The 72,089-nt window shown below is 34.2% G+C and overlaps 3 protein-coding genes across 3 annotated transcripts; 1 reads left to right on the top strand and 2 right to left on the bottom strand.

The window, feature by feature from the left end:
- Positions 1 to 37,878: 37,878 nt before the first annotated feature.
- Positions 37,879 to 41,270, top strand: LOC139897014 (cyclin-SDS-like). Its single transcript, XM_071879653.1, has 7 exons — positions 37,879 to 38,928; positions 39,205 to 39,375; positions 39,684 to 39,850; positions 39,946 to 40,074; positions 40,208 to 40,388; positions 40,505 to 40,549; positions 40,899 to 41,270. Exons 1-7 carry the CDS (start codon positions 37,879 to 37,881, stop codon positions 40,926 to 40,928), a joined length of 1,773 nt encoding a protein of 590 aa, XP_071735754.1. The 3' UTR covers positions 40,929 to 41,270.
- A 6-nt stretch (positions 41,271 to 41,276) lies between these two features.
- LOC139897015 (binding partner of ACD11 1-like) lies at positions 41,277 to 43,763 on the bottom strand. Its single transcript, XM_071879654.1, has 6 exons — positions 43,686 to 43,763; positions 43,322 to 43,422; positions 43,144 to 43,254; positions 42,902 to 42,977; positions 42,697 to 42,780; positions 41,277 to 42,070 (listed from the first exon to the last, which is right to left on the bottom strand). The coding sequence occupies exons 1-6, from the start codon at positions 43,761 to 43,763 to the stop codon at positions 41,378 to 41,380; spliced, it is 1,143 nt and encodes a 380-aa protein (XP_071735755.1). The 3' UTR covers positions 41,277 to 41,377.
- A 1,560-nt stretch (positions 43,764 to 45,323) lies between these two features.
- Positions 45,324 to 48,642, bottom strand: LOC139900617 (receptor protein kinase TMK1-like). Its single transcript, XM_071883383.1, has 2 exons — positions 46,365 to 48,642; positions 45,324 to 45,829 (listed from the first exon to the last, which is right to left on the bottom strand). The coding sequence occupies exons 1-2, from the start codon at positions 48,640 to 48,642 to the stop codon at positions 45,324 to 45,326; spliced, it is 2,784 nt and encodes a 927-aa protein (XP_071739484.1).
- Between the last annotated feature and the right edge of the window lie 23,447 nt (positions 48,643 to 72,089).

Raw genomic sequence — 72,089 nt, 5'->3', positions numbered from 1 at the left:
GTTAGGTTAGTTAAGTATTTTTAAGTTTTTATAAGTTTCTTTTATTTTTCCGTCACCTTTTATTTTTCAACCATTTTTTCTTTTTCGACCTTTTTCGACGAACTCTTTTTCTTTCTTATTTCTCGCCATTCTAGTTTTTAGGACTTAGAATTTTTTCTACTTCTTATCTAAATTTCTTAAAATTACGAAAATTTATTTTAAGTGGTTAAATTAATAGACATCAAAATTTTCTGGTTCGTAGTAATAGTTGGATTTGTACGTGGACCGGGTTATTGGAGCCAAACAGTCCTCAATTATATTGAGACCAAACGAATCCTGCCCCTCTGCTGCATCTTTTGGCTATTCAAAACGTGGGCAAAATCAGAAAAGTCTATTGATTGGATAACTTATTATAATTTTTCTTTCTTTTTTAAAACTAATAGGATATTCAGTGAATGCACCGAGCAAGACGTTCATCACCTTTTGTACGTTCACCACCTGTAACTCGATCAAGACATCGTTTAACAAATATAACCGCCGTTGATTTTTCTTTAGAATCGTCATCCAGTCGACCAAGTACTTCAGTTCAAATTTCCGATAATCCATTTTTTGAACCCAACCTCACAATTGAGAATCCAGAGAATATTCAGGAACGGTTCATAGATCCTGAACCACTAAACTTTCCTCCGGAACCACCAATCATTCAAACAGAGATTGTTGAGGAACGAACTATTAAAACAGAATCATCTAGTGATACCAATTCAACAAATTCAATTATGGAGAATCTGGAACCTTTAAGTATGGAAGACCGAATGAGAGCTAAACGCACTGGCCAAGGACACGCAATTACTCATCCAGACATTAATGCGCCAGATTATGAAATCAAAGGACAAATTCTACACATGGTGACTAATCAATGCCAATTTAGTGGTGCGCCGAAGGAAGATCCAAATGAACATCTACGTACCTTTAATAGGATCTGCACACTATTTAAAATACGAGAAGTGGAGGATGAACAGATATATCTCATGTTATTTCCCTGGACTTTAAAGGGAGAAGCCAAAGATTGGTTGGAATCGTTACCTGAAGGGGCGATTGATACATGGGATGTTTTAATTGACAAATTTCTTAAACAATTCTTTCCTGCATCTAAAGCCGTAAGACTTCAAGCAGAAATTGTTACGTTCACACAGAAACCAAATGAAACTCTATATGAGGCATGGACAAGATATGGAAAGTTATTAAGAGGATGTCCGCAACATGGTTTAGACACCTGTCAAATAGTACAAATATTCTACCAAGGATGCGACATCACTACAAGGAAAGATATAGATATAGCAGCTGGTGGTTCTATTATGAAGAAAACCGAAACTGATGCTTACAAAATTATTGATAACACTGCTTCCCACTCACATGAGTGGCATCAAGAAAAAGATATCGTTAGATCATCTAAAGCAGCTAGAGCCGATTCTAGCCATGACTTAGATTCCATTTCGGCAAAGATAGATGCTTTCGAGAGACGAATGGAAAAGATGACTAAAGATATTCATGCTATACGAATTAGTTGTGAGCAGTGTGGAGGACCACATTTGACAAAAGAATGTCTCAGTATTGAATTAACAATGGAACAAAGAGAGAATATTTCATACATAAACCAAAGGCCTGGAAATAATTATCAGAATAATTATCAACCGCCAAGACCGATTTACAATCAAAACCAGAATTATAACCGAAATATTCCATACAACAACCAACAAGGTCCTAGCAATCAACAAGTATCCAATAATACTTACAATCAGCAAAGACCGAATTTTCAAAACAAACCACCACAACAAACCGATGATAAAAAACCAAATTTAGAAGATATGATGACGAAGCTAGTTGAAACTCAAACGCAGTTTTTCACATCTCAAAAACAAACTAATGAACAAAATGCTCAAGCATTTAGAAATCAACAAGCTTCTATTCAAAATCTGGAACAAGAAGTAAGTAACCTAGCAAGGTTAATAGGTGAAAGAAAACCGGGAAGTCTACCTAGTGATACAAATGCTAACCCCCGGAATGAAACAGCTAAAGCTATTACCACAAGAAGTGGTACAACACTTAAATCACCTGAAATACCTGTAACTTCTGATGAAACTATTCCTACTCCACAAGAACCACAACCTGATCAAGATAAGGAAAAAGAACCGGTAGTTGAAAAGGTTAATGAAAATAACACAGTTAAGGATAAACCTTATGTTAAACCATACCAACCACCACTTCCTTACCCGAGTAAAATGAAGAAGGAAAAACTTGAAGCCGAGCAATCCAAATTTTTGGATATGTTTAAACAGATAAATGTAAATCTTCCTTTCATTGATGTGATTTCAGGAATGCCAAGATATGCTAAATTCTTGAAAGATCTAATCACGAATAGAAAGAAAATGGAAGAACTCTCGGCTGTTACTATGAATGCTAATTGTTCAGCAGTGCTGTTGAATAAGATACCAGAAAAACTATCTGATCCAGGAAGTTTCACAATTCCATGTTTTCTGGGTAGTCTTAGTTCAATAGAAGCATTGGCAGACTTAGGTGCTAGTATAAATCTAATGCCGTATTCACTATACGCTAAACTAGACCTTGGAGAATTGAAACCAACCAGAATAAGCATACAACTAGCCGATAGATCAATAAAATATCCTAGAGGGATAATGGAGAACATGCTAGTTAAAGTTGGTACTTTAGTATTTCCAGTAGATTTTGTTGTTTTGGACATGGAAGAAGATTCTCAAGTTCCTCTCATATTAGGAAGACCATTCTTAAACACGGCTAAAGCAATGATAGACGTGTTCGGTAAGAAACTGACCCTAAGTATAGAGGATGAGAGTGTTACCTTTTCAGTTGATAGAGCAATGCAACAACCACAATCTGCAGATGATACATGTTATTATATTCAAACTATAGATGCACATGCATAATTATTAGAAGAATTTCCAGAATTACAAGGAACAGGAGAATGTTCTTTAGGAGAAGGTAATGAACCAATTGATGAAGCTGAAATATTAGCTACACTTATAGCTAATGGATATGAACCAACAACAGAAGAAATTCAAATGCTAAAAGAAGAAGACAGATATCAATATAAATCATCGATAGAAGAACCTCCGAAATTAGAGTTAAAGCCACTTCCAAACCATTTGGAATACGCTTATTTACATGGTGAATCTGAATTACCTGTAATAATATCGTCTTCTCTTACTGAAAATGAGAAATCACAAATCATTTCTGTGTTGAAAGCTCATAAACCAGCCATTGCATGGAAGATTCATGATATTAAAGGAATAAGTCCTTCGTATTGCACACATAAAATCCTTATGGAAGAAGGTCATAAAACGTATGTGCAACGCCAACGAAGACTAAATCCTAATATGCAAGATGTAGTTAAGAAAGAGATTATTAAACTGCTAGATGCAGGTTTAATTTATTCAATCTCTGATAGTCCATGGGTAAGCCCAGTTCAATGCGTACCTAAGAAGGGTGGCATGACTGTCATCACAAATGAGAAAAATGAGCTTATTCCTACTAGGACTGTAACAGGATGGCGTGTATGTATTGATTATAGAAAATTAAATGACGCCACCAGAAAAGATCACTTTCCCTTACCTTTCATAGATCAAATGTTGGAAAGATTAGCCGGAAATAGTTACTATTGTTTTCTAGATGGATTTTCCGGATATTTTCAAATTCCAATAGCACCCGAGGACCAAGAGAAAACCACATTCACGTGCCCTTATGGTACTTTTGCTTACAAACGCATGCCATTTGGACTTTGCAACGCCCCTGCAACCTTTCAAAGGTGCATGATGGCGATTTTTCATGACATGATAGAAGAATGCATGGAAGTATTCATGGATGACTTTTCGGTCTTCGGTGATACATTTAAATCATGTCTAGTTAATCTGGAACGAATGCTAATTAGATGCGAAAAATCAAATCTAGTACTTAATTGGGAGAAATGCCATTTCATGGTTAAAGAAGGCATCGTTCTTGGACATAAAATTTCAAAAGAAGGAATTGAAGTGGATAGAGCTAAAGTAGATGTAATTGTTAAACTTCCACATCCCACCAATGTTAGAGGAGTTAGGAGTTTTCTAGGGCATGCCGGTTTTTACCGACGTTTCATAAAAGATTTTTCTAAAATTGCCACTCCTATGAATAAACTCCTAGAAAAGGATGCGCCATTCATCTTTTCAGATGAATGTATCAAATCTTTTAATATTCTTAAAGAAAAACTCACTAATGCACCAATCATGATAACACCAAATTGGAATCTACCATTTGAACTAATGTGCGATGCAAGTGATTTTGCAATGGGAGCCGTTTTAGGACAAAGGATTGAAAAATGATTTCAACCTATATACTATGCTAGTAAGACGTTACAAGGAGCACAAACGAACTATACAACTACTGAAAAAGAACTCCTTGCTATTGTCTTTGCTTTTGACAAATTCCGAGCATATCTCGTTTTAGCAAAAACGGTGGTCTATACCGACCATTCTGCTCTTAGATACCTATTTTCAAAACAAGATGCTAAACCAAGATTAATCCGTTGGATCTTACTCTTACAAGAGTTTGATATTGAAATCCGAGATAAAAGAGGAGCAGAAAATCTCGCCGCTGATCATCTTTCTCGTCTTGAAAATCCCGAATTAGAAGTTCTGAATGAATCGGCCATACAAGACAACTTTCCTGATGAATATCTATTGAAGATAGATTATAAAGAAATCCCATGGTTTGCAGACTATGCAAACTACTTAGTTTGTGGATTCCTTGAAAAAGGATTATCGTACCAAAGACGAAAGAAATTCTTCAGTGACATAAAACACTATTTCTGGGAAGATCCACATTTGTTTAAAAGTTGTCCCGATGGAATAATACGCCGATGTGTATTTGGAGATGAAGCTAGTAAAATTTTAAACCATTGTCACACAGGACCAACAGGAGGGCATTATGGGCCTCAACTAACAGCAAGAAAAGTTTATGAAGCTGGATTCTATTGGCCTACAATTTACAAAGACGCACACCTTCTTTGCAAATCCTGTGATGCATGTCAAAGGACCGGAAAAATAAGTCAACGTGATGAAATGCCACAAAATGTCATCCAAGTATGTGAAGTATTTGACATTTGGGGTATTGACTTTATGGGTCCATTTCCAAAATCTCATAATAATCTATATATACTCGTAGCCATTGATTATGTATCTAAATGGGCGGAAGCACAAGCTCTCCCAACTAACGATGCACGAGTTGTAGTCAACTTTTTAAAACGTCTTTTTGCAAGGTTTGGAACACCGAAAGCTTTAATAAGTGATCGGGGTACTCATTTCTGTAATAATCAACTTGAGAAAGTTCTTAAAAGATATGGAGTAACTCATAAAATCTCCACCGCATATCATCCACAAACAAGTGGACAAGTTGAAAATACCAACCGAGCTTTAAAACGTATTCTAGAGAAAACCGTAGGATCAAATCCGAAGGAATGGTCCATTAAATTGGAGGATGCACTCTGGGCTTTTAGAACAGCCTACAAAACTCCAATTGGAACCACACCTTTTAGACTTGTTTATGGAAAAGCATGTCATCTTCCAGTAGAAATTGAACACAAAGCATTTTGGGCTTTGAAGACATGTAATCTTGATTTACATGAAGCCGGACGTCTACGATTAAGTCAACTAAACGAATTAGAAGAATTAAGACATGAAGCATACGAAAATTCGTTAATCTATAAAGAAAGAACGAAGAAATGGCATGATAAAAGAATCAGAAGTTCAAAAGAATTTAAAGAAGGAGACAGAGTTCTTCTTTTCAATTCACGATTCAAGCTATTTCCTGGAAAATTGAAATCAAGATGGTCTGGACCATTCATAGTCAAAAGAGTTTTCCCATACGGAACGATAGAATTGATAAATTCAAATGGGATTGAATTTAAAGTTAATGGTCACAGAGTTAAACATTACATACATGGTCCGATGGAAGTCGACAACGAAGTTAATCACAATTTCGACACCACAGCTAACTAAGTGTGGGGAGAATCAAGTCTTTAAAGGATAATATGTATTTCTGTTAGAGTTAGATTGTCTGTTTTCGTGTAGTTCTCGAAAATGGAACACGTATGGTCTTTCCCTAGCAGACCCTAAAGAACTAGTCTTCTCCCCCCATTCTGAATTTTTATTTTTTTATTTTTTAGGTTTTTACAAAATGAAGACTGCCTGTGAACTAAACCATGGTCTAATGCTACACGCTTTGATCACTAAAAGAAATAATGACATACTACCGAGCGAATTAGTATCAGTAATCAGAGAAAGAATGGACGGAGTTAGAAAAGGATCCAGATGCGAAGATAATAAGTTACAATTTGGTAAAGGAAAATCAAAATCCGCAGCAAAAAGAAGAGCACGACACCTAGAAAGATGTCACAAATGCGGAAAATGGTCACATGGAGGTAAATGTTCAAATAATCAAACCTATTCAAATACCGAATTTGTTACTTTATGCAGAGACGGACCGTTCATATGTTTAGAAGAAAAGACACTGAATGCTCGAGGTTACGCCTTTGGAGCCATGGAAAACCAATTAAACCGACTATCTTATGAATGGAATAGATCATATAACTAAGAAATCTATTTCACAGGTATGTCTGTACAGTTTTTATTTTTATTTTTATTTTTAACCTTTTGATAATAAACGCTAATTTGTTCGCTAAAAAGTATTAAATTGGTATTGAATAAAATTAGGTTTGGCGACCGAAATTATTGATATCATTCAAAAATTTATTACATCACTGCGAAATTTAACGTTTATTCTTAAGGTATAAATATCTTTAATCAATCAACCCAAAATATTTCAAAAATTCGTCATGAGTTAAATTAGGTCTTGGAACCGAAATTACTTTACCGAAAAGAGGGGCGCATATTTTTGATAATATTTGATTGATGAAAGTGGGATAAAAAGACAAAAAGATTTTTAATTTTATTTTTAACATGTTTTTAAAATTAATATTTAAATCTTAAATTAATATTGTAAAAACAATATATTTAAAATTGTAAATATTTGAAAAATTAATATAAGTTTGATATGAATTTATAAATTTTTAAATTAAGTTTGGTATGAATTTTTAATTTTTAAAATTTTAATTTTTAATTTTATGCATTTTAAATTTTGAGTTTGGTGTGAATTTTTAATATTAATTTTGAATTTTATATTTAAGTTGTGTGAATTTAAAAACAAAAATTTACTTTATCTCATTAAGTTAAAAATATGATTTTTAAAAATTCGTCGTAAGTTGAAGACTAGGTCTTTGAACCGAAATTGCTTTACCCGAGGGAGGGACGAGAACTTTTATTATCAATATTTTTAATCTTATTGAATTAAAGTATGCCAAAAACATTTAAAAAACCCAAAAATCTTAGCTTTTAAAACAATAGCTACAAAAAGACAAATTTTAAAATTTTGTCGAGGGACGGACTAGGACATCGATCCGAAACGACCTCGTCCTAAATAACAAGGGAAACAAAATTTTAAAATTAATTTCTTAATTGTTTTATAAGTTAAAGATTATAAAAAAAAAAAGAGCAAACTCCGCGACTCGCGGAGTTTGAGGTGCAAAACCTCCGCGACTCGCGGAGGGACCAAAACCCAGAAAAAAAAAAAATAAAAGAGCTGCACGAACTGATCAACTCCCACACAAAAACACTGCGAATTTCACAGCGAAAAACACCCCGAAAAACCCGAAAATCACCCCCAAAAATCCCAATTTTTAACCGTTAATCACCAAATTTTTTGCTAAAATCATGTTAAGAAGGATGCTATCTAAGAATTTCTCAAGAAAAACGGTAAATTTCTACACCTAAACACCATTTAATCCGAATTTTGGTGTTCTTGAGCTATTTTTTCCCCAATTTGATTTTGATGCTTTTTAGTGTAATTAGACTTAAATTGTTTATGTATTATGCTTGTATAACCTAGATTGATGCTGTTTAACATGATTAGAAGCCTTAAACTTCAAATTTTGAATAATCTAGGGTTTATGTTCTTGAGCAATTTGGGGCTTTTTGATATAAACAGGTTATGGCCGATTTTTGTCATGAATTGTTGCTAAATTGAGTAGTGTAACATGTCTAGGTAGTTAAATGATCCAAACTTTGAGCCTAAACATGATTTTGAGAATTAAAGTGGACTTTTTCAAGTCCAAAATTCATGAACTTGATTTTTGAAAGATAATGCCATTTGAGACTTGTTTAATTGCTAGTAATGATTATTTTGACATGTTATTTGAGTTGAATGCTTACGAACTTGACGAACATTTTCGTATATGCTTATTTGAAAAAGTGTAGATTTGATAAAAATATGAAAATGAGCTTAAGTTTGATATAAATTGATAATGTCATTGTAATTATTTTGATTGATGATTTTGCTGACACTAATGCATATTTGGATGCACAAAATTTGTGTTTGATGTGTTTTACAGAATGAAAGGGGTGAATCTTCATCCCAAGCCCGCAATGCTCCTGCTGAGAATTTGGAACAACAGGAGGTAGATAACTACTACAAGCAGGATGTACCTCATCCAGTCATGACCTTTTCCGATATGCATTTGGAAGAATTGCACCCGAACCTGAGATTTGACAGACTTTGGATAGATTATCCAAAATATCAACGGGGTTTGCATACTCTTCATTCCAAGGTTGTTGAGGTACCGAGGGTCATAGAATGGGGACCCTTAGAAGCTGTAGAATTGGCCGGGCCAATTAGGGAATTACTAGTACAGAGGTATGGTAATTCTTCTTTTAATGACTGGATATGTTTATTCACCATACGCAGACCTGTATATAAAGTATGGTGTGAAGAGTTGTTATGTAGTATAGAGTTGAATGATCGGGTAGCTAGTTTAACCGATCGTTCTTTTATTAGATTTTTGTTAGGCGGTTCGATGCGACACATGTCTTTACTGGACATGGCTCAGGCTTTACGTATATATACGCCTGAGGAGTTAGCGTCTGCCGATTGTAGAGGATTGATACTAAACGGTAGAAAGATAGATGAGAATTTTGATACACACGGTGTGTGGAGTCAAATGACAAGCCATCACCGTTTCAAAGGGGGAAACTACTCTTATTTGGATATAGATAGAGCCGAATTAAGAGTGATACATAGGTTTTTAGCTAATTCGATTACACAAAGGGGTAAGAACAAAGAAAAAGTAAATGAACAAGATTTGTTTTACCATATGTGTATTCGAGACCCACAAAGCGCTGTAAGTATACCATATTGTGTGGGTTATTATTTATCAGCTATGGTTCGGGGGATGCGACCACATAGCATAATAGGAGGTGGTATTTTTATTACTTTGATTGGTGAATATCTCGGTGTGGACATAAGTCGGGGGGGATTATTAGTAGAAGAGCCGGAACCCCGCGATACTATAGGTTTAAATGTATACCATGGTGCGAAAGTTTTGAAGAGGCAAAATAACGCCGCAGTACGATACCATGGTAGACATCCACAGGTGGAGAGAAACTAGGAACAAGGTAATGTAGGAGGGGGGAATGAGATGCAAGAAATGCATAGGTTTATAGCTTCTCAGGAATACGAAAATGCTAGACAGAGAGCATTTGAAGATTGGCAAGTTCATCAGAACCAGATCATAGCTCATTGCCAACACATAGGTAGAAACTATATTCCTACATCGAAACCCGTCTTCCCTCCTTGGTCGATAGAGATGCAGCCACCATATCCTACGTATGACCCTGCCGAAGCATTCTATAGCACTTATGGTTATGCCTGGAACCCCTATTGGTACCAATATCATCCTTAGTATACTTATTTTTTTTTATTTTGTAATTTGTAATTATTGATACATTTAATATTTTTGTTAATATTGTAATCATTTTTATAATTATCTAACTTTTATTCTTAGATTTTAATAATTTTTGAACGTGGGGTAATATACCAAACTTCAAAAATATGTATATATGTTTGCAGTTATCTTATGTACACAACAGGGTAAAACAACGCATTTTCAAAGCCTGGCATTAAGTTCAGCAAAAGCAACTAATTTTGACGACAAGATGCAAAATATATGTGAAATAACAACAAGACGGAATGAACAAATGATGTGCACCATTTATCATTCAGCAAACAAACGCCAATATATTTGGAAACTTTGGTAAAATTTAATCATTTTCACACAAATCACCCTCAATAATTTAAATTGTTACTGATTTCTTGCAAATGAGGGCATTGCAAGATCTTAAGTGTGGGAAGGGGTTAAATTCTTTCGGATTTTAAAAATTTTTATATTAAACACTTGGTTACCATTAAAAATACTAGTAAAGCAGTAGTTGTATTAGAATCTAGTGCTCTCTGATAAAAAAGAACAGCCCTAGTCTTATATACTGACTACCCAATTTTAATTGAAAATTTTTCAAAATTTTCAATTAAATGAATTCAAAATCATGTTTATACATATTTATGAACGATAAAACTAGGTTTTAACACCGAAATTATTGTTACCTCGGAAAGGACATAAATTGAGAAACAAACTAAAATGTTAAAATTCATTTAAAATGGAATAGAGGACGATAAAAAGGAAAATAAAAGCCAAGTGTGGGAAAATTTACCAAGTTATCTTAACATATGTCACATATATCTGTAACAAATAACTGAAAATACTTTTGCTTTGGACTAAACTAAACTGTTTTACCCGATGAAAGAAAAGAAAAGATGGATCTACACGATGAATCAATTTCATCATTAAAAGGAAGTAAAGTCTTCCGAAAAAAACACGCGCTTCTTGATTTAGGTCATGAAGTTGTCGTCCAGACCAGCTGTAGGTTGACGAAAAATCTAGAAAAGTCATCACTAAAATCGGCTGGAAATCCACGGACCTCAGCATCAAACAGGGTCGCCAAGTGGTCAGATTTATCCTAACCATGAGAAGGATTTATCTCGTACAATGGGGGGGCACCGTGCAAATTAGCTTGATAAGACTAATGAATCAGATCCCCAGAAAGGATAATCTCCTTAAAAGATTAAAAATCAGCTTTTAAGACTAATATTACTCAATCCTTGAGATTGACCTTAAAGAGTGAGAATTCAAACTCATGGAATTCAATGATATCTAAACTCGAGCTTGAACGAGAAAATATTTTGATCAAAACTACAAACCGATTTGTTTTCTGAAAACCCTATTTTCAATGCGTTCATTACCATTGAACGTAAAATCCTAGGAATTCACCTGGAATTCATTAGGTCACCTGAACTAAATCGGGTGTCAACCGTAAGAACGGTGGTTGCATAACATGGTCAAAGACAGGACTTTGTGCCAAACCGACAAATTATAAGGGTGAGCTTTACTATTGCTCCTACCAAGGATAGTAATTGCGTCCGACACGTTATAGACCATAATCAAAAGCATGTCACGGGACATTGCCTTAACAGTTGCTTGTTCAACGCTTTCCTTTACAACCGGACGGTAGTTTGCCGAAAGGTAATATACGGAACAAGTAAACTGGACGTGTTGCTTTCCAAATACAAGGTTAGCAAGTGGGTGACACAAAACCGCAAGTTTTGAGCTAAAATTTTCAAATCTGAAACCCACCAAACCCACAAAAATATTTTGCAAACACCGGTAAAGAGTTATTCCGGAAAACTTATCTAGGGTAAAAAAAAAAAAAAAAAAAACTAGATTTAATTTTCAAAAGATCAAATGTTTTCATAAAGATCCAATTTCCTTAATGGATCTAAATTTTTATAGTCATGTGGGACTGTAAACCATATCGTTACTACCATTGTTTATACCGCCGTATAGAAATCACTGATGTACAAAGTGTGAAGAATAAAGAAGTGATTCTAGTATTTCAAGACAATATTGCTTGAGGACAAGCAACGCTCAAGTGTGGGAATATTTGATAATGCTAAAAACGAACATATATTTCATAACATTATTCCTCAAGAAAGACAAGCTTTTAGTTGCAAATGTTCTATTTACAAGTGATATTCGTTTAAATAATAAAAGGTGAAGACAAAAGACAGATTCGACGATTTGAAGACGCAAACGACCAAAAAGCTCAAAAGAACAAAAGACAATCAAAGAGGTTCCAATTATTGATAAGAAACGTCTCGAAATTACAAAAGTACAAGATTCAAAACACAAAGTACAAAATATTAAATTGTACGCGAGGACGTTCGAAAATCCGGAACCGGGACCAGAGTCAACTCTTAACGCTCGACGCAACGGACTAAAAATTACAAGTTAACTATGTATATAAATATAATATAATATATAATTAATTATATTAATTATATATATATTATATATATATATTAAAAACCGTCGGCAGAGAAAACTCCAAGGACTGAGCTGTAAATACTATCTCCGCGACTCGCGGAGTTTGGAGAGGCTTTTGCCGCGAGTCGCGGAGCCCCAAATTTCACTTCTGGCTATAAAGCAAACCGAATTCTGATCAAATTTCATATTCTATTTCAATCTCTCTCTCAATATATACGTAATATATATATATATATATATATATAATTTATATTTTAATTTTAATTTTAAATCCTAATAATAAGGGTATGTTAGCGAATGTTGTAAGGGTGTAAGTCGAAATTCTGTCCGTGTAACGCTACGCTATTTTTAATCATTGTAAGTTATGTTCAACCTTTTTATATTAATGTCTCGTAGCTAAGTTATTATTATGCTTATTTAAAAAGAAGTAATCATGATGTTGGGCTAATTACTAAAATTGGGTAATTGGGCTTTGTACCATAATTGGGGTTTGGACAAAAGAACGACACTTGTGGAAATTAGACTATGGACTATTAATGGGCTTTATATTTGTTTAACTAAATGAAAGTTTGTTAATGTTAATATAAAGATTTACAATTGGGCGTCCCTATAAATTACCATATACACTCGATCGGACACGATGGGCGGGGTATTTATATGTACGAATAATCGTTCATTTAACCGGACACGGGAATGGATTAATAGCCACTAGAATAATTAAAACAGGGGTGAAATTACATTCAAGGGTAATTGGTGTAATTGTTAACAAAGTAGTAAAACCTTGGTTTACACGCAGTCGATAACCTGGTGTATTCATTAAACAAAGTATTAAAACCTTGTTACAATTCGAATCCCCAATTAGTTGGAATATTTAACTTCGGGTATAATAATAATTTGACGAGGACACTCGCACTTTATATTTATGACTGATGGACTGTTATGGACAAAAACCAGACGGACATGTTGAATAATCCAGGACAAAGGACAATTAACCCATGGGCATAAAACTAAAATCAACACGTCAAACATCATGATTACGGAAGTTTAAATAAGCATAATTCTTTTATTTCATATTTAATTTCCTTTATTTTATATTTAATTGCACTTCTAATTATCGCACTTTTATTTATTGTTATTTAATCGCACTTTTAATTATCGCAATTTCATTATCGTTATTTACTTTATGCTTTAATTTAAGTCTTGTATTTATTTTATATTTTACATTAGGTTTTAACTGCGACTAAAGTTTTAAGATCGACAAACCGGTCATTAAACGGTAAAAACCCCCCTTTATAATAATAATATTACTTATATATATATTTGTATTTTTATAAAAGTAAACTAATATAGCGTTGAACTTTGTTTAAAGATTTCCCTGTGGAACGAACCGGACTTACTAAAAACTACACTACTGTACGATTAGGTACACTGCCTATAAGTGTTGTAGCAAGGTTTAAGTATATCCATTCTATAAATAAATAAATATCTTGTGTAAAATTGTATCGTATTTAATAGTTTTTCCTAGTAAAATATAAACTATTTTATATACACCTCGCATAACATCATGTGTCATTATAACTAAAAATTTCAAAGTTATCATTTCATCAAAACTATCACTTTTATCAAAACTTAACATTATTAGTAAAGATATTATCTTATCCTTTATTAAGATTAACATTTTATATAAATATTCTCTTTAATAAAATGATTAGTAACATCATTATTATTACTACAAATAAATATTACAGATGTATTAATATAAAGTTTTAATACATAATATGATATTTCTAAACATCATTATAGGGTATTTATAATAAATGATATATCATATACTTCAAATTTTAATATATACATAAATTGTCAGGTATCAAAAGTATATAAATGAATATAGTAAATAAATTATTAATATAAATGTAAGAACTGGTTAATTGTCATCATGAGTTTTAATAGAAATACAATTGTTATAGGTTCGTGAATCCGAGGCCAACCCTATACTTATTCAATGTCGTCATATGTATTTTTACTACAAAATATAGTATGGTGAGTTTCATTTGCTCCCTTTTTAATTGCTTTCGCAATATATATTTTTGGGCTGAGAATACATGCGCTGCTTTTATGTTTGACAAAATAGACACAAGTACTTAAAATATATTCTACGTTGAGTTGTACCACTGGCATACTTCCCTGTAGCTTGGTAACTACTATTTACATGGGTATTGTAAACGCGAATCCTGTTGATAGATCTATCAGGCCTGACAACCCCAACCGGACTAGACGACCAGTATTCAACGGTTGCACAGTACTTCGTTTTGGTGACTACATTTGGTACGGTGTAGTGAGATTTCATAATAAAGGGAATATGCGACGTTGATTAAATGTTAAGTATGGTTACCAAGTGCTCAACCACTTAAAATGCTTTACATACACTTGCGAGTGTATTATGTTTATGATTATGAAATCTTGTGGTCTATTAAGATATTGAAATGATTATTATGATAAACCTATGAACTCACCAACCTTTTGGTTGATACTTTTAAGCATGTTTATTCTCAGGTACGAATTAAGTCTTCCGCTGTGCATTTGCTCATTTTAAGGACATTACTTGGAGTCGATCATCGCAATGGGACCAAATGTTGATGACTTCGTCCAGGAGGATAAGGACGGGTCGTTTCAGAGGACGATTTTGGTCATGGTTTGGGTGTAAATCACTAGGTTGGAAGTTTGTGTGTAAATTTGATGTTCCTAAGAACTTGTGTACTATTCAAAATGGGTATTGACTTTGATTGTGTCAAATTATGTTTTGGGTTAATATTTGATGAATCTAGTATATAAGTGTTTGATTCATGCGTTAAATGGTATTTTGTAAAGTTAATCACTAGCCGTTAGTGATTAAAGATGTTTTTGATACTTATGTCAAAATGGGTTGACTTAGATGGGTCAAATTTGGTAATGACTTTAATTTTGGACTAATTGATTGATAAGCAATTTTGTTAAGACCTAGATTGGTTTAAATGGCGTCAAGTATAATTTTGGTTAGATTGTACTTGTTGGATGGGTCGGAATTACAACACGTAGTGGTAATTGGTAAAGTCCACTTTAGATGTCTAAATGGACGGTTTGTGGTGATAGGAATAAACCCTTGGTTAAGGGTGTTGAAGTCGAATTCTCTCGTAGAGAATGTATGTTGATTGTGTGTATATCTATATGCGTATTATAGGTAAAAGCTTGCTCGTTTGCGTTTGGAGACGACTTACACATATGACTTATGCGGGCATTTCGAGGTGAGTGGGATAAGTATACATGTACGTATATGATGTGTTTATTTGTATGAATGGATATGTGTTGTCCAAGTTAGCAATATATGTGTTGTATGCTAACGGATTTATGGATGGATATGTGTTGTCCAAGTTAGTGTTATATGTGTTGTACGATAATGGTGTTATGAATGGATATGTGTTGTCCAAGTTAGTGTTATATGTGTTGCACGCTAACGGTTTTATGAATGGATATGTGTTGTCCAAGTTAGTGTTATATGTGTTGTACGCTAACGGTTTTATGAATGGATATGTGTTGTCCAAGTTAGTGATATATGCGTTGTACGCTAACGGTTTCATGAACGGATATGTGTTGTCCAAGGGTCAGTTATATATGTGTTGTACAATAACGGTTGTTATGAACACCAATGGGAAATTCGAGTACCATTCCTCTTACGATTGGTTAACCTTGGTTATGTGTTGTAGTTTTAGCATATTAAATTGTGAACTATATGCTTTTGGCGATGCTAGCTTATTGTGATTTGCGGATATTTAGTATGCATTGTGATTGCATGTTTGTTGAGTTGCTAGCTCGTATGCGGTATTTGTGTAAGTGTTTGCAAGTAGGTATATTATATATGTATGTGTATAATTATTGCATTCACTAAGCCTAGGCTTACCCCTCTCGTTGTTTACCTTTTTACACGTATTGTGGTTTGAAGCTAGCTAGTTTGTTAAACTAGATGCATAGTAGCGCTTGGGCTCGATGGGGTAGCTTTTGGATATTGAACGTGGATTGGGGATTTGGTAGTCCCCGGGATTATGCTCTTGGTATCGGGTTGGGTTGTAGAGTCCTAATCCGTCTAAAGAGATAAATGGGTCGAAATCGCTACATTATTTGTAAAACGGGTCATTGTGGGCCTGGTGTTGTAAAACTTATTTTTGTTGTGGAAATCTCTTAGTTTTACTTAATATGATTTGTTGTGAATGTTGTTTCGTTTAAAAGTGTCGGGAAGCGGGTTTTCCGCTCACGTGAAATTGTAAAACTGATCAGAACCTGGTAGTTCATTTGGACGCCGTCCCAAGGGCTTGGACGCCGTCCAGTCCCTAGGAGCTGGACGCCGTCCAGATGTACAGGTTCAAAAAAAAAAAATTAGGTGTGTTTTTGGTAAAATGGTGTCGGGTTGTTACATGCGATGTAATGAAAACTATTATTATAAATATATAAATATATATAAATATGTATATAAATATTACTTGTAAATATATAAAATTATATTAAATCTAATTGTTTAAAAATATATAATATATTTATTTTAGTAGTTAAACTTGCTATTTAAAACTGTTTATATATAGAAAGAGAATATATTAAAAATAAATGATTCCGAGCTTAATTAGTAAACGTCAGTAACACTTGGTTGACATTTCGCTAGTGTTCATATAGATCTAATACGAGTTTAAGAAGTTTTAAAATAAAAGTTGAACTGTAAATTAATTACGAAGATTCTAGATTTGTTAAAAATATTTTTACCTTTTTAGTTTAAATTTTAGTACTCCATACATATTATTTGGTACAGAAAATAAATAATTACCGAACCTTTTGATCAGGTTTCAAACAGTTAATGATTGAAATAATTAAATATATTTTATCTAAAAACTTGAGATTTTTAGGAACACTTTTATACGTTAACTGTTTAGCAATGGATATGATATAGCCATCCGTGATAAACTGTCGGTAGAAGACTCCAATTAAATCCGATGGCTTAACTGTTTCTCACTGTTTTCATTATTGTAAATCCACTCATTTGATTATTATATATTATAATTATTATGATATATTATAATCTAATACTCTATAAGTAAATTGCATATACATCTTCATATGGAAACACTTGGAACCATCTTCTTGTGAGCAACAACCAACACCACTTGTCTTCTTTTTCTACCTCATCACAACTGCCACTTACCTCTTCCTCCTTTCTTTCTTGCACGACACCATGCTGCTCATGCTTTCCTTCTCTCGTTTGAACAGCACAAAGCTGCCACTGTTTCTGTTTCACCTTCGACATCATGGAGATCACCACCACCTGCGTTATCTTTCTCCTGCTTCCTTCTTAATCTTGTCGAGCTCCACACACGCCACCATCAACTAACCAGGCCACCGTTAACCACCATCACCTTCACATCACCAATTAATCATTTCAAATCATCATCTAGTCATCATTGAACTACCACCTACTGTTGCTATACTGTTGTTACTTCTTCTACTGTAAACAGTCGAAACAAACCCAAAAACTACCATAAACTGATCATTATTGTTGATACTCGATACTGTTTCTGTTCGAACCAGGATCACCACAACCACCGTTTCCTGTTTCTACAACCACAACCCTCGAACCACCCATGTCACTATTACACTCAATCCTTCTTCGAGCCAACCACACCACCATAATCAATCACCTACCATCTCTCTCCTTTGCTTCTATTTTGAAAATCCAACAAAACCCACCGTCTTTATCGAATCATAAAACTAGCATTACTTGCGTTATTGTTTTAAATTTTGTTTCCTATTCCATCGCACCAAACACAAACCCATCATCGAAACTTGTTGTTGCTCTTGGACGAAACCCACAACCTCAATAACCAAACACCACCTTCATCACTACCATTAAACCACCATTATAAGTAAACTGTTACTGTTTCTTGCTGCTATGTTTGACCAAAACTGTTGGGGGTTACTACGGTCGAAGATCAAGGCAACAGGAAAGCAACCGAACCTTTTAAATTATTTTGGATCAATTAAACGTTTTTGTACCGAAATCCATTGTGTTCCTGATTGGGTCGTGTTTTCTATTTGGGCCAAAACCCAAAATTTATCAGATAATAGAAAGAGGAAAATAGATACGGGATAGAAAAAATTATGATTCGTACATTATCAAAAAAAGGGAATTGGAGGAGTGGTATTGGAGTGTTGCGGGTGAGCGAGTGGTCACGAGTTCGAGCCCGACTCGGGGCAAATTGTTTTTAGGCTTCCTAAGGTAGTTTTCATTTATAATTATTATTATTATTGTTATTATTATTGTTAATATTATTAATGTTATTATTAATTAGTGTTATTATTACAAGTATTATTATTATTATTATTATTATTATTATTATTATTATTATTAATTATTAATTAATTAATTATTATTATTATCATTATTTTTATAAGTATTATTATTACTAATAATATTATTATTATCATTATTAGTAGAAATTATTATTATCATTATAAATACTAAGATTTTAGTAGGGTTATGAGCATAAAAATAAAGATTTTAAATATAAATATTGTTAAGAGAATGATTAAAATTAGGATTAAGTTATGATTTAAATAAATTATTAAGAATTATTATTATTACAACTATATTATCATTATCATTATTATTTCTACTACTAATACCATTATTATTATTATTACAACTATATTATTATTATTATTATTATTATTATTATTATTATTATTATTATTATTATTATTATTATTATTATTATTATTATTATTATTATTATTTTTACTACTAGTATCATTATTATTATTATTATTATTATTATTATTATTATTATTATTATTATTATTATTATTATTATTATTATTACAAACATATTATTATTACTATCAATATTACTATTAAGATTATTACTATTACAATAAAAATTAAGTATATAAAACAAAAACTATATTAATATTCTTATAATATATATTAATTATTTATTTAAAAGCATATAAAAATAAATATATTAATTAAGTTATTAACAAAAACCTAATTTATTAAGATAACATTTATATCACTAATAATATATAAATTTGTTCGGTTACAATTATATATGTTAATATATATACGTGATATAGGTTCGTGAATCCGAGGCCAACATTGCATTGTTCAGTTCAGTCGTATGCATATTTTTACTACAAAATATCGTATCGTGAGTTTCATTTGCTCCCTTTTAAATGCTTTTGCAATATATACTTTTGGGACTGAGAATACATGCCCTGTTTTATAAATGTTTGACGAAATAGACACAAGTACTCAAAAATTACATTATGTGATTGCATTATCGAAATCGAATATCACCCCTTTTAGTTTGGTAGCCTAAGAATTAGTTGGACGTTATAATTGCCTTCTAATTGACGCGAATCCTAAAGATAGATCTATGGACCTTGACAAGTCCCATTCGGGGTACGAATGCTTTAATACTTCGATCGATATATACCGATTGTGACGGCCGGTATATAGCATACTGATTGCGATGAGCCGATATGCGGGGGATATTCTATATGCATCCTGTTAGTTCGGTTATCAAGCGTTCACCATATGAATGATTTTTATACACTTGCGAGTGTAATGTTATTTATGAAAAATAAAATCTTGTGGTTTATTAAAATTATGGAAATGATTGATTATGATAAACTAATGAACTCACCAACCTTTTGGTTGACACTTTTAAGCATGTTTATTCTCAGGTATTAAAGAAATCTTCCGCTGTGCATTTGCTCATTTTAAAGATATTACTTGGAGTCGTTCATGACATATTTAGGTCAGTACCTCGCAATGGGACCAAATGTTGAAGACTTCGTCCAGATGGATTAGGACGAGCCTTCACATTAAGTGGTGGAATATTGCTTTAGTTAGACCAACAAGGATTAAGAAAAGCCGAGACTTTCCTTTAGGGATATACCACTTTGTTCATGTAGCTAGGATTCTATCCATAAGGTCGTTTAAACCTTCTAAGGTTAACATTGGGAGTAGGGATATCTATCTTAGCCAGAATCTTCAAAGCCTAAACTCTTAGTGAAAAATCAGTTAGGTTCATAGTCCAGTTGATTGAGGTTTAGTGTTTATTCTAGGAAGTTAAACTCTTGTGATAGTTTCCCATCAGAATTCTATTCTCCATACCTATCTATCTTTATCTCTACAGTTAAATTATAGTATTATTAGTTAACCTCAATCTATCACCTCTTGTCACTAGGGTTAACTATATAGGCACTTTTGTCCCACATTACTGAGCAAACATACAAAAATACGAACCTGAGTTATATTTACCACTTACTCGTTAAAAGGAAGACAAGTAGGTGAGTTATAGCTAGGAAACCCTAGCTAAATATAAATGATAAAACCGTTACTCTCTTTTGATAGCTAATTCTGACGTGTTGCGACCTAAAGACACCGCACAAATAAAACTGTCCATTTTGGCCATATCAACGCTCTTGAAATGGCCACATGAAATGTCCCGTTCTTATTGATTAAAAACGTTCCATATTAATTAATTTTGTTGCGAGGTTTTGACCTCTATATGAGACGTTTTTCAAATACTGCATTCATTTTTAAAACAAACCATAACTTTTATTTCATAAATAAAGGTTTAAAAAGCTTTACGTAGATTATCAAATAATGATAATCTAAAATATCCTGTTTACACACGACCATTACATAATGGTTTACAATACAAATATGTTACATCGAAATCAGTTTCTTGAATGCAGTTTTTACACAATATCATACAAACATGGACTCCAAATCTTGTCCTTATTTTAGTATGCAACAGCGGAAGCTCTTAATAATCACCTGAGAATAAACATGCTTAAAACGTTAACAAAAATGTTGGTGAGTTATAGGTTTAACCTATATATTATCAAATCATAATAGTAGACCACAAGATTTCATATTTCAATACACATCCCGTACATAGAGATAAAAATCATTCATATGGTGAACACCTGGTAACCGACATTAACAAGATACATATATAAGAATATCCCCATCATTCCGGGACACCCTTCGGATATGATATAAATTTCAAAGTACTAAAGCATCCGGTACTTTGGATGGGGTTTGTTAGGCCCAATAGATCTATCTTTAGGATTCGCGTCAATTAGGGTGTCTGTTCCCTAATTCTTAGATTACCAGACTTAATAAAAAGGGGCATATTCGATTTCGATAATTCAACCATAGAATGTAGTTTCACGTACTTGTGTCTATTTTATAAATCATTTATAAAACCTGCATGTATTCTCATCCCAAAAATATTAGATTTTAAAAGTGGGACTATAACTCACTTTTACAGATTTTTTACTTCGTCGGGAAGTAAGACTTGGCTACTGGCCGATTCACGAACCTATAACAAATATGTACATATATATCAAAGTATGTTCAAAATATATTTACAACACTTTTAATACATTTTGATGTTTTAAGTTTATTAAGTCAGCTGTCCTCGTTAGTAACCTACAACTAGTTGTCCACAGTTAGATGTACAGAAATAAATCGATATATATTATCTTGAATCAACCCACGACCCCGTGTATACATATCTCAGTATTGATCACAACTCAAACTATATATATTTTGGAATCAACCTCAACCCTGTATAGCTAACTCCAACATTCACATATAGAGTGTCTATGGTTGTTCCGAAATATATATAGATGTGTCGACATGATAGGTCGAAATATTGTATACGTGTCTATGGTATCTCAAGATTACATAATATACAATATAAGTTGATTAGGTTATGGTTGGAATAGATTTATTACTAACTTTCACGTAGGTAAAATGAGTAGTTTTTATCAATCTTGTTTTACTTGCCATTTCTTCGTTTCTAATCCGTTTTGAGTGAATCAAATTGCTATGGTTTCATATTGAACTCTATTTTAAGAATATAAACAGAAAAGGTATAGGTTTATAGTCGGAAATTTAAGTTACATGTCAATTACTAAAGAGGTAGTCATTTCCGTCGAAAAAATGACATCTTGATGACCATTTTGAAAAACATACTTTCACTTTGAGTTTAACCATGATTTTTGGATATAGTTTCATGTTCATAAGAAAAATTATTTTTGCAGAAGTATAGCTTTTAAATCAAAGTTCTTCTTAGCTTTTAATTATCCCAACCAAAATAGCCCCCGGTTTTACTACGACAGCGTAAATCCAGTTTTATGGTGTTTGTCGTGTTTCCGGGTTTTAAATCATTAAGTTAGCATATCGTATAGATATATAACATGTTTTTAGTTGATTTTAAAAGTCTAGTTAGAAGGATTAACTTTATTTGCGAACAAGTTTAGAATTAACTAAACTATGTTCTAGTGATTACAAGTTTATAACGTTGAATAAGACAGCTTTTTATGTATGAAACGAATGATGTTATGAATATCATTACTACCTCAAGTTCCTTGGATAAACCTACTGAAAATGAGAAAAATGGATCTAGCTTCAAAGGATCCTTGGATGGCTTGAAAGTTCTTGAAGCAGAATCATGACACGAAAACAATTTCAAGTAAGATTTCAACTCGAAATAAGATTGTTATAGTTATAGAAATTGAATTAAAGTTTGAATATGATTATTACCTTGTATTAGAAAAATAATCTACTGTAAGTAACAAAGGTTTCTTGATCTTGGATGATTACTTGGAATGGATTTAGAAAACTTGGAAGTAAACTTGCAATCTTGGAAGTATTCTTGATTTTATGAAACTAGAACATTTGGAATTTATGAAGAACACTTAGAACTTGAAGATAGAACTTGAGAGAGATCAATTAGATGAAGAAAATTGAAGAATGAAAGTGTTTGTAGGTGTTTTTGGTCGTTGGTGTATGGATTAGATATAAAGGATATGTAATTTTGTTTTCATGTAAATAAGTCATGAATGATTACTCATATTTTTGTAATTTTATGAGATATTTCATGCTAGTTGCCAAATGATAGTTCCCATATGTGTTAGGTGACTCACATGAGCTGCTAAGAGCTGATAATTGGAGTGTATATACCAATAGTACATACATCTAAAAGATGTGTATTGTACGAGTACGAATACGGGTGCATACGAGTAGAATTGTTGATGAAACTGAACGAGGATGTAATTGTAAGCATTTTTGTTAAGTAGAAGTATTTTGATAAGTGTCTTGAAGTATTTCAAAAGTGTATGAATACATATTAAAACACTACATGTATATACATTTTAACTGAGTCGTTAAGTCATCGTTAGTCGTTACATGTAAGTGTTGTTTTGAAACCTTTAGGTTAACGATCTTGTTAAATGTTGTTAACCCAATGTTTATAATATCAAATGAGATTTTAAATTATTATATTATCATGATATTATGATGTATAAATATCTCTTAATATGATATATATACATTAAATGTCGTTACAACGATAATCGTTACATATATGTCTCGTTTCAAAATCATTAAGTTAGTAGTCTTGTTTTTACATATGTAGTTCATTGTTAATATACTTAATGATATGTTTACTTATCATAATATCATGTTAACTATATATATATCCATATATATGTCATCATATAGTTTTTACAAGTTTTAACGTTCGTGAATCACCGGTCAACTTGGGTGGTCAATTGTCTATATGAAACCTATTTCAATTAATCAAGTCTTAACAAGTTTGATTACTTAACATGTTGGAAACACTTAATCATGTAAATAACAATTTCATTTAATATATATATAAACATGGAAAAGTTCGGGTCACTACAGTACCTACCCGTTAAATAAATTTCGTCCCGAAATTTTAAGCAGTTGGAGGTGTTGACGTATCTTCTGAAAATAAATGCGGGTATTTCTTCTTCATCTGATCTTCTCGTTCCCAGGTGAACTCGGGTCCTCTACGAGCATTCCATCGAACCTTAACAATTGGTATCTTGTTTTGCTTAAGTCTTTTAACCTCACTATCCATTATTTCGACGGGTTCTTCGATGAATTGAAGTTTTTCGTTGATTTGGATTTCATCTAATGGAATAGTGAGATCTTCTTTAGCAAAACATTTCTTCAAATTCGAGACGTGGAAAGTGTTATGTACAGCCGCGAGTTGTTGAGGTAACTCAAGTCGGTAAGCTACTGGTCCGACACGATCAATAATCTTGAATGGTCCAATATACCTTGGATTTAATTTCCCTCGTTTACCAAATCGAACAACACATTTCCAAGGTGCAACTTTAAGCATGACCATATCTTCAATTTCAAATTCTATATCTTTTCTTTTAATGTCAGCGTAGCTCTTTTGTCGACTTTGGGAGGTTTTCAACCTTTGTTGAATTTGGATGATCTTCTCAGGTAGTTTCTTGTATTATCTCAGGACCCGTAATCTGTCTATCCCCCACTTCACTCTAACAAATTGGAGACCTGCACTTTCTACCATAAAGTGCTTCAAACGGCGCCATCTCAATGCTTGAATGGTAGCTGTTGTTGTAGGAAAATTCTACTAACGGTAGATGTCGATCCCAACTGTTTCCGAAATCAATAACACATGCTCGTAGCATGTCTTCAAGCGTTTGTATCATCCTTTCACTCTGCCCATCAGTTTGTGGATGATAGGCAGTACTCATGTCTAGACGAGTTCCTAATACTTGCTGTAATGTCTGCCAAAATCTTGAAATAAATCTGCCATCCCTATCAGAGATAATAGAGATTGGTATTCCATGTCTGGAGACGACTTCCTTCAAATACAGTCGTGCTAACTTCTCTATCTTGTCATCTTCCCTTATAGGCAGGAAGTGTGCTGATTTGGTGAGACGATCAACTATTACCCAAATAGTATCAAAACCACTTGCAGTCCTTGGCAATTTAGTGATGAAATCCAAGGTAATGTTTTCTCATTTCCATTCCGGGATTTCAGGCTGTTGAAGTAGACCTGATGGTTTCTGATGCTCAGCTTTGACCTTAGAACACGTCAAACATTCTCCTACGTATTTAGGAACATCAGCTTTCATACCCGGCCACCAAAAATGTTTCTTGAGATCCTTGTACATCTTCCCCGTTCCAGGATGTATTGAGTATCTGGTTTTATGAGCTTCTCTAAGTACCATTTCTCTCATATCTCCAAATTTTGGTACCCAAATCCTTTCAGCCCTATACTGGGTTCCGTCTTCCCAAATATTAAGATGCTTCTCCGATCCTTTGGGTATTTCATCCTTTAAATTTCCCTCTTTTAATACTCCTTGTTGCGCCTCCTTTATTTGAGTAGTAAGGTTATTGTGAATCATTATATTCATAGATTTTACTCGAATGGGTTCTCTGTCCTTTCTGCTCAAGGCGTCGGCTACCACATTAGCCTTCCCCGGGTGGTAACGAATCTCAAAGTCATAATCATTCAACAGTTCAATCCACCTACGCTGCCTCATGTTCAGTTGTTTCTGATTAAATATGTGTTGAAGACTTTTGTGGTCGGTATATATAATAGTTTTGACCCCATGTAAGTAATGCCTCCAAGTCTTTAATGCAAAAACAACAGCACCCAATTCCAAATCGTGAGTCGTATAATTTTGCTCGTGAATCTTCAATTGTCTAGACGCATAAGCAATCACCTTCATTCGTTGCATTAATACACAACCGAGACCTTGCTTTGATGCGTCACAATAAATCACAAAATCATCATTCCCTTCTGGCAATGACAATATAGGTGTCGTAGTTAGCTTTTTCTTCAATAACTGAAACGACTTCTCTTGTTCATCCTTCCATTCAAATTTCTTCCATTTATGCGTTAATGCAGTCAAGGGTTTTGCTATTTTGGAGAAATCTTGGATGAATCTTCTGTAGTAACCAGCCAATCCTAAAAATTGACGTATATGCTTCAGAGTTTTTGGGGTTTCCCACTTTTCAACGGTTTCGATCTTTGCCGGGTCCACCTGGATACCTTCTTTGTTTACTATGTGACCGAGGAATTGAACTTCTTCCAACCAAAATGCACACTTTGAAAACTTAGCGTACAGTTTTTCTTTCCTCGATACTTCTAGCACTTTTCTCAAATGTTCTTCGTGCTCTTGATCATTCTTTGAGTAAATAAGTATGTCATCGATGAAAACAATGACAAACTTGTCAAGATATGGCCCACACACTCGGTTCATAAGGTCCATGAATACAGCTGGTGCATTAGTCAATCCAAACGGCATAACCATAAACTCGTAATGACCATAACGCGTCCTAAAAGCAGTTTTTGGAATATCATCCTCCTTTACTCACATTTGATGATATCCAGAACGTAAATCGATTTTCGAATAAACCGACGAGGCTTGTAGTTGATCAAATAAGTCGTCAATTCTCGGCAGTGGATAATGGTTTTTGATGGTAAGTTTGTTCAACTCTCTGTAGTCAATACACAACCTAAATGTACCATCCTTCTTCTTGACAAACAAAACAGGAGCTCCCCATGGTGATGTGCTTGGTCGAATGAAACCACGTTCTAATAGTTCTTGCAGTTGGCTTTGCAGTTCTTTCATCTCGCTGGGTGCGAGTCTATAAGGAGCACGAGCTATTGGTGCAACTCCTGGTACAAGATCTATTTGAAATTCAACAGATCGATGTGGAGGTAGTCCCGGTAATTCTTTTGGAAATACATCGGGAAATTCTTTTGCGACGGGAACATCATTGATGCTCTTTTCTTCAGTTTGTACTTTCTCGACATGTGCTAGAACAGCATAGCAACCTTTTCTTATTAGTTTTTGTGCCTTCAAATTACTAATAAGATGTAGCTTCGTGTTGCCCTTTTCTCCGTACACCATTAAGGGTTCTCCTTCTTCTCGTACAATGCGAATTGCATTTTCGTAACATACAATCTCTGCTTTCATCTTCTTCAGCCAGTCCATGCCAACTATTATATCAAAACTCCCTAACTCTACTGGTATCAAATCAATCTTAAATATTTCGCTACCCAGTTTAATTTCTCGATTCCGGCATATATTATCTGCTGAAATTAATTTACCGTTTACTAATTCGAGTAAAAATTTACTATCCAACGGCGTCAATGGACAACTTAATTTAGCACAAAAATCTCTACTCATATAGCTTCTATCCGTACCCGAATCAAATAAAACGTAAGCAGATTTATTGTCAATAAGAAACTTACCCGTAACAAGCTCCGGGTCTTCCTGTGCCTCTGCCGCATTAATATTGAAAACTCTTCCGCGGCCTTGTCCATTCGTGTTCTCCTGGTTATAGGCAATTTCTAATAATGTGGCCCGGTTTTCCACATTTATAACAAACTACATTGGCATAACTTGCTCCGACACTACTTGCTCCGTCATTACTCGTTCCGACACCATTTGTTCCTTTCGTTCTGTTAACCCCTGGTCCGTAGACCTCACACTTCGTTGCGCTATGACCATTTCTTTTACACTTGTTGCAAAATTTGGTGCAGAACCCCGAGTGATACTTTTCACACCTTTGGCATAGCTGCTTCTGATTGTTGTTGTTGTTGTTGTTGCGGTTGTTATTGTTGTTGGGATGATTGTTGTAGTTGCTGTTGTTGTTGTTGTTGTTGTTGTTGTTGTTGTTGTTGTTGTTGTTGTTGTTGTTGTTGTTGTTGTTGTTGTTGTTGTTGTTGTTGTTGGGCCATTTGTTGTAGTTGCGATTGATGTTGCGATTGTTGGGATAATTGTTGCGATTATTGTTGTAATTGCTGTTGTTGTTGTATTTGTGATTCTTATCACCGTTTTCCTCCCACTTTCTTTTGACTTGCTTCACATTGGCCTCTTCAGCCATCTGTTCTTTAAATCTTTCCTCAATCTGGTTCACTAATTTGTGAGCCATTCTACATGCCTGTTGTATGGAGGCGGGCTCGTGTGAACTTATATCTTCTTGGATTCTTTCCGGTAATCCTTTCACAAACGCGTCGATCTTCTCTTCCTCATCTTCGAACGCTCCCGAACACAATAGGCACAATTCTGTGAATCGTCTTTCATACGTGGTAATATCAAATCCTTGGGTTTGTAACTCTCTAAGTTCTGTCTTGAGCTTATTGACCTCGGTTCTGGGACGGTACTTCTCGTTCATCAAGTGCTTGAATGCTGACCACGGTAGTGCGTACGCATCATCTTGTCCCACTTGCTCTAGATAGGTATTCCACCATGTTAACGCAGAACCTGTGAAGGTATGCGTAGCGTACTTCACTTTTTCCTCTTCAGTACACTTACTTATGGCAAACACCGATTCGACCTTCTCGGTCCACCGTTTCAATCCGATCGGTCCTTCGGTTCCATCAAATTCCAAAGGTTTGCAGGCAGTGAATTCTTTATAGGTGCATCCTACACGATTTCCTGTACTGCTAGATCCAAGGTTATTGTTGGTATGTAGCGCAGCCTGTACTGCGGCTATGTTTGAAGCTAGAAAAGTACGGAATTTCTCTTGATTCATATTCACGGTGTGTCGAGTAGTCGGTGCCATTTCCTTTAAAATAGTCAAATGGAACAAGTAAATCATACAGAATATTAAGAGTAGTTAATAGTATTTCGTAGCATAATATGAACTCATTTATAAAAGTTTTTTCTTCATATTAGCGTTTTATAAGTTTAAATTCGGGTAGTACCTACCCGTTAAGTTCATACTTAGTAGCTAATATACAATTCAACTACTACAATTCTATATGAAAAACTGATTATAATAATATTTCGCGTTCAAACTTTTACACAATATTTTACAAACTTACAATACCGCTTATTTTACATATAGCATGAAATATAGCACACAATAAATTTGATACAAGATGGTTGTGAAGATAATTCTAGCTAGTACACAAGTCGTTCAGCAAAGGCAATAAATACACGTAATTCATACGTCCAGAAATAAGTCATGCATTCTGGTTTTACTAGGACTACTTCTCATCCTTGGTCTTGTGGAACATAACCGTTATGGCCGTTGATAAGACAGCGTGTTGTAACATCGTCAAAGGGACGAGGGTTACGTAATGTCCAACAGTCCTGTAACAATCTAAAAACCTTGTTTCTCACCCCAACTACTGAGTCCGTTACTTTTGAAAATGTTTTGTTTAATAGTTGTAGCCCGATGTTCTTGTTCTCACTTTGGTGAGAAGCGAACATTACTAACCCGTAAGCATAACATGCTTCTTTATGTTGCATGTTAGCGGCTTTTTCTAAATCATGAAGTCCTATGTTCGGATACATTGAGTCAAAATAATTTCTTAACTCGTTGCGTAAAATAGCACTTGGGTTCCCCGTAATATATGCGTCAAAGTAAACACATCGTAACTTATGGGTTTCCCAATGTGATATCCCCCATCTTTCGAACGAAAGCCTTTTATAAACCAAGGCATTCTTGGAACGTTCTTCGAATGTCTTACAAACTGATCTCGCCTTAAATAGTTGTGCCGAGGAATTCTGACCGACTCTAGACAAGATTTCATCAATCATGTCTCCGGGTAGGTCTCTTAAAATATTGAGTTGTCTATCCATTTTGTGTTTTTACACTGTAAAATAGACAATAGTTAGATTCATAAAAAAATACTTATTAATACAAGCAATTTTTACATATATCATAAAGCATAAGCACACTATATTACATATATTACACCACACGAATACAACTATCTTATTCCGAATCGCTCGTTTCTTCTTCTTCAGTTTTGGTTTGTTTTGCCAAGTTTCTAGGGATATATGATGTTCCCCTAATACTAGCTGTCGTTTTCCACAACGGTTTAGAAAAACCTGGTGGTTTAGAGGTTCCCGGGTCATTGTTACAACTTAAGGACTTCGGGGGTTGACGATACATATAAAGTTCATCGGGGTTGGAATTAGATTTCTCTATTTTTGTACCCTTTCCCTTATTATTTTCTTTTGCCTTTTTAAATTCAGTTGGGGTAATTTCTATAACCTCATCGGAATTCTCGTCGGAATCCGATTCATCGGAGAATTGGTAATCCTCCCAATATTTTGCTTCCTTGGCGGAAACACCATTGACCATAATTAACCTTGGTCGGTTAGTTGAGGATTTTCTTTTACTTAACCATTTTATTATTTCCCCCACTGGTTCTATTTCTTCTTCCGGTTCCGATTCTTCTTCCGATTCCGACTCTTCTTCCGGTTCCTCTTCGGGAACTTGTGAATCAGTCCACGAATCATTCCAATTTACATTTGACTCTTCATTATTATTAGGTGAGTCAATGGGACTTGTTCTAGAGGTAGACATCTATCACATAATATTAAACACGTTAAGAGATTAATATATCACATAATATTCACATGTTAAAAATATATAGTTTCCAACAAAATTTGTTAAGCAATCATTTTTCAAGTAAACACGGTCGAAGTCCAGACTCACTAATGCAGCCTAACAAACTCGATAAGACACACTAATGCAAAATTCTGGTTCTCTAAGACCAACGCTCGGATACCAACTGAAATGTCCCGTTCTTATTGATTAAAAACGTTCCATATTAATTGATTTCGTTGCGAGGTTTTGACCTCTATATGAGACGTTTTTCAAAGACTGCATTCATTTTTAAAACAAACCATAACCTTTATTTCATAAATAAAGGTTTAAAAAGTTTTACGTAGATTATCAAATAATGATAATCTAAAATATCCTGTTTACACACGACCATTACATAATGGTTTACAATACAAATATGTTACATCGAAATCAGTTTCTTGAATGCAGTTTTTACACAATATCATACAAACATGGACTCCAAATCTTGTCCTTATTTTAGTATGCAACAGCGGAAGCTCTTAATAATCACCTGAGAATAAACATGCTTAAAACGTCAACAAAAATGTTGGTGAGTTATAGGTTTAACCTATATATTATCAAATCATAATAATAGACCACAAGATTTCATATTTCAATACACATCCCATACATAGAGATAAAAATCATTCATATGGTGAACACCTGGTAACCGACATTAACAAGATGCATATATAAGAATATCCCCATCATTCCGGGACACCCTTCGGATATGATATAAATTTCGAAGTACTAAAGCATCCGGTACTTTGGATGGGGTTTGTTAGGCCCAATAGATCTATCTTTAGGGTTCGCGTCAATTAGGGTGTCTGTTCCCTAATTCTTAGATTACCAGACTTAATAAAAAGGGGCATATTCGATTTCGATAATTCAACCATAGAATGTAGTTTCACGTACTTGTGTCTATTTTGTAAATCATTTATAAAACCTGCATGTATTCTCATCCTAAAAATATTAGATTTTAAAAGTGGGACTATAACTCACTTTCACAGATTTTTTACTTCGTCGGGAAGTAAGACTTGGCCACTGGTCGATTCACGAACCTATAACAAATATGTACATATATATATCAAAGTATGTTCAAAATATATTTACAACACTTTTAATACATTTTGATATTTTAAGTTTATTAAGTCAGCTGTCCTCGTTAGTAACCTACAACTAGTTGTCCACAGTTAGATGTACAGAAATAAATCGATATATATTATCTTGAATCAATCCACGACCCCGTGTATACATATCTCAGTATTGATCACAACTCAAACTATATATATTTTGGAATCAACCTCAACCTTGTATAGCTAACTCCAACATTCACATATAGAGTGTCTATGGTTGTTCCGAAATATATATAGATGTATCGACATGATAGGTCGAAACATTGTATACGTGTCTATGGTATCTCAAGATTACATAATATACAATATAAGTAGATTAGGTTATGGTTGGAATAGATTTATTACTAACTTTCACGTAGGTAAAATGAGTAGTTTTTATCAATCTTGTTTTACTTGCCATTTCTTCGTTTCTAATCCGTTTGAGTGAATAAAATTGCTATGGTTTCATATTGAACTCTATTTTAAGAATCTAAACAGAAAAGGTATAGGTTTATAGTCAGAAATTTAAGTTACATGTCAATTACTAAAGAGGTAGTCATTTCCGTCGAAAAAACGACATCTTGATGACCATTTTGAAAAACATACTTTCACTTTGAGTTTAACCATAATTTTTGGATATAGTTTCATGTTCATAAGAAAAATCATTTTTACAGAAGTATAGCTTTTAAATCAAAGTTCTTTTTAGCTTTTAATTATCCCAACCAAAACAGCCCCCGGTTTTACTACGACGGCGTATATCCAGTTTTATGGTGTTTATCGTGTTTCCGGGTTTTAAATCATTAAGTTAGCATATCATATAGATATATAACATGTGTTTAGTTGATTTTAAAAGTCTATTTAGAAGGATTAACTTTATTTGCGAACAAGTTTAGAATTAACTAAACTATGTTCTAGTGATTACAAGTTTATAACGTTGAATAAGACAGCTTTTTATGTATGAATCGAATGATGTTATGAACATCATTACTACCTCAAGTTCCTTGGATAAACCTACTGGAAATGAGAAAAATGGATCTAGCTTTAAAGGATCCTTGGATGGCTTGAAAGTTCTTGAAGCAGAATCATGACACGAAAACAATTTCAAGTAAGATTTCAACTCGAAATAAGATTGTTATAGTTATAGAAATTGAATTAAAGTTTGAATATGATTATTACCTTGTATTAGAAAGATAACCTACTGTAAGTAACAAAGGTTTCTTGATCTTGGATGATTACTTGGAATGGATTAAGAAAACTTGGAAGTAAACTTGCAATCTTGGAAGTATTCTTGATTTTATGAAACTAGAACATTTGGAATTTATGAAGAACACTTAGAACTTGAAGATAGAACTTGAGAGAGATCAATTAGATGAAGAAAATTGAAGAATGAAAGTGTTTGTAGGTGTTTTTGGTCGTTGGTGTATGGATTAGATATAAAGGATATGTAATTTTGTTTTCATGTAAATAAGTCATGAATGATTACTCATATTTTTGTAATTTTATGAGATATTTCATGCTAGTTTCCAAATGATGGTTCCCACATGTGTTAGGTGACTCACATGGGCTGCTAAGAGCTGATCATTGGAGTGTATATACCAATAGTACATACATCTAAAAGCTGTGTATTGTACGAGTACGAATACGGGTGCATACGAGTAGAATTGTTGATGAAACTGAACGAGGATGTAATTGTAAGCATTTTTGTTAAGTAGAAGTGTTTTGATAAGTGTCTTGAAGTATTTCAAAAGTGTATGAATACATATTAAAACACTACATGTATATACATTTTAACTGAGTCGTTAAGTCATCGTTAGTCGTTACATGTACGTGTTGTTTTGAAACCTTTAGGTTAACGATCTTGTTAAATGTTGTTAACCCAATGTTTATAATATCAAATGAGATTTTAAATTATTATATTATCATGATATTATGATGTATAAATATCTCTTAATATGATATATATACATTAAATGTCGTTATAACGATAATCGTTACATATATGTCTCGTTTCAAAATCATTAAGTTAGTAGTCTTGTTTTTACATATGTAGTTCATTGTTAATATACTTAATGATATGTTTACTTATCATAATATCATGTTAACTATATATATATCCATATATATGTCATCATATAGTTTTTACAAGTTTTAACGTTCGTGAATCACCGGTCAACTTGGGTGGTCAATTGTCTATATGAAACCTATTTCAATTAATCAAGTCTTAACAAGTTTGATTGCTTAACATGTTAGAAACACTTAATCATGTAAATAACAATTTCATTTAATATATATATATAAACATGGAAAAGTTCGGGTCACTACACCACATACCTGCTTAACATCTTACCTAATAAAACAATAAACAACCTTACTCCAACCACTATGCTCTACAATCGCACCCCCGAATACAACCATCTCAAGGTCTTCGGTTGTCTATGTTACCCTCTATTTCCGTCTACCACCATTAATAAACTCCAATCCCGCTCTACCCTTGTGTTTTTCTCGGTTATCTTAAAAATCATCGTGGCTATAAGCGTTATGATCTAACTACTAAAATAATCCTCTCACGTTATGTCATCTTTAACGAAATAACCTTCCCATTCTCCTCCACCAACTCCATAATCCCACTCATTATCAATTCATAACTGATCCTGTAAATCCATTATTTATATTTCCTCTGTCATCCCATAATGGGCCTACTACACGACCCACTTCACCACCACAAAATCAGGTCTAATCTCCCTCCGACCCGTCACCCCCAGCTTCTCCTCTTGGGCTCTCACCATCTAGCCCACTACCTTCACCCATTTCTCCTGTACCGAGCCCAGTCTCCAATGACATAGCCTCGCCACCTTCTGCTACTAATCCCATCTCGTATCAACAAACATCTCAACTTCCCACTATCCCATCTAACCGTACCATAATTACTCGCTCCATGACCGGTACCTTTAAGCCAAAAATCCCCTATAATCTGTCCACCACCACCTCAATTTCACCTATCCCATCTAATCCTAAACTTGATCATGCCGATACTAATTGGCGTTGTGCCATGACTGATGAATACCAAGCTTTGATTGATAATAAGACGTGGGAACTAGTCTCGCGACAATGTAATATGCATGTTATTCGGTCTATGTGGATTTTTCGTCATAAGACGCGATCGGATGGTACTTTTGAGCGCTATAAAGCTCGTCTTGTAGGTGATGGGCGGGCACAATAAGTTGGCATCGATTGTCATGAGACTTTTAGCCCGGTTATTAAACTGGCAACTATCCGTACGGTTCTTACATTAGAGATGAATTACTCTTAGCCAATTCATCAATTGGATATCAAGAATGCTATTCTACATGGAACATTAACTGAAACAGTTTACATGCATCAACTGATTGGCTTTAAGGATTCATCTAAACCTAATCATGTGTGTTTACTTAAACGCTCCTTGTATGGTTTAAAACAGGCTCCCCGCGCATGGTACCAACGTTTTGCAGATTTTGTTTATACGCTTGGCTTCTTTCATAGCAAACGTGATCACTCTCTGTTTGTTTACCGACATGGAGCTCATGTTGCATACCTCTTACTTTACGTGGATGATATTATTTTAGTAACATCTTCCGACGTCCTTCGTGATGTACTTTTGTCTAAGCTTGCTAATGAATTTGCTATGAAGGATTTGGGTCCGCTTAGTTCCTTCCTTGGCATATCAGTTTCACGCACTCCCAATGGTCTATTTCTCAATCAATCAGCTTACGCACAAGACATAATTCAACGAGCAGGTTTGGTCTCCTGCAACACGGTCGCAACACCCGTTGACACCAGTGGCAAGCAAAGCGAGTCGGCTGGTAATCTCTACCATGATCCCACCTTTTATCGCAGTCTTGCGGGTGCACTTCAGTACCTCATGTTTACACGACCGGATATCTCATATTCCGTTCAACAAGTGTATCTACACATGCATGCACCTCATGACTCTCACATGCTTGCACTCAAACGTATTATTCGTTATGTTCAGGGAACCATTACACTCGGTTTGTATATTTCGAAGTCCTCGTCGACCTCTCTCGTTTCTTACACCGACGCGGACTGGGATGGTTGCCTCGGTACACGCCGTTCGACATCGGGTTACTGTGTGTACTTAGGTGACAATTTAATTTCATGGTCCTCCAAACGGCAACCCACAGTTTCTCGATCTAGTGCCGAAGCAGAATACCGAGGGGTCGCCAATGTTGTTGCCGAATCTTGCTGGTTACGCTACTTATTATTAGAACTCTCGTGTCCCATTACTAAGGCTACACTCATTTTCTGCGACAACATTAGTGCTATATACTTATCGGGTAATCCAGTACAACACCAACGGACCAAACACATCGAACTTGACATTCATTTTGTGCGTGAAAAGGATTCTAAGGGTCAAGTACGGGTTCTTCACGTTCCTACTCGGTTTCAGATAACTGATATTTTTACAAAAGGTCCTCCTCGTGTTCTCTTTGAAGATTTTCGTTCCAGTTTATGCATTCGGAAACCGAACGCTTCAACTACGGGGGAGTAATAGAGACAATCTCGGCCAATTAGTTACAAAAATAGATTAGTTATTATTTGATATTATTTGAATGTATCCATTCCCAAAATAGAGGGATAATGGTTAGGAATAGATGCATACCTCGTGTATATATGGTGGCCATTAGGGATGGCAATGGCCACCCGATCCGGTGGATATCCACCCGATCCACCCGCTACTTAATGGATATGGACGATGTCAAATGAATATGGATACAGATATGGATATGGATGAACCTAAATAGATATAGATATGGACATGGATGAAAAGTTTCATCCATGGATATATCCATTACCACCTGAAATACATATACAAATACATAAATATAGATATATGTTTACATATTTATTATTACAAGTTCATTTACCGTTAGATTTATATTTTGCTTTCAACCTTATAAGGTAATAACTATAATATATTACAATAAAACACGCATATCTAATAAAATAAACTTACAAATTTCATATTAAATTTTTCATAATCCATGTGTTATAGTAAAATTTAACAAATTTTGTTATATCTTCGACAAAGATTACACATTCTTATGGGTAGATTTTAAATATTTCATGTTATATTTATTTCTGCTATACTACATTTTTATTTTAATCGCATATTAGAAAATATCATAACATTTTTTAATATCCATTGGATATCCATTAACCCAGTTAATCCACTGGATATGGATATGGATATGGATGGATGACCTGAAACTAAACGGATATGGATATGGATATGGATGAACAAAAACTAAATGGATATGGATGTGGATACGGCATCACCCGCTCCATATCCGATCCATTGCCATCCCTAGTGGCCATTGTGCCGATTGTAAAGAGACAGAAATACAGAATTCAATTACTTATACATCTATCAAAACACAAGAAGATCGAATGGAATGATTGGCTTACAAATCCTAGTATATACCTAGTATAAGATCGTGTGTTGCTTTTTCTGCAACTCATGATATTAGTGTTACTGTCTCCAATGTATATGTTTTTGTCTCCGGTGTATATGTTTGTGTATCTGCATGACAGCATGAGAGGTCGTTTTTGCCTTCATGCTTCTTGTAATATTGTGTGTGTTAATGAAATTAGCTTTTCAAAATAAATAACATACTTCTAGTCACATTCGTTTTATGTTGGTATGTTTATGTATTTTTTTTATGCACGCTTCTTTTAATATTGACGTGGTTACTTTATGCCTAAAATGCCACAATAGTTTATAACTCAATCTCAAATGTATCTTTTCAACATATTGAACTGTAAGATAAATCGAGCAAAGTACAAAGATTTACCTAATTGTATTATTGAACTTAGAGTTAGATTTATATTTCATTAAGAATATTCACTTATGGTTGTAGTCGTATGAATTAAAAGTCCGTTTACGTGATAACAGTATTGTTGTATCCCGGCCCCACACATACACATAACACACCACCCTCCCACGTTACCCCACACAATCTCCATCCTCAACGTTCATAACCGTTTTACATTTCACACACACACACACATAATGAGAGCTCAATAACATTTCAATGAATTCACGTTAACCACTTAACATATCAACATCCTGCACTTAAATCACAACAGTTCAACTCAATCATTACAGCTAACATAGTGTTCAATGCGCGATGAAGAAGTTCAGATCAAAGCTACCTCACCGGAAACATTCGAAATTATCTCCTGCGCTTAAACATGATTCCACTTCAGTCATTGATTCAACTTCGAACTTAACACGAGATGTTGAGTTCTCATGCGATTCGTCAAGTAGAATATCGACGAATAATAAACCGGCGAAGAAGAGAAGTTTCGTTGACGGAAATGACGGCGGTCAGTTTCGGAGGATCACGAGATCGTATAGCAAACGGATGAAAATTGCTGCACAGAATCAGATTGAGCTGTCGGAATCGTCTTCGTGTGTTGATTTAGCTAACTCGAGCTCGAAAAACGTAACTCGTATAGGATTTGATGTTTTGAACGATGCGAAAGATGAAAACGATGTCGTTTCATTTGATGTGGATGTTGTCAGAATCGAAAATTCAGAAATCACGACGCGGTCCGAGAGTTCAGTGTTTCCGAAAATCTCGATAAACGGAAGAGATAATTTGCAATATATTGAAGAAACCGACGTCGTTTCTGTTTCGTCACGGTTACTTTCTCCTCGAGCTAACGAAGGTCAATCATCTTATACTGCGACAAAATCCGAAAAAATTAATGCCTACATTACCAAGTCGGAAACTAATGAAACGGTCAACGAAGGTCAATCAGCTTTAATTGCGCCAAAATCAGGTAAAATCATTTCACACATCAATAAATCAGAACTTAGTAACACAATTAACGATGATAATCGGGAGAATTGCGTAGAGTCGAAATTGATCTCAGTTGACTTTGATTTGACTTGTTCTGAAAATTTATCGGACGAAGATGAAGAGTGTAATTATTCATCGGATGCGTGTACGGATTATAATGACGAGAGTTCTGAGGTTGAATTTTCATCTGATTTTGTGCATTCCGCGTGGAACGATTCCGGTAGTCAGTTTTCTGAACGATCATTTGGCGATACAACTCCTTCACCGACTTTCCAATTGTTCCTCAATTACTGTCAAAATTTTTGCAAATCCGAGTTTTGTACAAACAAATCTTCAGAATTCAAATGCAACGAAACTTCTCATAGAATTGTTGTAAGTAATTATGCCTTAGCTTCATATTGCATTATTTTTAGTTTTATTGAGATATTGATAGAATAATTAAGGTAGTAGTTGTTTGTTAGAAATATGTTACTGAGATTATGTTATTAAATGACTATAATGCGATTTGATGCCGTTTAAGAGTTGTTTAATGGATTAGTTACTATTATAATTATAATATATACTTGACATATAGAAACTTCTCATAGAATTACCGTTTAAGAGTTGTTTTATGGTGGATGTAATGTTGTTTAGTTTGACTTTGGTCAGAACTTGTTAAGACCTGAAGATGAAGAACATGAAGAAAGTTACTGGATGTTGAAAGAAAGGGAGAGGAGGCAAGTGTATCTACATAATTATACTGAAGAATACTGTGAAATGGAGGAATATGGGGATTTGGTTGTCCAGCAAAGGTTGCAGATGGTGCATTGGATGATTAAGGTCCACATAAACAGCTTCAGTATTGCACATTGTTTTCGAGTAGAAATTTGTTTGCGTTTTGTGCTTCCACAGTCAGATATCTTTCTATTAATATCTCACTGGTTTTGTTGGCCAATTAGCTATTTCGTATCACACTATCCTGCCCTCTGTGTTTTTGACCATCAAAGTTAACAAACTGCTTTGGCCACTAAATGGAGATTATTTGTTACATGATTCAAAAGTCTGAATCTATTAAACTGCTTACACATTATTAACATAGGTTTTTTGGTAACCTACTTAATTCGTTCTTTGTACTTTTTTGAAAGCAGCAATCAATTAGCAAGGGATTACAGAAGGAAACATTGTTTCTAGGTGTCAGCCTTTTGGACCGATTTCTGAGCAAAGGATACTTCAGAAACAAAAGGGAGCTTGAAATTGCTGGCATTGCTTGTCTCACCCTTGCCACAAGGATTGAAGAAAACCAGCCTTACAACAGGTCTGATATACATCCTCTTTTATTGCTAATATAAATAAATAAATCATGTAAAAATGTACTAATATTGTCCTTCAACCGCGTTTTAATCATTGCAGTATTCGACATAACTACTTTAAGGTAGGAAGCAATAAATACAAAAGGTCTGAAGTAGTGGCCATGGAATGGCTGGTCCAGGAAGTACTCAGTTTCCAATGTTTTTTGCCAACCATTTACAATTTCTTATGGTAAACAATATTCTCAGTCTATCCTGATTTTATTACCATGAGAAGTTTTCATTTCTAACGCAAAATCTGTAACTACATAATTGAGGAAATCGTCTATTTGTGCTAATTCGTGGTCATTGAAACAAATAAAAAGGTATTATCTTAAAGCTGCACGAGCTGATGAAGATGTGGATAAGACGGCCAAGCATCTTGCTATGCTTGCACTACTAGGCCATGAACAGTTATGCTACTGGCCCTCAACTGTAGCTGCCAGTTTAGTGATCTTAGCATGTCTAGCAGACAACCCACAATCATCTCACCAACAAATTGCATGGGTATAAAACTTCATTTATTTTATGTGTTTATTTACAAGTATAACTTAAGGGCTTCACATTCAGCCCAAGTAATTTAGCCATGTATTAATCGAAATTTCTGATTTTTGCCTTTTCAGATATACAATGGGTCAAACGATAAGGATCTACATAACTGCGTAAAGGTAGTAAAATATTAACCATGATTTAGTATCTTTGTTTACATGTAACTACTCACTCCATCTAAACTTAGGAGGTGCACAGTAGTAAATGAAATATATTAACAGAGCTTCAAATTGAGGTAGCGCAAGAAGTACGTCACTCGACGTCAACTTTAAAATAAAACTCATACCAACTTTTAATCTGTGAAATAGTTTTTTCAAGCTTACACACTCTAATGAGGCTTATGTAGCAGGATACTAGCCATATCCGATCTTTGGTTGAACAGAAGCTAAAAATTGCACCCCTTTCTCAATATATACAAGTTACGAATATTGCATATGACTTCTTAGTTATGTACTTTAATTTTGACAGGCTTTGGAGTGGATGAGTACAGATATATGATAATCCGGAACAGGATGGATGATGCACTGATGCACATATAAAAAAGTTATCTCGTTTACGATACTAGCACCAAGGTATTGGTGATGAATTAGTAGAATAAGGTTCCTAAAACCACATTCTGTATTCACAGAAAGTATCCATTTGTCATATCAAAGAGTAGATATTACCATTTACAGGTGTTGTAAAACTTCCTATGGTAAAGAAGATATGCAATCTGTATAGATCTTCTTCCATTAGAAGCCATGAGTTTAGAAACAGAACAAAATTTTGGCATTAGATACTTATTCTCATCATATTTAGAAATTGACTTCAGAATTCAAAATATATAGATATATCATTTTATTTTTGTACACTTTAAGTATGAATGCATGACCCTTGTCTTTACCTAGTATCCAAATAGTAATATCTACAACATATTGGTTCTTCACTGAATTGGAACTTTGTTGTTATCAGTTTGATGGTTTGTCAGATATCACAGAAGAATCTTTATTCGAAGATTCATCAGTATGAACTTTGCCTTTAGTCTTTGACCCATCTATTTCCTCTTCAGCTTTCGCTTTAGTCTTTGAACCGTCCTTTTCTTCAGCTTCAATTTTCAGTTCAGTCTTCGACCCATCGTTTTTTTCTACAACTTCCTGAACTTCCTTATTAGTCTTTGGCTCATCTTCTTTAGTTTTTGACCCCTCCTTTTCTTCTTCAGCCTTTTTAACCTTCTTTTTAGTCTTGGACCCCACACTATCAACAGCCTTGACAAACGCAGCAAAAGCACCCGAGACCCATACGGCTCCACTATTTACATACGGGTTGCTCATGAGAGCAGAACCTGCAGTATTTGCCTTCTTCTCAGCTTTAGAAATTGCTGATTTTGTTGCTTCAGTCACTTGGTATCGTTCATCAACTTCTTTCATCTTTTCATTCACAGCAGCTGTTCCCATGTTAAACTTTTGGGTCAAACCCATTTTTCGGTCAATGGATGCAACAGTAGCAGAGGTATTGGTTGTCAGTTTATGTTTTTCGTCAAATGACTTGGCCTTTTGCAGTGCATCTTTCCCCAGAACAAAACCCTTTGCAAGCATAGTGCTTACCACTTCTTCAGCTTTTTGTGCAACTTCACCCACACTTTCTGCACTAGGTGAGCCTATCTGCTTAAAGTTCAAATGGTTAGAGAAATGATAAATATGCACAAGTTCCACCTAAATATTGCTTGCACCATATACGCTTGACCAATGGCTAACAAGCCATGCTAGTATAACTTGTACAAATATGGATCATGTATTGATAGATGTAGTGGTGGCAAACTGGATGGGTCAAGAGGGTTGGCTAAAGGGATAGAACACGCGTGGGTCAAGCCGTCAAGAAAAGTTCTTTTTTTTTCTTTCTGTATTAATGTTAATATCATTTAAAGATATAAATAAAATATATTCGGAATAAATTGATATAGGAGATTTTAGGTTTTAAGGATAACTTTTTGGGTAACTTTCAATTTGTTTATCCATTTCCTTTTTAGCCAAAAATTTTACTTTATCTAGCAAAAATGTTCCCTCTCTGGGTAGCCTGAATAGGAAAACCTTATCCATTTATAGGACTCATTAGAGACAAGACATAACTTGAATTATCGCATTCATAAGTAAATGGGTTGAAATTGCCACCTCTAGGTAAATACTGTAAATAGATCATGGACTAGCACAAAACTACCATTTCTTATTTGGATGCATGTACAAGGGAGTACAAACATATAAATGTTAATAATAAAAACCCGAGAAAGTACCTGTGTTAGAGGAGGAGCCTCAGGAGGCAGCTGGTAATTCTCAACATGTCTTACTGAAACTGGTAATTCACCAATTGTGGCACCCTGTAAATTGTATATTAATGAAGAAATTCATCACAGACCATGATAGTCTTGTTATGTCAACAATAAACAAATAACAATTCAACTATGTTTTGGACTTTAAACTAGTTTTTAAATTACTTACTGTCAAAAGAACTGCTGTATTAGCTCCCTGTGTTTCCTTGAAGGTAACAAACGCCAGCTTTGTTGTTTCACTTTCACTGCATATTTAACCGTCTAGATTCATAAGTCTCCATATACATATAGACCGTTATATATTGCAGAGAGTTATTATTGCAACTCAAAGTCTCAAACCTGTTACAGCCCAGGGCATTTAAAAGAAATATTAAGAAGGTCAAGTTCAAAACCACTCACTATAAAGCTTACCTCTTAATTTCAATGTAATGGATATTTCCAGAAAAGGAGAAAAATTCCCAGATATCCTTCTCAGTCACATTGGTCGTGATACTGCTCACTTCGACCGTTTTTATCTGTTTATTCGAGAATAAGATATACATATTCTTTACATTAAGAGCAATTCAATCAGAATTTAAGTATAATCCTTACTTCTGGAACATCTGTAGGAGGAACATCCGTTTCATCCTTTGGTTCCGTACTAGTAGGAGGAACACATGTTTCGGTCTTTGGTTCTGTACTAGCCGTAACCTGCAATTACCAAATGTTCAATCTGTTATTATGAAAGAAGTTAAGATGGATTATACTGACAACTGGCAAATGATTTACGGCCAGTGGTCTTCAATCCCACTTCTACCGATTAATTACCTTAAACTGTATCTGTTGGTTCTTAAATGGTACGTGTTTATATATGCTTAAAAAGGTAGCCTCAAGATACAAAGGTGTTCAATAACGAGTTTCAATCCAAAATTCACTACGAAAACAATCGAAATTGAAGTTAGAGTTGTCCTTACTTCAGCAACGTTGACAGTTTCCTTAGGTGCATTAGGCGGAGGAACATCTGTTTCGGTCTTCGATTCTGTACTAGCCATGGTAACCTGCAATTACAATTATTTCAAACTAGTATTCTTGAAAGCACTAAAATGGATAATTTCGAAATTTGCATTTAATGGTTTTCAATCTAAGTCGTATATAAATCTATTTGTCTCTTTCTGAATCACGAATTTACAAGCTACGAATTCCTAAATGCAAGCTATAATTCACATAGGATACCTATTCTTGATTGTAGCTTGTTCACTCCTTTTTAATAAATGAAACTACACCAAAATATCAACAAAGTTGTTGACAAAATGAGGTATATATATATATACTTTTTCAATCTAAATTACGACAATAGTGAATTTCAATAAATTCATAGCACGAAAAATGTAATCAATGACCTAATAATAGTATATTAATCAAACAAACATGCATACAATATTGCAGAAAATTAATGATGAGAAAGACTGAAATACATAAGTTTAAATGAACAAAAGTAAGAATTATGATATATTATAATAGGTTATGATCGTATAATAAAAGAAAGGGATTAACATATGTTGTACCAGAAGATTTATAAAATTGGAGAAATCAGATTTCAGATTCAGATTAATTAGAAAAAAGATGATTAAAGATAACGGAGGTGTTCTCCAGTGACCGTTAGAGGAATAATAATAGTAACCATCAAAATTTGTTTTCGCGGGAAATTCGGTTGTCCCATCAATATTTAGTGTCCAGAAATTTACATCAAAAGATGACACATACTAATTTTGCAAATCTCAGCATATTTTAAATATATGTACAGCTAAAATTAGATTACATAAATTATGAATAAATATAATCTATACATACATATACTGATATACATAAACATATACATATACAAAATAAACTACTGGCTTTTTACTTATATTTCTTAATTCTTAATATTGGAAATTAGAAATTAGAATTAGATTACATAAATAATATGTACGGTATAGTTTATATATGTAACTAATATAGGCTAAAATAGCTCAATGGACCAATCGTTATGTTCCTTCTTCGGCCTCTATGGACTTTTTGTGAGCTTGAATAGATGCAGTTTCTATTCATGATAATAAACGCCTAATTGTCCATACCATTATTTTTGCATCCATGAATATTTGGAGACTGAGATATTTGGAGACTCAAATTAGTGTTATTCATGTTGTAATCCTCGTTGTATCATTTCCTTATCAATAAAATTATCTTGCTTTTCAAAAAAAAAAAAAAAAAAAAAAAAAGTGTGATCTTCAAAGAAAAAACCTTTCGGAAATGCCACTTAGTCAGTAGCATCGTAGTGTCAAGTTTCAATTGGTTATATGTGAGACACCGTAAGTCGAGTTGTAATTGGAATCTTTGGTTACAGTGTCCTTTATTTTCCTTGTAAATATTTGTATGATCGTATTCATTGTACGCTTTTTATTTTTTTTAGTAGTTTGCTAGCTTTTTAATAAAATTTTCAACGGTTCTAAAAAATTATATATGATTTTTCAACTTCATAAAATACTCCTACTGCTATACTAGGAAAACATTTGTCTGATAATCTAAAAAAGTAGCAGATAAATAATTATATATCTGAAATAATGAATACGTCACCGTCCACCATTTGTTAACGAACTACCAATCACAAACGTCGGAGGTGAGTTCATACTCGACTGCGTAGTTTCAAACCCGCTCGATCCATCCATAGCTTGCCATTTCTTAACCACTTGAGGCAACGGCATATCAAGATCAATCCCATAAACGTCATCAGTATCGTCTGGTTCAGACGGTTTCCATAGTTCCGCAAGAGACGACAACACATTAACCGCATGGCTCATGTCAGGTCTTTGGTACGGTTCACGAGCACAACAGTGACCGGCTAGCTCAGCCACTGTGGTCACACTGGCTAAACCTTCTTCATCAAGGTTGTCATCAAGACACGGGTCTATAGCTTTACGAAACGTTTCTTTGTTCATGTGCATTTTTCGGAACCATTGAACGAGATGAACACTATCTTCTGGTTGGTTATCTTCGAGCGCTTTACGACCTGTGATCAGTTCCATTAAGATTACCCCGAAGCTGAACACGTCAACCTTTGTAGTCACTCGACCCGTAACTGCATAACATTACATCAAAATATCAGCAAACTATCGCAAAACAAATATTAAGCAGGATGTGCATTTTGAGAGGGGTAATGGTAAATCCACCACATTTTTTTTTTGACAAATCAACCACACACTAACATTAAGGAGTTGTACTGTACAACTCATTAATGCATGTTTGCGGTGTATTTATTAAAAAAATGTGGTATCACCACCCTTTGAGAGTGTGCGATTTTATGAGTAATGAGAAAAATTTATATTTAAATTTGAATTATACTAAACGTTGCAAACATCAGTGTTGTTTTACCCAACGAACAATGTCGTTTGGTACCGTTCATTATTGGGGTATTTTGGTAATTTTCCATTTTTTTTCCCTTTTTGTGAATGCTGATGGCGTCAGCGTGACATCAATATTTTTTTTTAGGTTTAAGGTATAGAACAGAACCATTTCCCGCAGCAACGTGCGACCAGTTTCTACTCTTAAGAAACTAATAATCAACTGTAAAAGTGGATTAACTTTAAGATGTGATGTAAAAGGTAGTTAATTACCTGCATATTCAGGTGCAAGATAACCAAAAGTTCCAGCCAGTTGTGTAACAAGTGAAGCTTTACCATCTGGGGCTAGCCGAACAAGTCCAAAATCCGCAACTTTAGCGCGCATATCATCTCCAAGAAGGATATTAGACGGCTTAAGATCTCGATGAATAAAACTTTGTTGCGCTAAACCATGTAGATACTCAACGCCTCTAGCAACATCTAATGCAATCGCTAATCGATTAGTCCATTCTAAAGGCTTCAAATCTTCCTTCTTCCAATTAAACAAAAACCGACTAAGTGTCCCTTGAGGCATATATTCAAAAACAAGTAACCTTTCGTTCCCATCTAAACAATACCCAAGAAGCGCAACTAAATGCCTATGTCGAACCTTGGTTAGAACCGATATTTCAGATCGAAATTCATCTAACCCCTTTTCACTCATCACTCCTGATTCCATTCTTTTGACTGCAATTTTTGTTCCATCATGTAACTCACCTTTGTAAACAGTTCCAAATCCACCTCTACCGAGTATATTGTCTTGGCTAAAATTGTTTGTCGCGTTTTTTAAAACATGGATCGAAATTACCATGTTACCTGCTTCGATTCTATGAATGTCACTAGGTCCACTACTTGTATGACTGTTTACATCTTGCGATCCGTTATTATTATTAACATTCGTGTTACCAATCGTTATCTTAACCCCATCACGATCATCCGAATGGCGTGGACGTATCGCTAATGTATTTTCATCCGAATCATCAAAATCTTTCTTTCTACATTTGTATATAAAATACCCGATCAAGCCCGAAAATAACACCACACAAAAACCAATAACATAATATCCCACTTTAAAATTACTATCGTCACTCGTTCTATGATTACCACCACCATAGGGTGAAACGGGCGTTATAATACGATTATCTTTGCCAATATCGGGATTACCATCACTAATTACCTTAACATTATCTTTAAAGATTGGAACTTTACCATTAAGTTGATTGTTTGAAACATCTAATTCAACAAGATTAGGCAAAACTTTAAGTTCATTAGGTATAACGCCCGTAAGATTATTATCCGCAAGAATTAACCTTTCAAGTGACTTAATCGAAGCCAAACTAGATGAAATAGTACCCGTAAGACCCATTTTTCTAAAATCTAAAACGGTTATATCTCCATTACTTGAACACGTTATGCCCAACCATAAATCACATGGATTATTTCCCTTCCAATTCTTAGCAAAAACTTGAGGATAACCCATCGATTCCACCACCGAAAGCAACAAATTAACACGAGAATCACATTCAATACCCGGAGTTTGCAAACAAAAACTATCAATCTCAACCATATCCACAACTACATTATCATTAAACTTTGGCATTGGTCCTTGAAACATGTTTTTAGTCAAGTTAACAACTTTTAAAGAGTTCAATCCTACCAAAGATGTAGGAACAGGGCCAGTTAAACTATTATCTCTTAAACTCAAATCTTCCAACTGATTCAAACTCGAAAAATCAGGTAATGAACCCGAAAACATATTCCCATGAAGCCAAACTTCAGTCAATTGTGTCATATTCTTTAAGACACTAACACTACCATTTAACTTATGACTACTTTTTTGTCCATTTAGCCATAAACTATGTATCAAAGAACCCGAAAAGGATTCGGGTAACTCACCTTCAAGATCATTCAAAGCTAAACGCAACGTAATCAACCCGGAAAATATATCATCATCCCCAAAAAAATCCGGAATCTCTCCAGCAAGATTAGTTGATGTAGCTGAAAAAGTTTGCAACTTTGATGCATTTTGTAAGCTATCAGGAATACTCCATGAATTAAAATCATTAAAATCCAAATAAACAGTTTGTAATGAAGACATACCATCAAAGAAATCAGTTGGGATAGTAGTAAAATTGTTGTTATTGATCATGAGGGTTTCAAGCTGAGTCAACCCGGACAAACTCGGAAGTGACCCGGAAAGTTGATTGTGTTGAAATTCCAAAACTTGGAGATGAGTGAGGTTATTTAGGGTTTCAGGGAGAGACCCTTTTAGGTTTTGATTACCGATTTGAATTACGGTGACCCGGTTGTCGTTGGAGCATCTGATTTGATCCCAATTGCATGGATTCGGGTCGGACCAATTGAGTGTCAGTGAATCAAGATTGTCTTTTAAAGCTTGCATAACAGTAATGTCATTAGAACTGGATTGTGAGTGGACATTGGTGAGTGAAAGAGTGATGATTATAAGGTGAAAATTGGTACGGATTTTGAAACCCATATGGGGTCTGCTCATTATGTTACAGAATGAAATTGGGAATTTAAATATTGGGTTTTTAAAAAAAATGGAAATTGAGTAATGATTAGGGTTCATTTGATTGAAGATGACGATCAAGGTGGTGTGGCATTGTTATTGTTAGCATTCTGATAATAAGGAAATAATAAAGGAAGCTTTTTTAAGAGCGACAATGAAGGAGGGAAAAGAAACAGAATTCAAGACTTATGACTTTTACATGTACTATTTTTTTGTGTTTTGTAAGCTTTAAAGTAGATAAAAGCTAACATCTCAGGTCCTTTTGATGTAGTTAGTGTTGCAACGAAACTGAGCAGTTATGTAGTAATAATTTTTAATTTCTTTGTGTATCTGTTCATTACCAGGACGGTTGTGGAAGAGACGCTACACTTTTCATCTAACAGGGCTTACTCATCGCCTTCCTTTAACCCGCAAGGTAGTTTACCGAGTAGGTTAACTGTCTCGTGTCGCAATCCTAAAACCTTACTGTGAGTGACACTTTCATTACCCGAATAACGGTTAACTCGTAATCTTTAGAGCTTTTTGAGGCTACAGCCAAAACATGAGAGCCACTTAAGGCTAAATCCAAATACGCGAAAAACCGTACTAAGTCGCGTGGGACTATAACCACGACCCTCCTTTCATTTTTGCACCCTATTCAATATCACAAGAATTGTCGGCGAAACACATTTGATTGCAGTGCCGCTTTCCTAACACCAAGGATTAGCCGTGGATGGCACACCCACTTTATTCCCACTTTATATCACTTTCGGGGACGTTACAGCTTTTAATTGAGTGCTAGTGCGTATCCGTTCGAATCGGGGATCGAAATATGCATTTCAATTTTTCCGGGCCAAAATGAGATTTTTTATCCTCGCTTTCGCGAGGTTATGTTCCAGAGTTTTTCCAGCCACGAAAAGAAAAAGCACTGGAAATCTAGATTTTCGCGATCGCGAGATTTGTGCAGCACTAAACTCGCGGTCGCGAGAAGGTGCTGCGAGGAATTTTCATTTTTAGCCCTAATTTTGATCATTTGAAGGATACTCTTCACTTGACCTTTTTGGGAGAACAAGAGACGATTTTGGGTGATTTTTATGGAATTCCAAGATCATCCAATACATCTAACCATTTCAAAAACAAGCTTCAATTCGATCAAGATTCATCACTTTTGTTGGTTATTTCTTTGTTCCAAACTATGAATTTCTCTTTCAATTTGACTTTGCTTTTGTATTTGAATTGTAACAACCCAAACCAAACCACGAACGACCCGCGTTAAAATCTCAAAATAATTTTTTTTTTTGCTGGGACAGCATATGGCGCGGCGCGCCAAACTGGTCTGTCCCAAAAGTCATGAAATGCGAAAAAGATCGGCCACTTCCCGACATAATTAAACAATACGCTTTTAACAACATATTCAAACATGTAAAACTAACTCAATTCAAACATAAAATAAGTTTTACAAAGCGGGGCCCACTTTGGCCGTTTTACGAGTTTAATACATAACGTGAGTTTTGACCATCAAAAAGTTTAAGTACCAAACGGCACGATGAGCATAGTGTTTGGGATTAAACTACCCAAGTCATGGTCAAACTCCAAAAGCTAACACATCCAAGAGGCGTTCCTTAACAAGCGGGATCTCTAATCCAACCGTATGCCCTTACCCTTATCCACGCCGGAACCTATAAAATGGTAAACAACGAGAGGGTAAGCTAACGCTTAGTGAGTAGAATAAATATATACATGCATATAAGACTTACCTACTCGCATCCACAATATCATATAACGCATACAAACGCATAACGCCTCAATAAACAAGCTAGTACCATCAAATCGTACATCTAGCAACATCAATAGCATAATATTCATAATAATAATTTAATGCTAACGTCAACAACTATAAACCATGGTTAACCAATATCTTCGCAAGGGAATGACTTCGCGAAACAAGTCATCGATGTTCATAACAACCGTTAGCTCCCAAAAACGGCTATGGTATGCTAACCCCCGAGGTGTTCCAAAAACGGCTATGACATCACCCCCAAGTGTTCCCAAAAACGACTATGGCATCACTTGATCAACGTGTGAGTAAAACACGGCTATTACTCACAATCACGTACACAAACACGGCTATGTGCACAATAACTCGGATAATAATGTGGGAGTAAAACACGGCTATTACTCGCCACTATATGCACAAACACGGCTATGTGCATAAATATAAAACGTGGACAAAACGGCTATGTCTCACAACTATGGTCACAAAACGGCTATGTGACACCATTAATACGGCACGTAAATCATATACATACATATATAGATTTTCCACTCACCTCAAAGTCTTGATGAGAGATAGACAAGCTCGGAAATCTTCAATGTAACATACCTATTATATTATACATAATATCAATCACAAACTCAAGTTAGTCAACCAACTCAAACTCCATTCTATAGTCATTTTGATCCATGGTGCAATCTCGACCCATTTGCACCCTTAACCCTAATATTTGGGTCAATCATAACCAAAACCCTAACACTTGCCAAATTAGGTCTTAAAACACTTTTCAACACAAGGTCTATGCATCTTAAACAGACACTAACTATCTTAGGTCCATTATGACCCATTTGACCACTTAAAAGTCAATACACCCATTTCGGGTCATCCACTAACCCACTTAACACCCATTTACATGTATATAAGTGTGCTAGTACTTTAACTAACCAATTTAGGCTCATAAACATAGTTTACTACTTTGAAAACCCTAGTTAATCATCTTTGAGTCAACATAACCCAATTTCACCCAAAACACCCAAATTCACTAACAAATGGGTCTTATTGTTCATTACCTACACAAACCCTGACTCTTAAACAATTAAAACAAGGAAATTAGGTTTAGGGCTTACCACAACTATCAAAACGTAGTAAATAAGGAGATGAACAACTTTAGTGCTTGCACTTTGACCCGATTCGAGTTTCTTCTTCTTTAATTTGAGCTCTCTCACTCTAGAATCTAACTCTCTCTCTAGAATTGATTGGAAGATGATAAGGTGGGTGAATATGGAGTAAATGACACTCCAAACAACTGATCCAAGCCTTAAATTCAGACCTTAAGTGGTTTTACCAAAATGCCCTTAAAATATCTAATTTAAAAAGAAAAAGGAATCTGTCAGCCCATAATGGCGTGGCGCACCATAAGGCCGCGCGGCGTGCCAAATGCCCAGTTCAGCTTCTTTTGCCTTTTAATTAAATACAACCTAAACCCCACAACTTGAATAACTTACACACATATGCACAATGAAATATTCGGGTCTTACAACTCTCCCCCACTTATTCGGATTGCGTCCTTGATGTCGTAGCGTGGGGGTACGAAATAGTTTATATTTTTACTAGGAAATACTATTAAATACGATACAATTTTACACAAGATATTTATTTATTTAGAGAATGGATATACTTAAACCTTGCTACAACACTTATAGGCAGTGTACCTAATCGTACAGTAGTGTAGTTTTTAGTAAGTCCGGTTCGTTCCACAGGGAAAATCTTTAAACAAAGCTTAACGCTATATTAGTTTACTTTTATAAAAATACAAATATATATATATAAGTAATATTATTATTATAAAGGGGGGTTTTTACAGTTTAATGACCGGTTTGTCGATTTTAAAACTTTAGTCGCAGTTAAAACCAAATGTAAAATATTAAAAATGAATACAAGACTTAAATTAAAGCATAAAGTAAATAACGATAATGAAATTGCGAATAATAAAAGTGCGATAAAATAAACTTGCGATAATTAAAAAGTACGATAATTAAAAGTGCAATTAAATATAAAATAAAGGAAATTAAATATGAAATAAAAGAATTATGCTTATTTAAACTTTCGTAATCATGATATTTGACGTGTTGATTTTTGTTTTATGCCCATGGGTTAATTGTCCTTTGTCCTGGATTATTTAATATGTCCGTCTGGTTTTTGTCCATAACAGTCCATCAGTCATAAATATAAAGTGCGAGTGTCCTCGTCAAATTATCCTTATACCCGAAGTTAAATATTCCAACTAATTGGGGACTTAAACTGTAACAAGATTTTAATACTTTGTTTAATAATTACACCAGGATGTCGACTGAGAGTAACCCAAGGTTTTAATATTTTGTTATCAATTATACCAAGTGTCCTTGTACATAATTTCACCCCTGTTTTAATTATTCTAGTGGCTATTAATCCATTCCCGTGTCCGGTTAAATGAACGATTATTCGTACATATAAATACCCCGCCCATCGTGTCCGATTGAGTGTATATGGTAATTTATAGGGACGCCCAATTGTAAATCTTTATATTAACATTAACAAACTATCATTTAGTTAAACAAATATAAAGCCCATTAATAGCCCATAGTCTAATTTCCACAAGTGTCGTTCTTTTGTCCAAACCTCAATTATGGTACAAAGCCCAATTACCCAATTTTAGTAATTAGCCCAACATCATGATTACTTCGTTTTAAATAAGCATAATAACAACTTAGCTACGAGACATTAATGTAAAAAGGTTGAACATAACTTACAATGATTAAAAATAGCGTAGCGTTACACGGACAGAATTTCGACTTACACTCTTACAATATTCGCTAACATACCCTTATTATTAGAATTATAATTAAAATTAAAATATAAATTATAAATATATATATATTTTACATATGAGAAGAAGAAGAAGAAAAAGATGATATTTTACGATCAGAATGCGCGAGCTTTATAGGGGGTTTCTGAATTTGGGGCTCCGCGACTCGCGGCCTTTTTGGCCTTCAAACTCCGCGAGTCGCGGAGTTTACTTTTACAGCTCAGAGGAGTTTGGCTCTTTGTTTACCGACGGTTTAAATATAAATATAATATATTAAATAATTATAAGAATTATTTAAATATTATATTATATTTATGTGCATAGTTGACTTGTAATTTTTAGTCCGTTGCGTCGAGCGTTGAGAGTTGACTCTGGTCCCGGTTCCGGATTTTCGAACGTCCTTGCGTACAATTTAATATCTTGTACTTTGCGTTTTGAATCTTGTACTCTTGTAATTTCGAGACGTTTCTTATCAATAATTGGAACCTCTTTGATTGTCTTTTGTACTTTTGAGCTTTTTGGTCGTTTGCGTCTTCAATTCGTCGAATCTGTCTTTTGTCTTCACCTTTTATTATTTAAACGAATATCACTTGTAAATAGAACAATTGCAACTAAAAGCTTGTCTTTCTTGAGGAATAATGCTATGAAATATATGTTCGTTTTTAGCATTATCAAATATTCCCACACTTGAGCGTTGCTTGTCCTCAAGCAATATCGTCTTGAAATACTAGAATCACTTCTTTATTCTTCACACTTTGTACATCAGTGATTTCTATACGGTGGTATGAACAATGGTAGTAACGATATGGTTTACAGTCCCACATGACTATAAAAATTTAGATCCATTAAGGAAATTGGATCTTTATGAAAACATTTGATCTTTTGAAAATTAAATCTAGTTTTTACCCTAGATAAGTTTTCCGGGATAACCCTTTACCGGTGTTTGCAAAATATTTTTGTGGGTTTGGTGGGTTTCAGATTTGAAAATTTTAGCTCAAAACTTATGGTTTTGTGTCACCCACTTGCTAACCTTGTATTTGGAAAGCAACACGTCCAGTTTACTTGTCCCGTATATTACCTTTCGGTAAACTACCGTCCGGTTGTAAAGGAAAGCGTTGAACAAGCAACTGTTAAGGCAATGTCCCCTGACATGCTTTTAATTATGGTTTATAACGTGTCGGACGCAATTACTATCCTTGGTAGGAGCAATAGTAAAGCTCACCCTTATAATTTTTCGGTATGGCACAAGGTCCTGTCTTTGACCATGCTATGCAACCACCGTTCTTACGGTTGACACCCGTTTTAGTTCAGGTGACCTAATGAATTCTAGGTGAATTCCTAGGATTTTACGTTCAATGGTAATGAACGCATTGAAAATAGGGTTTTCAGAAAATAAATCGGTTTGTAATTTTGATCAAAATATTTTCTCGTTCAAGCTCGAGTTTAGATATCATTGAATTCCATGAGTTTGTAATTCTCAATCTTTAAGGTCAATCTCTAGGATTGAGTAATATCAGTCTTAAAAGCTGATTTTTAATCTTTAAGGAGATTATCCTTTCTGGGGATCTGATTCATTAGTCTTGTCCAGCTAATTTGCATGGTGCCCCCCCATTGTACGAGATAAATCCTTCTCATGGTTAGGATAAATCTGACCACTTGGCGACCCTGTTTAATGCTGAGGTTCGTGGATTTCCTGCTGATTTTAGTGATGACTTTTCTAGATTTTTCGTCAACCTACAGCTGGTCTGGACGACAACTTCATGACCTAAATCAAAAAGCGCGTGTCTTTTTCGGAAGACTTTACTTCCTTTTAATGATGGAATTGATTCATCGTGTAGATCCATCTCTTCTTTTCTTTCATCGGGTAAAACAGTTTAGTTTAGTCCAAAGCAAAAGTATTTTCAGTTATTTGTAACAGATATATGTGACATATGTTTAAGATAACTTGATAAATTTTCTCACACTTGGCTTTTATTTTCCTTTTTATCGTCCTCTATTCCATTTTAAATGAATTTTAACATTTTGGTTTGTTTCTCAATTTATGTCCTTTTTGAGGTAACAATAATTTCGGTGTTAAAACCTAGTTTTATCGTTCATAAATATGTATAAACATGATTTTTAGTTCATTTAATTGAAAATTTTGAAAAATTTTACTAGAATTGGGTAGTCAGTATATAAGACCAGGGCTGTTCTTTATTATCAGAGAGCACTAGATTCTAATACAACTACTGCTTTACTAGTATTTTTAATGGTAACCAAGTGTATAAAGTAAAAATTTTTAAAATCCGAAAGAATTTAACCCCTTCCAACACTTAAGATCTTGCAATGCCCTCATTTGCAAGAAATCAGTAACAATTTAAATTATTGAGGGTGATTTGTGTGAAAATGATTAAATTTTACCAAAGTTTCCAAATATATTGGCGTTTGTTTGCTGAATGATAAATGGTGCACATCATTTGTTCATTCCGTCTTGTTGTTATTTCACATATATTTTGCATCTTGTCAAAATTAGTTGCTTTTGCTGAACTTAATGCCAGTCTTTGAAAATGCGTTATTTTACCCTGTTGTGTACATAAGATAAACTGCAAACATATATACGTATTTTTGAAGTTTGGTATATTACCCCACATTCAAAAATTATTAAAATCTAAGAATAAAAGTTAGATAATTATAAAAATGATTACAATATTAACAAAAGTATTAAACGTATCAATAATTACAAATTACAAAATAAATAAAACTAAGTATACTAGGGATGATACTGGTACCAATAGGGGTTCCAGGCATAACCATAGGTGCTATAGAATGCTTCGGCAGGGTCATACGTAGGATACGGTGGCTGCATCTCTATAGACCAGGGAGGGAAGATGGGTTTTGGTGTAGGAATATAGTTTCTACCTATATGTTGGCAATGAGCTATGATTTGGTTCTGATGAACTTGCCAATCTTCAAATGCTCTCTGTCTAGCATTTTCGTATTCCTGAGAAGCTATAAACCTTTGCATTTCTTGCATCTCATTCCCCCCTCCTACATTACCTTGCTGTTGGTTTCTCTCCACCTGTGGATGTCTACCATGGTATTGTACTGCGGCGTTATTTCGCCTCTTCAAAACTTTCGCACCATGGTATACATTTAAACCTATAGTATCGCGGGGTTCCGGTTCTTCTACTAATAATCCCCCCCGACTTATATCCACACCGAGATATTCACCAATCAAAGTAATAAAAATACCACCTCCTATTATGCTATGCGGTCTCATCCCCCGAACCATAGCTGATAAATAATAACCCACACAATATGGTATACTTACAGCGCTTTGTGGGTCTCGAATACACATATGGTAAAACAAATCCTGTTCATTTACTTTTTCCTTGTTTTTACCCCTTTGTGTAATCGAATTAGCTAAAAACCTATGAATCACTCTTAATTCGGCTCTATCTATATCCAAATAAGAGTAATTTCCCCCTTTGAAACGGTGATGGCTTGTCATTTGACTCCACACACCGTGTGTATCAAAATTTTCATCTATCTTTCTACCGTTTAGTATCAACCCTCTACAATCGGCAGATGCTAACTCCTCAGGCGTATATATACGTAAAGCCTGAGCCATGTCCAGTAAAGACATGTGGCGCATCGAACCGCCTAACAAAAATCTAATAAAAGAACGATCAGTTAAACTAGCTACCCGATCATTCAACTCTATACTACATAACAATTCTTCACACCATACTTTATATACAGGTCTACGCATGGTGAATAAACGTACCCAGTCATTAAAAGAAGAATTACCATACCTCTGTACAAGTAATTCCCTAATTGGCCCGGCCAATTCTACAGCTTCTAAGGGTCCCCATTCTATGACCCTCGGTACCTCAACAACCTTAGAATGAAGAGTATGCAAACCCCTTTGATATTTTGGATAATCTATCCAAAGTCTGTCAAATCTCAAGTTCGGGTGCAATTCTTCCAAGTGCATATCAGAAAAGGTCATGACTGGATGAGGTATATCCTGCTTGTAGTAGTTATCCACCTCCTGTTGTTCCACATTCTCAGCAGGAGCATTGCGGGCTTGGGATGAAGATTCACCCCTTTCAGTCTGCAAAACACATCAAACATAATTTTTTGTGCATCCAAATATGCATTAGTGTCAGCAAAATCATCAATCAAAATAATTACAATGACATGATCAATTTATATCAAACTTAAGCTTATTTTCATATTTTCATCAAATCTACACTTTTTCAAATAAGCATATACGAAAATGTTCGCCAAGTTCATAAGCATTTAACTCAAATAACATGTCAAAATAATCATTACTAGCAATTAAACAAGTCTCAAATGGCATTATCTTTCAAAAATCAAGTTCATGAATTTTAGACTTGAAAAAGTCCACTTTAATTCTCAAAATCATGTTTAGGCTCAAAGTTTGGATCATTTAACTACCTAGACATGTTACACTACTCAATTTAGCAACAATTCATGACAAAAATCGGCCATAACCTGTTTATATCAAAAAGCCCCAAATTTGCTCAAGAACACAAACCCTAGATTACTCAAAATTTGAAGTTTAAGGCTTCTAATCATGTTAAACAGCATCAATCTAGGTTATACAAGCATAATACATAAACAATTTAAGCATAATTACACTAAAAAGCATCAAAATCAAATTGGGGAAAAAATTTCTCAAGAAAACTAATTTCGGATTAAATGGTGTTTAGGTGTAGAAATTTACCGTTTTTCTTGAGTAATTCCTAGATAGCATCCTTCTCAACATGATTTTAGTAAAAGATTTGGTGATTAACGGTTAAAAATTGTGATTTTGGGGGTTTTTTTCGGGTTTTTCGTGGGTTTTTTCGCTGTTCTTCGCAGTATTTTTGGGTGGGGGAGTGAACTGCTCTGTTTTTTTACTTTTTATTTTTTTCTGGGTTTTGGTCCCTCCGCGACTCGCGGTGAAATACCCTTCAAACTCCGCGAGTCGCCGAGTTTGATATATTTTTTTTTTTTATAATCATTAACTTATAAAACAATTAAGTACTTAATTTTAAAATTTCGTTTCCTTTGTTATTTAGGACGAGGTCGTTTCGGATCGATGTCCTAGTCCGTCCCTCGACAAAATTTTAAAATTTGTCTTTTTGTAGCGATTGTTTTAAAAGCTAAGATTTTTGGGTTTTTTTAATGTTTTTGGCATACTTTAAATTAATAAGATTAAAAATAATGATAATAAAAGTTCTCGTCCCTCCCTTGGGTAAAGCAATTTCGGTTCAAAGACCTAGTCTTCAACTTACGACGAATTTTAAAAATCATACTTTTAACTTAATGAGATAAAGTAAATTTTTGTTTTTAAATTCACACAACTTAAATATAAAATTCAAAATTAATATTAAAAATTCACACCAAACTTAAAATTTGAAATGCATAAAATTAAAAATTCATACTTTAAAAATTCACACCAAACTTAATTTAAAAATTCATATTATAAATTCACACCAAACTTATATTAATTTTTCAAATATTTACAATTTTAAATATATTGTTTTTACAAAGTTTACAATATTAATTTAAGATTTAAATATTAATTTTAAAAACATGGTAAAAATAAAATTAAAAATCTTTTTTTTTTGTCTTTTTATCCCACTTTAATCAATCAAATATTATCAAAAATATGCGCCCCTCTTTTCGGTAAAGTAATTTCGGTTCCAAGACCTAATTTAACTCATGACGAATTTTTGAAATATTTTGGGTTGATTGTTTAAAGATATTTATACCTTAAGAATAAACGTTAAATTTCGCAGTGATGTAATAAATTTTTGAATGATATCAATAATTTCGGTCGCCAAACCTAATTTTATTCAATACCAATTTAATACTTTTTAGCGAACAAATTAGCGTTTATTATCAAAAGGTTAAAAATAAAAATAAAAATAAAAACTGTACAGACATACCTGTGAGATAAATTTCTTAGTTATATGATCTATCACATTCATAAGATAGTCGGTTTAATTGGTTTTCCATGGCTACATAGGCGTAACCTCGAGCATTAAGTGTCTTTTCTTCTAAACATATGAACGGTCCGTCTCTGCATAAAGTAACAAATTCGGTATTTGAATAGGTTTGATTATTTGAACATTTACCTCCATGTGACCATTTTCCGCATTTGTGACATCTTTCTAAGTGTCGTGCTCTTCTTTTCGCTGCGGATTTTGATTTTCCTTTACCAAATTGTAACTTATTATCTTCGCATCTGGATTCTTTTCTAACTCCGTCCATTCTTTCTCTGATTACTGATACTATTTCACTCGGTAGTATGTCATTATTACGTTTAGTGATCAAAGCGTGTAGCATTAGACCATGGTTTAGTTCACAGGCAGTCTTCATTTTGTAAAAACCTAAAAAAATAAAAATTCAGAATGGGGGGAGAAGACTAGTTCTTTAGGGTCTGCTAGGGAAAGACCATTCGGGTTCCATTTTCGAGAACTACACGAAAATAGACAATCTAACTCTAACAGAAATACATATTATCCTTTAAAGACTTGATTCTCCCCACACTTAGTTAGCTGTGGTGTCAAAATTGTGATTAACTTCGTTGTCGACTTCCATCGGACCATGTATGTAATGTTTAACTCTGTGACCATTAACTTTAAATTCAATCCCATTTGAATTTATCAATTCTATCGTTCCGTATGGGAAAACTCTTTTGACTATGAATGGTCCAGACCATCTTGATTTCAATTTTCCTGGAAATAGCTTGAATCGTGAATTGAAAAGAAGAACTCTGTCTCCTTCTTTAAATTCTTTTGAACTTCTGATTCTTTTATCATGCCATTTCTTCGTTCTTTCTTTATAGATTAACGAATTTTCGTATGCTTCATGTCTTAATTCTTCTAATTCGTTTAGTTGACTTAATCGTAGATGTCCGGCTTCATGTAAATCAAGATTACATGTTTTCAAAGCCCAAAATGCTTTGTGTTCAATTTCTACTGGAAGATGACATGCTTTTCCATAAACAAGTCTAAAAGGTGTGGTTCCAATTGGAGTTTTGTAGGCTGTTCTAAAAGCCCAGAGTGCATCCTCCAATTTAATGGACCATTCCTTTGGATTTGATCCTACGGTTTTCTCTAGAATACGTTTTAAAGCTCGGTTGGTATTTTCAACTTGTCCACTTGTTTGTGGATGATATGCGGTGGAGATTTTATGAGTTACTCCATATCTTTTAAGAACTTTCTCAAGTTTATTATTACAGAAATGAGTACCCCGATCACTTATTAAAGCTTTCGGTGTTCCAAACCTTGCAAAAAGACGTTTTAAAAAATTGACTACAACTCGTGCATCGTTAGTTGGGAGAGCTTGTGCTTCCGCCCATTTAGATACATAATCAATGGCTACGAGTATATATAGATTATTATGAGATTTTGGAAATGGACCCATAAAGTCAATACCCCAAATGTCAAATACTTCACATACTTGGATGACATTTTGTGGCATTTCATCACGTTGACTTATTTTTCCGGCCCTTTGACATGCATCACAGGATTTGCAAAGAAGGTGTGCGTCTTTGTAAATTGTTGGCCAATAGAATCCAGCATCATAAACTTTTCTTACTGTTAGTTGAGGCCCATAATGCCCTCCTGTTGGTCCTGTGTGACAATGGTTTAATATTTTACTAGCTTCATCTCCAAATACACATCGGCGTATTATTCCATCGGGACAACTTTTAAACAGATGTGGATCTTCCCAAAAATAGTGTTTTATATCACTGAAGAATTTCTTTCGTCTTTGGTACGATAATCCTTTTTCAAGGAATCCACAAACTAAGTAGTTTGCATAGTCTGCAAACCATGGGATTTCTTTATAATCTATTTTCAATAGATATTCATCAGGAAAGTTGTCTTTTATGGCTGATTCATTTAGAACTTCTAAATCGGGATTTTCAAGACGAGAAAGATGATCAGCGGCGAGATTTTCTGCTCCTCTTTTATCTCGGATTTCAATATCAAACTCTTGTAAGAGTAAGATCCAACGGATTAATCTTGGTTTAGCATCTTGTTTTGAAAATAGGTATCTAAGAGCAGAATGGTCGGTATAGACCACCGTTTTTGCTAGAACGAGATATGATCGAAATTTGTCAAAAGCAAAGACAATAGCAAGGAGTTCTTTTTCAGTAGTTGTATAGTTCGTTTGTGCTCCTTGTAATGTCTTACTAGCATAATATATAGGTTGAAATCGTTTTTCAATCCTTTGTCCTAAAACGGCTCCCATTGCAAAATCACTTGCATCGCACATTAGTTCAAATGGTAGATTCCAATTTGGTGTTATCATGATCGGCGCATTAGTGAGTTTCTCTTTAAGAATATTAAAAGATTTGATACACTCATCTGAAAAGATGAATGGAGCATCCTTTTCTAGGAGTTTATTCATAGGAGTGGCAATTTTAGAAAAATCTTTTATGAAACGTCGGTAAAAACCGGCATGCCCTAGAAAACTCCTAACTCCTCTAACATTGGTGGGATGTGGAAGTTTAGCAATTACATCTACTTTAGCTCTATCCACTTCAATTCCTTCTTTTGAAATTTTATGTCCAAGAACGATGCCTTCTTTAACCATGAAATGGCATTTCTCCCAATTAAGAACTAGATTTGATTTTTCGCATCTAATTAGCATTCGTTCCAGATTAACTAGACATGATTTAAATGTATCACCGAAGACTGAAAAGTCATCCATGAATACTTCCATGCATTCTTCTATCATGTCATAAAAAATCGCCATCATACACCTTTGAAAGGTTGCAGGGGCGTTACAAAGTCCAAATGGCATGCGTTTGTAAGCAAAAGTGCCATAAGGGCACGTGAATGTGGTTTTCTCTTGGTCCTCGGGTGCTATTGGAATTTGAAAATATCCGGAAAATCCATCTAGAAAACAATAGTAACTATTTCCGGCTAATCTTTCCAACATTTGATCTATGAAAGGTAAGGGAAGGTGATCTTTTCTGGTGGCGTCATTTAATTTTCTATAATCAATACACACACGCCATCCTGTTACAGTCCTAGTAGGAATAAGCTCATTTTTCTCATTTGTAATGATAGTCATGCCACCCTTCTTAGGCACGCATTGAACTGGGCTTACCCATGGACTATCAGAGATTGGATAAATTAAACCTGTATCTAGCAGTTTAATAATTTCTTTCTTAACTACATCTTGCATATTAGGATTTAGTCTTCGTTGGCGTTGCACATACGTTTTATGACCTTCTTCCATAAAGATTTTATGTGTGCAATACGAAGGACTTATTCCTTTAATATCATGAATCTTCCATGCAATGGCTGGTTTATGAGCTTTCAACACAGAAATGAGTTGTGATTTCTCATTTTCAGTAAGTGAAGACAATATTATTACAGGTAATTCAGATTCACCATGTAAATAAGCGTATTCCAAATGGTTTGGAAGTGGCTTTAATGAAATGTCCCGTTCTTATTGATTAAAAACGTTCCATATTAATTGATTTCGTTGCGAGGTTTTGACCTCTATATGAGACGTTTTTCAAAGACTGCATTCATTTTAAAACAAACCATAACCTTTATTTCTTCAATAAAGGTTTAAAAAGCTTTACGTAGATTATCAAATAATGATAATCTAAAATATCTTGTTTACACACTACCATTACATAATGGTTTACAATACAAATATGTTACAACAAAATAAGTTTCTTGAATGCAGTTTTTACACAATATCATACAAGCATGAACTCCAAATCTCGTCCTTATTTAAGTATGCGATAGCGGAAGCTCTTAATAATCACCTGAGAATAAACATGCTTAAAACGTCAACAAAAATGTTGGTGAGTTATAGGTTTAACCTATATATATCAAATCATAATAATAGACCACAAGATTTCATATTTCAATACACATCCCATACATAGAGATAAAAATCATTCATATGGTGAACACCTGGTAACCGACATTAACAAGATGCATATATAAGAATATCCCCATCATTCCGGGACACCCTTCGGATATGATATAAATTTCGAAGTACTAAAGCATCCGGTACTTTGGATGGGGTTTGTTAGGCCCAATAGATCTATCTTTAGGATTCGCGTCAATTAGGGTGTCTGTTCCCTAATTCTTAGATTACCAGACTTAATAAAAAGGGGCATATTCGATTTCGATAATTCAACCATAGAATGTAGTTTCACGTACTTGTGTCTATTTTGTAAATCATTTATAAAACCTGCATGTATTCTCATCCCAAAAATATTAGATTTTAAAAGTGGGACTATAACTCACATTCACAGATTTTTACTTCGTCGGGAAGTAAGACTTGGCCACTGGTTGATTCACGAACCTATAACAATATATACATGTATATCAAAGTATGTTCAAAATATATTTACAACACTTTTAATATATTTTGATGTTTTAAGTTTATTAAGTCAGCTGTCCTCGTTAATAACCTACAACTAGTTGTCCACAGTTAGATGTACAGAAATAAATAGATAAATATTATCTTGAATCAATCCACGACCCAGTGTATACGTATCTCAGTATTGATCACAACTCAAACTATATATATTTTGGAATCAACCTCAACCCTGTATAGCTAACTCCAACATTCACATATAGAGTGTCTATGGTTGTTCCGAAATATATATAGATGTGTCGACATGATAGGTCGAAACATTGTATACGTGTCTATGGTATCTCAAGATTACATAATATACAATACAAGTTGATTAATTTATGGTTGGAATAGATTTGTTACCAATTTTCACGTAGCTAAAATGAGAAAAATTATCCAATCTTGTTTTACCCATAACTTCTTCATTTTAAATCCGTTTTGAGTGAATCAAATTGCTATGGTTTCATATTGAACTCTATTTTATGAATCTAAACAGAAAAAGTATAGGTTTATAGTCGGAAAAATAAGTTACAAGTCGTTTTTGTAAAGGTAGTCATTTCAGTCGAAAGAACGACGTCTAGATGACCATTTTAGAAAACATACTTCCACTTTGAGTTTAACCATAATTTTTGGATATAGTTTCATGTTCATAATAAAAATCATTTTCTCAGAATAAAAACTTTTAAATCAAAGTTTATCATAGATTTTAATTAACTAACCCAAAACAGCCCGCGGTGTTACTACGACGGCGTAAATCCGGTTTTAAGGTGTTTTTCGTGTTTCTAGGTTTTAAATCATTAAGTTAGCATATCATATAGATATAGAACATGTGTTTAGTTGATTTTAAAAGTCAAGTTAGAAGGATTAACTTTTGTTTGCGAACAAGTTTAGAATTAACTAAACTATGTTCTAGTGATTACAAGTTTAAACCTTCGAATAAGATAGCTTTATATGTATGAATCGAATGATGTTATGAACATAATTACTACCTTAAGTTCCTTGGATAAATCTACTGGAAAAGAGAAAAATGGATCTAGCTTCAACGGATCCTTGGATGGCTCGAAGTTCTTGAAGCAGAATCATGACACGAAAACAAGTTCAAGTAAGATCATCACTTGAAATAAGATTGTTATAGTTATAGAAATTGAATCAAAGTTTGAATATGATTATTACCTTGTATTAGAATGATAACCTACTGTAAGAAACAAAGATTTCTTGAGGTTGGATGATCACCTTACAAGATTGGAAGCTAGCAAACTTAAAAGTATTCTTGATTTTATGTAACTAGAACTTGTAGAATTTATGAAGAACACTTAGAACTTGAAGATAGAACTTGAGAGAGATCAATTAGATGAATAAAATTGAAGAATGAAAGTGTTTGTAGGTGTTTTTGGTCGTTGATGTATGGATTAGATATAAAGGATATGTAATTTTGTTTTCATGTAAATAAGTCATGAATGATTACTCATATTTTTGTAATTTTATGAGATATTTCATGCTAGTTGCCAAATGATGGTTCCCACATGTGTTAGGTGACTCACATGGGCTGCTAAGAGCTGATCATTGGAGTGTATATACCAATAGTACATACATCTAAAAGCTGTGTATTATACGAGTACGAATACAGGTGCATACGAGTAGAATTGTTGATGAAACTGAACGAGGATGTAATTGTAAGCATTTTTGTTAAGTAGAAGTATTTTGATAAGTGTCTTGAAGTCTTTCAAAAGTGTATGAATACATATTAAAACACTACATGTATATACATTTTAACTGAGTCGTTAAGTCATCGTTAGTCGTTACATGTAAATGTTGTTTTGAAACCTTTAGGTTAACGATCTTGTTGAATGTTGTTAACCCATTGTTTATTATAACAAATGAGATGTTAAATTGTTATATTATCATGATATTATGATATATAATATATCTCAGTATGATGTATATACAGTTAAATGTCGTTACAACGATAATCGTTACATATATGTCTCGTTTCGAAATCATTAAGTTAGTAGTCTTATTTTTACATATGTATTTCATTGTTAATACACTTAATAATATATTTACTTATCATTTAACATAATTGACCAAGTGTATCAATATCTTAATATGATTCATATGTACCTAGTAAGACGTTGTTATAACGATAATCGTTATATATATCGTTTTCGAGTTTCTTAAATTAATAGTCTCATTTTTATGTATATAATGAAATGTCCCGTTCTTATTGATTAAAAACGTTCCATATTAATTGATTTCGTTGCGAGGTTTTGACCTCTATATGAGACGTTTTTCAAAGACTGCATTCATTTTAAAACAAACCATAACCTTTAAAGATCAAAAAAGGTTTAAAAAACTTTACGTAGATTATCAAATAATGATAATCTAAAATATCCTGTTTACACACGACCATTACATAATAGTTTACAATACAAATATGTTACAACAAAATAAGTTTCTTGAATGCAGTTTTTACACAATATCATACAAACATGGACTCCAAATCTCGTCCTTATTTAATTATGCGACAGCGGAAGCTCTTAATAATCACCTGAGAATAAACATGCTTAAAACGTCAACAAAAATGTTGGTGAGTTATAGGTTTAACCTATATATATCAAATCATAATAATAGACCACAAGATTTCATATTTCAATACACATCCCATACATAGAGATAAAAGTCATTCATATGGTGAACACCTGGTAACCGACATTAACAAGATGCATATATAAGAATATCCCCATCATTCCGGGACACCCTTCGGATATGATATAATTTTCGAAGTACTAAAGCATCCGGTACTTTGGATGGGGTTTGTTAGGCCCAATAGATCTATCTTTAGGATTCGCATCAATTAGGGTGTCTGTTCCCTAATTCTTAGATTACCAGACTTAATAAAAAGGGGCATATTCGATTTCGATAATTCAACCATAGAATGTAGTTTCACGTACTTGTGTCTATTTTGTAAATCATTTATAAAACCTGTATTTATTCTCATCCCAAAAATATTAGATTTTAAAAGTGGGACTATAACTCACTTTCACAGATTTTTACTTCGTCGGGAAGTAAGACTTGGCCACTGGTTGATTCACGAACCTATAACAATATATACATATATATCAAAGTATGTTCAAAATATATTTACAACACTTTTAATATATTTTGATGTTTTAAGTTTATTAAGTCAGCTGTCCTCGTTAGTAACCTATAACTAGTTGTCCACAGTTAGATGTACAGAAATAAATCGATAAATATTATCTTGAATCAATCCACGACCCAGTGTATACGTATCTCAGTATTGATCACAACTCAAACTATATATATTTTGGAATCAACCTCAACCCTGTATAGCTAACTCCAACATTCACATATAGAGTGTCTATGGTTGTTCCGAAATATATATAGATGTGTCGACATGATAGGTCGAAACATTGTATACGTGTCTATGGTATCTCAAGATTACATAATATACAATACAAGTTGATTAAGTTTTGGTTGGAATAGATTTGTTACCAATTTTCACGTAGCTAAAATGAGAAAAATTATCCAATCTTGTTTTACCCATAACTTCTTCATTTTAAATCCGTTTTGAGTGAATCAAATTGCTATGGTTTCATATTGAACTCTATTTTATGAATCTAAACAGAAAAAGTATAGGTTTATAGTCGGAAAAATAAGTTACAAGTCGTTTTTGTAAAGGTAGTCATTTCAGTCGAAAGAACGACGTCTAGATGACCATTTTAGAAAACATACTTCCACTTTGAGTTTAACCATAATTTTTGGATATAGTTTCATGTTCATAATAAAAATTATTTTCTCAGAATAACAACTTTTAAATCAAAGTTTATCATAGTTTTTAATTAACTAACCCAAAACAGCCCGCGGTGTTACTACGACGGCGTAAATCCGGTTTTACGGTGTTTTTCGTGTTTCCAGGTTTTAAGTCATTAAGTTAGCATATCATATAGATATAGAACATGTGTTTAGTTGATTTTAAAAGTCAAGTTAGAAGGATTAACTTTTGTTTGCGAACAAGTTTAGAATTAACTAAACTATGTTCTAGTGATTACAAGTTTAAACCTTCGAATAAGATAGCTTTATATGTATGAATCGAATGATGTTATGAACATCATTACTACCTTAATTTCCTTGGATAAACCTACTGGAAAATAGAAAAATGGATCTAGCTTCAATGGATCCTTGGATGGCTCGAAGTTCTTGAAGCAGAATCATGACACGAAAACAAGTTCAAGTAAGATCATCACTTGAAATAAGATTGTTATAGTTAGAGAAATTGAACCAAAGTTTGAATATGATTATTACCTTGTATTAGAATGATAACCTACTGTAAGAAACAAAGATTTCTTGAGGTTGGATGATCAACTTACAAGATTGGAAGTGAGCTAGCAAACTTGAAAGTATTCTTGATTTTATGAAACTAGAACTTTTGGAATTTATGAAGAACACTTAGAACTTGAAGATAGAACTTGAGAGAGATCAATTAGATGAAGAAAATTGAAGAATGAAAGTGTTTTTAGGTGTTTTTGGTCGTTGGTGTATGGATTAGATATAAAGGATATGTAATTTTGTTTTCATGTAAATAAGTCATGAATGATTACTCATATTTTTGTAATTTTATGAGATATTTCATGCTAGTTGCCAAATGATGGTTCCCACATGTGTTAGGTGACTCACATGGGCTGCTAAGAGCTGATCATTGGAGTGTATATACCAATAGTACATACATCTAAAAGCTGTGTATTGTACGAGTACGAATACGGGTGCATACGAGTAGAATTGTTGATGAAACTGAACGAGGATGTAATTGTAAGCATTTTTGTTAAGTAGAAGTATTTTGATAAGTGTCTTGAAGTCTTTCAAAAGTGTATGAATACATATTAAAACACTACATGTATATACATTTTAACTGAGTCGTTAAGTCATCGTTAGTCGTTACATGTAAATGTTGTTTTGAAACCTTTAGATTAACGATCTTGTTGAATGTTGTTAACCCATTGTTTATTATAACAAATGAGATGTTAAATTATTATATTATCATGATATTATGATATATAATATATCTTATTATGATGTATATACAGTTAAATGTCGTTACAACGATAATCGTTACATATATGTCTCGTTTCGAAATCATTAAGTTAGTAGCCTTATTTTTACATATGTATTTCATTGTTAATACACTTAATAATATATTTACTTATCATTTAACATAATTAACCAAGTGTATCAATATCTTAATATGATCCATATGTACCTAGTAAGATGTTGTTATAACGATAATCGTTATATATATCGTTTTCGAGTTTCTTAAATTAATAGTCTCATTTTTATGTATATAACTCATTGTTAAAATACCTAATGAGATACATACTTATAATAAAAACATGTTAACTATATATATAACCATATATATGTCATCGTATAGTTTTTATAAGTTTTAACGTTCGTGAATCACCGGTCAACTTGGGTGGTCAATTGTCTATATGAAACATATTTCAATTAATCAAGTCTTAACAAGTTTGATTGCTTAACATGTTGGAAACATTTAATCATGTAAATATCAATCTTAATTAATTTATATAAACATGGAAAAGTTCGGGTCACTACAGTACCTACCCGTTAAATAAATTTCGTCCCGAAATTTTAAGCTGTTGAAGGTGTTGACGAATCTTCTGGAAATAGATGCGGGTATTTCTTCTTCATCTGATCTTCACGCTCCCAGGTGAACTCGGGTCCTCTACGAGCATTCCATCGAACCTTAACAATTGGTATCTTGTTTTGCTTAAGTCTTTTAACCTCACGATCCATTATTTCGACGGGTTCTTCGATGAATTGAAGTTTTTCGTTGATTTGGATTTCATCTAACGGAATAGTGAGATCTTATTTAGCAAAACATTTCTTCAAATTCGAGACGTGGAAAGTGTTATGTACAGCCGCGAGTTGTTGAGGTAACTCAAGTCGGTAAGCTACTGGTCCGACACGATCAATAATCTTGAATGGTCCAATATACCTTGGATTTAATTTCCCTCGTTTACCAAATCGAACAACGCCTTTCCAAGGTGCAACTTTAAGCATGACCATCTCTCCAATTTCAAATTCTATATCTTTTCTTTTAATGTCAGCGTAGCTCTTTTGTCGACTTTGGGCGGTTTTCAACCGTTGTTGAATTTGGATGATCTTCTCGGTAGTTTCTTGTATAATCTCCGGACCCGTAATCTGTCTATCCCCCACTTCACTCCAAAAAATCGGAGACCTGCACTTTCTACCATAAAGTGCTTCAAACGGCGCCATCTCAATGCTTGAATGGTAGCTGTTGTTGTAGGAAAATTCTGCTAACGGTAGATGTCGATCCCAACTGTTTCCGAAATCAATAACACATGCTCGTAGCATGTCTTCAAGCGTTTGTATCATCCTTTCACTCTGCCCATCAGTTTGTGGATGATAGGCAGTACTCATGTCTAGACGAGTTCCTAATGCTTGCTGTAATGTCTGCCAGAATCTTGAAATAAATCTGCCATCCCTATCAGAGATAATAGAGATTGGTATTCCATGTCTGGAGACGACTTCCTTCAAATACAGTCGTGCTAACTTCTCCATCTTGTCATCTTCTCTTATTGGTAGGAAGTGTGCTGATTTGGTGAGACGATCAACTATTACCCAAATAGTATCAAAACCACTTGCAGTCCTTGGCAATTTAGTGATGAAATCCATTGTAATGTTTTCCCATTTCCATTCCGGGATTTCGGGTTGTTGAAGTAGACCTGATGGTTTCTGATGCTCAGCTTTGACCTTAGAACACGTCAAACATTCTCCTACGTATTTAGCAACATCGGCTTTCATACCCGGCCACCAAAAATGTTTCTTGAGATCCTTGTACATCTTCCCCGTTCCAGGATGTATTGAGTATCTGGTTTTATGAGCTTCTCTAAGTACCATTTCTCTCATATCTCCAAATTTTGGTACCCAAATCCTTTCAGCCCTATACCGGGTTCCGTCTTCCCGAATATTAAGATGCTTCTCCGATCCTTTGGGTATTTCATCCTTTAAATTTCCCTCTTTTAAAACTCCTTGTTGCGCCTCCTTTATTTGAGTAGTAAGGTTATTATGAATCATTATATTCATAGATTTTACTCGAATGGGTTCTCTGTCCTTCCTGCTCAAGGCATCGGCTACCACATTTGCCTTCCCCGGGTGGTAACGAATCTCAAAGTCGTAATCATTCAACAATTCAATCCACCTACGCTGCCTCATATTCAGTTGTTTCTGATTAAATATGTGTTGAAGACTTTTGTGGTCAGTATATATAATACTTTTGACCCCATATAAGTAGTGCCTCCAAGTCTTTAATGCAAAAACAACCGCGCCTAATTCCAAATCATGCGTCGTATAATTTTGTTCGTGAATCTTCAATTGTCTAGACGCATAAGCAATCACCTTCGTTCGTTGCATTAATACACAACCGAGACCTTGCTTTGATGCATCACAATAAATCACAAAATCATCATTCCCTTCAGGCAATGACAATATAGGTGCCGTAGTTAGCTTTTTCTTCAATAACTGAAACGCTTTCTCTTGTTCATCATTCCATTCAAATTTCTTCCCTTTATGCGTTAATGCAGTCAAGGGTTTTGCTATTCTGGAAAAGTCTTGGATGAACCTTCTGTAGTAACCAGCTAGTCCTAAAAACTGGCGTATGTGTTTCGGAGTTTTCGGGGTTTCCCACTTTTCAACAGTTTCTATCTTTGCCGGATCCACCTTAATACCTTCTTTGTTCACTATGTGACCGAGGAATTGAACTTCTTCCAACCAAAATGCACACTTTGAAAACTTAGCGTACAATTCTTCCTTCCTCAATACTTCTAACACCTTTCTCAAATGTTCACCGTGTTCTTGGTCATTCTTTGAGTAAATAAGTATGTCATCAATGAAAACAATGACAAACTTGTCAAGGTATGGTCCACACACTCGGTTCATAAGGTCCATGAACACAGCTGGTGCATTAGTTAAACCAAACGGCATGACCATAAACTCGTAATGACCGTAACGTGTTCTGAAAGCAGTCTTTGGAATATCATCTTCTTTCACCCGCATTTGATGATACCCGGAATGTAAGTCAATCTTTGAATAAACAGACGAGCCTTGTAGTTGATCAAATAAGTCATCGATTCTCGGTAGTGGGTAGCGGTTCTTGATGGTAAGTTTGTTCAACTCTCGGTAGTCGATACACAACCTGAATGTACCATCTTTCTTCTTGACAAACAAAAGAGGAGCTCCCCACGGTGATGTGCTTGGTCGAATGAAACCACGCTCTAAAAGTTCTTGTAATTGGCTTTGTAGTTCTTTCATCTCGCTGGGTGCGAGTCTGTAAGGAGCACGAGCTATTGGTGCAGCTCCTGGTACAAGATCTATTTGAAA

This window comes from Rutidosis leptorrhynchoides, chromosome 3 (genome assembly GCF_046630445.1).
Source record: "Rutidosis leptorrhynchoides isolate AG116_Rl617_1_P2 chromosome 3, CSIRO_AGI_Rlap_v1, whole genome shotgun sequence".
Taxonomy (NCBI): Eukaryota; Viridiplantae; Streptophyta; class Magnoliopsida; order Asterales; family Asteraceae; genus Rutidosis; species Rutidosis leptorrhynchoides.
This window is presented reverse-complemented; position numbering and strand designations above follow the sequence as displayed.

Excerpts from the sequence above, each read along its gene's own strand:
- LOC139897015 (XM_071879654.1), bottom strand. The coding sequence starts at position 43,763 with ATGGCTAGTACAGAATCGAAGACCGAAACAGATGTTCCTCCGCCTAAT. Across the intron at positions 43,423-43,685 it reads AAACTGTCAACGTTGCTGAA|GTTACGGCTAGTACAGAACC; the intron begins GTAAGGACAACT and ends TGGTAATTGCAG. Across the intron at positions 42,978-43,143 it reads CATTACATTGAAATTAAGAG|TGAAAGTGAAACAACAAAGC; the intron begins GTAAGCTTTATA and ends TTAAATATGCAG.
- LOC139897014 (XM_071879653.1), top strand. The coding sequence starts at position 37,879 with ATGAAGAAGTTCAGATCAAAGCTACCTCACCGGAAACATTCGAAATTA. Across the intron at positions 39,851-39,945 it reads GAAAACCAGCCTTACAACAG|TATTCGACATAACTACTTTA; the intron begins GTCTGATATACA and ends TAATCATTGCAG. Across the intron at positions 40,389-40,504 it reads CTCACCAACAAATTGCATGG|ATATACAATGGGTCAAACGA; the intron begins GTATAAAACTTC and ends TTGCCTTTTCAG.
- LOC139900617 (XM_071883383.1), bottom strand. The coding sequence starts at position 48,642 with ATGAGCAGACCCCATATGGGTTTCAAAATCCGTACCAATTTTCACCTT. Across the intron at positions 45,830-46,364 it reads TCTTGCACCTGAATATGCAG|TTACGGGTCGAGTGACTACA; the intron begins GTAATTAACTAC and ends AATGTTATGCAG.